The 69,233-nt window shown below is 43.2% G+C and overlaps 7 protein-coding genes across 8 annotated transcripts; 2 read left to right on the top strand and 5 right to left on the bottom strand.

Moving 5' to 3' along the window:
• Window positions 1–3,226: 3,226 nt before the first annotated feature.
• Window positions 3,227–5,540, bottom strand: plpp5 (phospholipid phosphatase 5). The gene is made up of 7 exons (XM_068738512.1): window positions 5,473–5,540; window positions 5,281–5,389; window positions 4,909–4,999; window positions 4,776–4,839; window positions 4,550–4,674; window positions 4,156–4,326; window positions 3,227–3,396 (listed from the first exon to the last, which is right to left on the bottom strand). Exons 1-7 carry the CDS (start codon window positions 5,538–5,540, stop codon window positions 3,227–3,229), a joined length of 798 nt encoding a protein of 265 aa, XP_068594613.1.
• Window positions 5,541–11,171: 5,631 nt separating this feature from the next.
• Window positions 11,172–25,132, bottom strand: nsd3 (nuclear receptor binding SET domain protein 3). Its single transcript, XM_068761012.1, has 24 exons — window positions 24,320–25,132; window positions 22,927–23,175; window positions 22,663–22,825; window positions 22,383–22,537; window positions 21,297–21,926; window positions 21,065–21,227; window positions 20,882–20,982; window positions 19,942–19,987; window positions 19,702–19,832; window positions 19,263–19,382; window positions 19,043–19,169; window positions 18,768–18,968; window positions 17,338–17,517; window positions 16,585–16,731; window positions 14,611–14,767; window positions 13,816–14,018; window positions 13,598–13,710; window positions 13,357–13,503; window positions 13,131–13,253; window positions 12,513–12,629; window positions 12,285–12,426; window positions 12,075–12,181; window positions 11,764–11,968; window positions 11,172–11,449 (listed from the first exon to the last, which is right to left on the bottom strand). The coding sequence occupies exons 1-24, from the start codon at window positions 25,130–25,132 to the stop codon at window positions 11,172–11,174; spliced, it is 4,818 nt and encodes a 1,605-aa protein (XP_068617113.1).
• Window positions 25,133–27,635: 2,503 nt separating this feature from the next.
• On the top strand, window positions 27,636–34,506 carry letm2 (leucine zipper-EF-hand containing transmembrane protein 2). 2 transcript variants are annotated; one of them, XM_068738313.1, is made up of 11 exons: window positions 27,636–27,801; window positions 28,400–28,468; window positions 28,770–29,283; window positions 29,528–29,671; window positions 30,836–30,979; window positions 31,144–31,347; window positions 31,619–31,738; window positions 31,818–31,937; window positions 32,046–32,150; window positions 32,616–32,684; window positions 33,256–34,506. In XM_068738313.1, exons 2-11 carry the CDS (start codon window positions 28,422–28,424, stop codon window positions 33,310–33,312), a joined length of 1,524 nt encoding a protein of 507 aa, XP_068594414.1. In that variant the 5' UTR covers window positions 27,636–27,801; window positions 28,400–28,421; the 3' UTR covers window positions 33,313–34,506. The 2 variants fall into 2 exon arrangements, with proteins under 2 accessions (XP_068594414.1, XP_068594415.1); XM_068738314.1 differs by lacking the exon at window positions 32,616–32,684.
• A 1,281-nt stretch (window positions 34,507–35,787) lies between these two features.
• prnpb (prion protein b) lies at window positions 35,788–36,951 on the top strand. Its single transcript, XM_068760837.1, has one exon. The coding sequence runs from the start codon at window positions 35,788–35,790 to the stop codon at window positions 36,949–36,951; it is 1,164 nt and encodes a 387-aa protein (XP_068616938.1).
• A 2,471-nt stretch (window positions 36,952–39,422) lies between these two features.
• sprn2 (shadow of prion protein 2) lies at window positions 39,423–39,951 on the bottom strand. The gene has a single exon (XM_068760619.1). The coding sequence runs from the start codon at window positions 39,949–39,951 to the stop codon at window positions 39,466–39,468; it is 486 nt and encodes a 161-aa protein (XP_068616720.1). The 3' UTR covers window positions 39,423–39,465.
• Window positions 39,952–41,294: 1,343 nt separating this feature from the next.
• Window positions 41,295–45,567, bottom strand: rassf2b (Ras association domain family member 2b). Its single transcript, XM_068761091.1, has 9 exons — window positions 45,515–45,567; window positions 44,900–44,975; window positions 44,563–44,714; window positions 44,038–44,150; window positions 43,595–43,737; window positions 43,292–43,445; window positions 43,087–43,208; window positions 42,807–42,904; window positions 41,295–42,650 (listed from the first exon to the last, which is right to left on the bottom strand). The coding sequence occupies exons 1-9, from the start codon at window positions 45,565–45,567 to the stop codon at window positions 42,581–42,583; spliced, it is 981 nt and encodes a 326-aa protein (XP_068617192.1). The 3' UTR covers window positions 41,295–42,580.
• Window positions 45,568–54,098: 8,531 nt separating this feature from the next.
• On the bottom strand, window positions 54,099–65,134 carry slc23a2 (solute carrier family 23 member 2). Its single transcript, XM_068761058.1, has 15 exons — window positions 65,086–65,134; window positions 62,991–63,208; window positions 61,791–61,898; window positions 60,638–60,754; window positions 59,497–59,654; window positions 58,155–58,243; window positions 57,870–57,934; window positions 57,608–57,789; window positions 57,258–57,378; window positions 56,342–56,498; window positions 55,865–56,012; window positions 55,373–55,478; window positions 54,949–55,216; window positions 54,727–54,822; window positions 54,099–54,367 (listed from the first exon to the last, which is right to left on the bottom strand). Exons 1-15 carry the CDS (start codon window positions 65,132–65,134, stop codon window positions 54,099–54,101), a joined length of 2,151 nt encoding a protein of 716 aa, XP_068617159.1.
• Window positions 65,135–69,233: the final 4,099 nt, after the last annotated feature.

Below are 69,233 nucleotides of genomic sequence, written 5' to 3'. Positions count from 1 at the left end.
GGGTACACAGTTCCTCAATAGAAATGTGGCGCCAAATTCACACGTCACAACCGACCAATCACTGGGATGGATTTCATTACGTCACACGCTCGACACCGCTTCCGCTTTAATGAGAAGAAGGTTAGAACACAGACACAAAGCTGCAAACAAAAAAAGAGCGACCGGTAGTTTCCAGCATCTTTACGTGAACTTTCGTTCAAAAGTAGCAACAGAATCACAAGCCGCTTTATAACCATCGTTACGGGTTACTAACTCACTAGTGAGGTCGGTTATGGGTTATTAACTTACTAGTGAGGTCGGTTATGGGTTACTAACTTACTAGTGAGGTCGGTTATGGGTTATTAACTTACTAGTGAGGTCGGTTATGGGTTACTAACCTACTAATGCTTATATGGATACACGTTTTGTAGGGGACGTGCATTTATTTAAAGATTATTTAGAATATTGAAATTGGATTTAAATGTTTAGAGCATCGCCTTACAAATTATAGGTTGAAATACAGACTATTAATATATATATTTTCTAATTTGTAAAGTCAACAACCCAGTAGCTGCAACATTAGGGGACTACACAACTAGTAATCACATTCTGCAATCGCAAAATCCATGGCCTGAATAAAAATGTTGTTGTCTGAACAGCGTGTTCAGACAACGCTTGTAACCATCACACACACTCAAAAATATGACTCACAAAATTAATGAACGCATGTCTTGCAAGATTGTTTAGAAACATCATTTAGTGTCATCAGGTTCATTAAAATCATCACAAGAAAGATTGCAAGCCAAGGCAAATTATGGTCAGCATTACATAAATACAACAAGCAAGTTTCTGAATAAACTCACAACATGACATTAGATGTGAAGGAGAGCAGACATGTTCATCAGACGGATACGGCATACACAAGCTAAAAGTCACGTAAACTGAGATGGGAATGGAAGGAAATGTGCAGACATTGAAGGAACCTCAGGAAAATGTGTTTTAGATGCGAAACATGCAAAATATAAAAATGCTGCAGTCCAGTCAAGTGTTTGTCTAACAGATACCACAGAAACCTGTGCCCACAATTCCAATTCCTATTTTCATGATATAACATTACCTTTAAGGTAAACAATACTTAAAGTTCAAGTAAGCTCCAAGATGCCCCCAACATTAAATACACATTGACCTTTGCATGACCTCATAAATCAATACTTCACAAAAACAAACAAGCATCTTTGAAAAATTGTGTAGTGTTGTTGTGTAGCTGTGATTACCGTCTCACAAAAAATGTTGTCGAGCAACGTGAAACCGCTGCATCGGGGAAATAACAGAATATTGGGGGTTTGAGGAGAACGCTTTCCAGCGATTAAACAAACTTTCAGTAGAAACATTCTAAACGCATCACAGGAAAACAAATTCTAAGCACTCAGAGGGGCTAGAGGGTGGAACAGGAAACAAAGATATGAGAAATAGTTTCGATTAACTGGTATCTGTATGAGGCAGAACTGACGAGCTCTGATTCGTGTAATCCTCTGATCTTCCATTAGATCTGTTACATTACGTGATCAATAATGTGCTGTATGCAGATGATATACAATTCTAACAAATGAAAATTAAATAGAGGATTTCATACATATGGATTATCCACACAATTAATTCGAACATAAATAAATACCAATACCTCAATTTATTAACTCAGTCAAATTAAATATAATCTAAGCTCAAAGACCCCAGATATTATTTAGCTCTTAACCTTTTGCCAATCTTTTACTGTGAGCGATGAAATCTTTTTCAGCTCAGGACGGACGTCTCAGAACGTCTCAGGACGTCTCAGGATTTTGTTACTCCTGTATGTCTCAATATTTAATTCATTATCTTGGCCCAATGACAAAACAATGGAAACATCACTATTTAACTCTAAACTGCATGATTTGTCTCAACAGCCAGAGCCTTATGTATTCAATTTAAAATTACAAAATCTTTATATTTGACATTATTTAATAATAAAGGGTGTAAAGAATTAAATCAATTAGCAGATGTGAGATTAAATTATTTTCAATTTATAGCTATGATTCTGTTCACCAGATGTTTTCTCTCAAAGGTGAACAATCATACGCAAATATCAGACTCTGTATATTTTTCCTCAAGTCTCAACCTCAGTTGCTAAAAAAGTTTACAAAACAATCACAAAATAGTGACTGCAAGCGAGAACCTGTCTCACCGCAGCTGAGCCATCGCTTGATGGGTAGTAGAACATTTTATATTTAAAATTGTGTGATCTACGCTTTAGGCCCAGTACACACAGTGTAGGACTGAAAGATATGGACGGATTATAATACGTATTGTAATATATTATTGATAAATAATGAAAGCCTCTCTTATTTATTTAGAAACCCGTGCTGTTATTTGTGCAGTCCACACCACACTGGACTGTGTAAATGGAGCTACTTATGTTTACGACACTATTTAGCCAAAAATGTGTCCTGTAAGATTAGAAAATAAATCCTGTCACCATTCAAAAAGACTATTCCCACGATAGAGCTACAATCATGGATTTCTTTTACACATTTTTTTAAAGCGATAAACATTGACATACGACCCAAAAGCCAGAACAAATGACCAGAGAAAGCCGGAGTCTTTCTGCATCACGGTGTGGTACGGCAACTGCTCTGCTGCAGACAGGAAGGCCCTGCAGCGGGTGGTTACATCGGCCCAAAGGACCTCGGAGAGCAGCCTACCCACCGTCGGTGACATCTACAGCAGGAGGTGCAGGAAAAAAGCAACCTGCATCATGAAGGACCCCACCCACCCTGCACACGGACTGTTTTCCCCGCTCCCATCTGGAAGAAGGTTGCGCAGCATCAGGGCCAGAACCACCAGGTTCAAAAACAGTTTCTTCCCTGTTGCTGTGAGAGTTATGAACAGTGAATAGCTCTGAGGTGGACTATCAGGTCACAAATACTGCTGCCTTGTCGGACTCATTTCACTCCGTTGGACGCTGCTAGTCGGGTACCTGTGCAATAAATGTGTACATATTTTGAGAGCGAGAAAAAAATAAGGTTTGCACTGAATGACTGTTAAATGACTGTTTGTTACTTGCCTCCATCTGGGACCGGAGTACTATTTTTCGTTCCTTTCATGCGAGTGGGGGAGTGACAATAAAACCTTCTTGATTCTTGATTCTAAAGCGATAAACATTGACATACGACCCAAAAGCCAGAATAAATGACCAGAGAAAGCCGGAGTCCTACAAAGGCAGGATGTAGTTGGAGTTGGCCAGTTTGCGTTCCAGGGCAGCAGGAACAGTTTCTCTTTCCCGCAGAGGCCTGTGGCAGTCCGGGTCCTGGAGTGGAGGGTAGTACTGTCTGTAACAGAGCCAGGCGAAGACGAGCCCGAGCAGAGAGCCCACTAATACGTCTGTATGGAGGAGAGACAAGATACAAGGAGCTTGACTCCACAGATCCACTATTCGTTTTAGACCCTACAGCAAACTAACTCAAATGACCTGGGGGGCCGCCGGAGGCCGTGTCTGGGTACGGTCGGGCCACATCAGGTATTTCAACTACTTCTTTCTGCAATATTTGTTTTACTTTGAAGATGTACCCGAGTTTAAAACCTTCATTCAGCACATAATCAACTCATTTATATGTAACACTGAGGAAGGCATGAGGAGTACGTCTCAGAACAGCGAGGATGAAGAGCTCAGTGTTTGCACAGCGTGTCATACTAAAAATAAATAATACATGACCCTGAGTCCATGTGCCACAATTACTTTCTCTCATGACAGCTGATTTGAGAAATACTTTCTCCAATGTGCTGTCCTTACATCACATAATGTGCCCGACTGAAGTTAGTCGACTGTGACAAGAAGGGCGGCTGCAAAGTAGCACGGACGACGCTAACGACGCTAAAGCAAACAGACGCAATGAATACGTTTCAACCACAGGAGCTCGAAGCAAACTGAAGAAACCAGTTATTCAAAACACACACACACACACACACACACACAAAATCATTTGTGAAATATCTTTGCATTCAGTTTTTGATCTTGACATCATTTTCATCCACAAAACACTGCTGCACAAGCCGGGCAAAAAATAAATAAAAAACTCTACTGGCCACCTCATATTATGCAAACGGATCAGTTTTTTGGGGGTCCATTTCTTGTACTCTGACCTTGCCAGTGGTGTTTGTAGTCGCAAGTTCTGGAGAGGGCAATCAATGCCGCGAAGAGTAGAGGTGTGAGGAAGGCACACAGCCGCCACGCCCTGCCTTGGCCCACTGCAGTGAAGCAGCGCAGCTTTCCTGCGATGTACAATGCCGTGAAACCCAGACCTGCAAAAGCAACTGGGACCAAGGAGAGAGATTTAAAGAGACAGGCTTCAAAGACGCGGAGAAACTGTCTGAGAGGGAAGTGGGACACGTAATGCGCCGAGAGGTTAAAATACGCTGACGCATCTACTTTCAGACTTATCGTACGCCCTTCTGCTCCACTTTGTATGTTCGGTATTCTTCATTGATGGAAATGCACCGGCTACTAATGCATAATCAAACACTGAAAAGCCCTTACAGGAGGAGTGCCCACTGGGAAAGCTCTTCCTGCCCTCCATGACAACCTCTGGGTCACCGCTGCACCTCAACTCCGGATTCATCTGCCCATCTGGGAAACAGCGATAGAAAAAGTCTGGCCGCGGCCTGAGGGGGGGGTGCAAAACACAGAGAGAGGCGACTCATGCTTTAATCCACTGTCACGCTGAGAATACAACTCCATCTGCTCAAACCCCAACCGTGTTTACCTGCCAACAACAAGCTTGACGGCGTTGGTGAAGACGCCGTTGAGCAGCAGCGTCAACGTGGCCGCTGAACGACAAAAAGACAAACAAGTTATTGCTCCACTTGTTCAGCTTTGAAATCCTGCAGCTGTCTCACCCAGCGAAGCCTCCTTTAGATCGCGTTGCTCGGTCCACTTCAGGGAGGTGAAAACCAGGATCACAATCAGTGGTGTAAAAACGGCAATGCTCTGACACAGGGGGGGAAAGGGAACAGATTATAATCCAGCTCTAATCCAGCTAAAGGCAACATTGTGTCTGTCAGAATGTTGATCTGGAGACAGTCCTCGCCTTTCAGACTGCTTATGCGTGTAAATGAAGTAACCATCGGCGTTTTAGAGAATGCTGTGGCAGTAATGTGATGAGGATTAAAATATAAAAACAGGAAAGAGGCGAAGTGTTCAGATTTCAGAGCGAGGGGAACAACTAAGGTGATGGATGCAGCTAAGAGGCAGGCAGAAATATTACTCACGAACATCAGGGATGTGGGTACATGATCGCTCTCCACAGTATGAAATTTATACAACCACATTTCCTCTGGCTGGATCTCGCGGTAGAAAGGAGGAAGCTGCTCCGTCACCCTAGGCAAACACAAAAACATCATGACACACAGTCTGCCTTCTAAATGACGGATCCAAACGATTCAGAAAGGGACCATTCTTACAGGAAGACAACAAGCAGCGCCGCCCGTATGGCGAGCTCTGACAGGAAAGCACGGAGCAGCCGCTTCATTTTGTCTCTCGGGGTGGACGTCAGTCAACAGGAAACGTCATCAGTCCACTTTCACTTGACTTAAAGGAGAGGAGACGGAAACGTTAACAGCAGAGTCACGCTTGTGCCCTCAATTTGGATGTTAAAATAACAAGCAGATCTAATCTCAAATGAGATACGAGAGATTGCAAGTATTACCAGTAATTCTATTTAATATATAAATGGGTTACTTGTGGACAAAAAGACAACTGTCAATAAAATGTTTTTTTTTTTTTGTTTTAACCCTGATCGATTATCGGTGATCTAGTTTTACTTTGTGTGAAGTGTTTAGACAGGATATGCAAGTCAGATACCTGTATACAATGACTGGGGCTACCTTTGAGTTTAAAGATCAATTTCACTACACAGGCAAGCAGGATTAAAGTCTGTACTAAAATGGGATTATTGTTATTTTTATTTTACATACACAGCCCTGAATCCCTAAACATCAGCTCGAAGCCTTCCATCACACGTCGTTAATCCCACGTCAGCGGCAACAGACCTTTCGTCTCCGCGTCAAAGAGAGAAATACCCAAAACCTGTGGAAAAGTTCTCCTTTAGAACTACGACGTTACCCGCCGCGTCTACTTTAGGTGGAGAACATTTCGGTATTAATGTAGACGCTGTCCTCTCTAAACCCGATTCAAAGGCCAACAAGCTGCACCTGGACTGTCCACGTACATTGAGATTAGATGCCTTTCATCTCATCGCACACCTTAGATAGTAAGGAGATCAAACACAAGTTACTCACCAGCCTCCGCCAGCGGACAGAGAAACAAGCCGGCACTAATGACCCGGGGCGGTAAGAGACAGTAGCATTAGCATCTCGCTAACTAGCAACATCTGTCAAACGAGACATCTGGAAAATGTCCGCGTCGTCGAACCAGAAACCCCGGATCCCTTTGCCAGCCTTAAAGAGGCTGCTTCTCTCTCGTCGTCCTCCGTTAACACGATCCAGGCCCCGGCATCCTTCGAACGTTCCGGCGGTGAACGTGGAGCGCTTTAGGGGCTTCAGAGGAACAGAGATGCCACGGCGGAGGCGAGCGCTCCGTGAAGCTAGCAGCCACGCGCCACGGCGACTGCGACGCAACGCAGGCCGAGTTCCGGTTTCAAAATAAAAGCATTAGTAAATATTTCCAATGTGCAACTACCAGTTTTACTAAATGTACTCGATTTATTGTGCGGAGTTGAAGATACTTTCATTTATAGATGGAATTGGAAAATATTCTCATATCATATAATTCCCAGTTTGAAGTCTGATAAAATATTATCAAATGAAAACACATTTACATATGAGGCAGGCCAAAATCTATGCTAAATAAAGTTTAAAAAACTTTAGAACCCCTACTGAACCCCTACCTGCATAAGCACGTGGATGCAAGAAACCAAGTCACAATAAATGTTGGCACATAAAACCTATTTTCCCATCAAATGAAAACTAATTCCAGTCTTTTATCTGTAAATTACTTTATTGCAAACATTTCCCAAAATGTATTATTGCCCCCACGATGTGCTGGCAATCCCAACTGCCCGTAGTCAGTTGGGATAAAGCTGCAGCAACACCCGACCCGAAAGGCAGACCAAGCGGCAGTAGACGAGACGATTAAGGCCGTCCCATTTACAAGAAGATGGATGGAATCATGCATTATTAATTCAAAGTGAGAGGTTTAGTTTTGCACATCAGTTGAAAAGTTGGTCTTATTCTCTCAATTATATTGCCATACATAGTGTAATGCTGCCACTGTATGATTATATTGAGACAGACTACAGCTTTATTAAAGTCAAACTTCAGGCATGTCTGGACTCTCCAAACTTAGTTTTAGAATGAGAAAAGGACAAAAGTGAAATCCTCAAATAAAGAGTCATATAAGAAAAGAGTGTTGTCTCAACAGTCACGCACAAATGAATGCAGACCTGTACAGGCAGAAAGAGCACGCCACAGTTACATGAGTCTATGCAAGTTTAATGCAAACTATTTACACGTTCTTCAACAATATGCAGTAACACAGGTTGAACAGGAATCAACATGGTATTTTGTGTTCATCCACTTTTCATTGAAGCAACATCAAGAGAAATAGTTATAACCCCAGCAAGAGTCACAGAGTAATTTCACTACGAGTACAAAGAATGACAAGTGCTTATAGATGTGGATTCTTGTAGTCCAACACTATTTTCCTTTGACAGCATATCAGTTAAAAACTTATGACCGTTGGCAACATTGCACTAAAACAAAAAGACGTCACAGTGAACCGAAACATACACTTTGACAGGCAGGTGTGTACCGTCCTAAATTTAAGCAAATGAAAAATATTTAACAAATTCCCGGATACCGAAAATCCTCCTCAGGCGTCAATAAGGGTCACTTAACTGAGAACAAACATGCTGCTCCCACAGAAAAAGTGGGCACTACAATGAGGAAAAGCAAACAGAACATACGCATTAGGTAGTATTTTAAGTAAAAGAAATGCTGTATGCTGGGAGAGTTAAATTAGGCATTCTTACCATAACAGCAGAGAATGGCAGGAGAAGACAAACTGGCACAAAGTGTTTCATAATCATGCAATCTGAAGGTGCAAAAGAAAAAGAAAAAGAAAAGGCCTGCTAGCTTTTGTAAAATATGATAATAAAATAAAATAAAGGCGCACAATTAAAAACTATACATAGGCATTAACATTGGGCAACCAGATCAAACCAGTGTAATGTTGGAAACATGCATTTCAGTTTATCTGCCACCAGAAACAGAAAAAAAGGCCAACAATTCCAAGTCCTCGGTAATACAAAAACAGTCAGGGTGCCCTTGTGGTCATTACAGACGTATGAATACTGTGTAAAAAAACAACAATACATTAAATAAATGTTTAAAAAAATTCAAGTTTAGTCACAGACTGTTTTGAGTATGTTAAGTAAAAGTGCCTTATTGATGCATATAAGTGATAGAGAAGATGTCTGTCCTAGAATTAGCTAGCGAGTCTCTGAAATTTGAAGTGTTTAGGACATTTGGAGTAATCAGGACGTTCAGTCTCGTCAGTGAAGACGGCTTCTTAAGAGATAACAGAAAGACAAGAGAGACCTGTTGAAGGCAGAAAATGAGCACACAAACACGGAACAGTAAGTCAGAGGAGGTATTCTGGATCCAGTTACAAGTCGGATGTGCTCCTCGTTGAGTTTTGTCCAACACGGACAGAATAGTGTGTGTGCATTTGGACACCAAAGGGGTTATTTAATTTTCTAAAGGGGTTTCCTTGAAAACCAGCTTTGGTTCAGTTTGTCCTCCAGAAGTGTAACTTGGAGACTGAGAATGGACCTTCAATGATGAATCTGCATCGTCTGTTCGCCAGTATATTCATACTTCTTAAATTGTGTTTGATATTTACTCACGTTCTGCATCCAGTGCCCCCCCCCCCCCGGATGCACTGTATCTAGTCTATGCATTCAAACAGAGCCTAAATAAACTGGGATAATTTGGACTCGTTGGCACCGTTTCACCATCGACTTGAAAAAAAACGTATTTTGAAGGTCGAAAACACACGATGTCACGCGAGAGGCTGAAGCATGATTTACATTTAAACTTCCAGCTTCAATGGTCGCTTCAGTCCAGGCTCGGGGAAAACAAACCAAAAATAAAGGAGCTTTATATTCTAATATTAATCCGCATGAAACACCAATTACAGCCAGTCACGATACAGACTGATGAGCAGCAACCGTTACCAAATGTGGAATCATTACACCAAATGTAAACCCCCTCCCCAAATAAAGCAACCTATGCAATGACTAGATACAGATATATCATGTAAAACAATGATTTTTTTTTCTTTTTCCATTTTTAAATAGTCTGCTTCACTTACACTATGAAGGAGAGTAAGACAAATTACTGCACCGGTGTTTGAAAATGAAATTGGTATAAAATGTGGTGCAATAAATACAAAAATGTGACAGATGAGTGATTAAAAACACTGTACAGAAGTTTGTATTTGTACATTATACTGACCTGGACTGCTGTTATACCATTAATGTATTTATAAAGTCAAGCCTTGAGAATGCTCTCCAGGTGGATAATGAAGATGATGAAGACACAGAGGACTTCTTTGTACAAAGACGAGCTGGGAGTCATTCCTACTTGTACCAAAAAAAAAAAGAAACCCCAACAAGATAAAGAAAAAAGATTTTAGGCCACTTTCCTCCAATAAAAAGCAAAAGCCATGCCCAGCACCCTCCATTCTGACAGAGAGGGAAATAAAGGTTACAACACAGTTTCAATTCCGATGTTACTACGATAGAGGTATCCATTTAGAAATACTTGTCCTATGTTTTTTTCTATACATTTCTGTATGTTTGACATTGCTAAACTGTTAGTGACAAGCTGTGTAAAAGTGCTTTTTTAGAAAGGTTTGTGGATTTTTTTTTAAAGAAACTAAATGAGAACAAAGATAAATGGAGCATTGAAGTGGTCACAGTACACAACATCACTGAAATGAACTGCATCTGGGCAGCAGTTACTACAGCCAGAATCAAACTTAAGGCTGGTTTACAATACTTTTTAAGACAGCACCAGTGATCACAAGATGAGCCCCTCCATCTATAATACAAAGAACAGTATTAGCTCAGAGGAGATGTTGAAATAGAGCTTCATGGAAAAATCTAAATGTTACGGTTTTGTTGTTTAAATAAGCATTTCCCTCTTCCAAGAACAACTACGGAAGTGAGGCTCCATGCCGCCTGATTTTTTAAATACTTTATAATAGTACGAGCCAATTATATACACAATGGCAAGTGAGACTGGCAATATGAAAGTCACAAGTACTTCTGTAATGCCATACCATTACACTATATACCATTATATGTCACCTTAATAGGACTATGTTCACAAAGAGGTCTGCGTAATGCTCAACACCTAAACAAACAAACATAATACGCCACTCATCAAGATGAAGTGAGAGAATCTGTCAGTAAACATTAACAAACATAGATACTGTATATAACTATGTACATCTATACCAATAAGTATATTAAAACCATGTCGAAGGAAGGTTGGAATGTAAGTGTGGTCCTGAAAGAAATTGCACAAAATTGGTTATTCTGCTCCATTTCCTCCAAGAGGAACGAGAAGAGACAAAAAAATACGATGACATATCATGTCAGGAGTGACGAACAGCGAGGAGGGCTGGCTCGTCTCTGTACTGCCACCCTGTGGGCCAGACGTCTACTACAGCTCGGGGGTCTTCAAAGTGCCAGAAACTGACGAGGTGACAACACTGGAAATTTCCACAGCTGTACAAATACCAACAAAAAGAAAATGAGGCGACGATCAGGACCCTTCCGTGGTGAGCTGTAGAGGGCATTAGTGGGGGTGCTTCAATGGGGAGAGGCGGGGAGAACGGGGCAAATGATGCACGGACAGTTCTCCTACAGACGCTCGTGTTGATCTGCTTTAGCCTCAAGCAGCACCGAGGTGTCTGCCAGCGTGTCTCATGGGGCGGGGGGGCAGTGGACTGGTCAAAAAGCACGGCAGTCCCTTTTCATAGTCCGCTGCTACAGATCAGAGGTGGAGGGGAGACCAGGAGGCCAACAGGAGAGCACCTAAAGGGGAATGAGGTATTGAGGTGAAGTGCAATGTCACTCTGTCTCCTGGTGTCCCGGCTCTGTCTCCGCGTCCTCGTTGACCCTGATGGTGCTCTCAGGGGAGCGGCATGACTGGGTTGAGCTGGAGTTGGAGCTGGAGCCCAGGGGATTGACGGGGTCGTGGCTGGAGCAACAGGGGCGGCCTTCGAGGGAGGAGAGGGCGAGCGCTCCTACATCGTGATCCCGGCAAAACGAGCGAGGGCAGAAGTCACAGAGGGAAAAGGCCGGAGAGCCGCAAATGCTGCAGTTGTGCCAAGGACATTCCCAACGCCCTGCATACAGACAGAGGCCATTATGGAGACGGAACAATTGTTGGAAGCCTATTGAGGGTTTAAAGGTCAATCTCAAGGGTGGCGAGATGATGATTTATAATATGTACATGTTCTGATTAACAACCAGTGGATAAATGTAACCAGAGCGGTTTCAATCACTACTAGACAAAAGTATTTTACAATACAGTGTAAACATAAGATTTAAATTTGGGGTAGGTCCCATAAACGAGGCGTTTTGTATTATTTCAGAAACACACAGCAGGCCTGGCGTGCAGCTGAAAGGATGCTGAACAAACGGGTCCCGTTTTCATTACCATACGGTGGCTTGGTGAGATTCAGGCAGAGCAGGTGGTACGCTTTGGGACAGTCCTTTCTGTCACACATCACCAGCTCGCCTCCTTCGCCGCAGCAGAAGCAGACGTATTCATGCACGTGCTTGCCCTCGAGCTTCAACTTGCGCTTCTTCGGCTTCAGCCTGGCGTTCCTGGCCTTCTCCTCTTTCTCCAACACCACAGCACTCTGGAGGACACGTCGTAAAAATATGAAATCGGACTCCACACTGACAGCGAAATGAGAGCATTGCTCTGGAACTGAACGGTATATTGCTGATGCCGTATTTCCTCACCGTCGGCTGCACCCCGAGGAACCCGGAGCAGTTGTCTGACCCACAGTGACAAGTCGTCCTCCTGTTGCCCACGCAGTAGAGGTTGTAGTTGAACGTCAGCTCTGTGTCTGCAGGAACCGTTTCCATGGAATGGATCATTCAGCCTTTCCCCCCCCCCCCCAAGTACATGCTACAAACGTTGAAGATTTGACAGCACATTTAAGAACTCACCAGCCTCAATATCACAGAAGGCGAAGAGTCCAATGCGGACGTCTCCATTGACCGTCCATTTCTGCGTTTCACAGTTTGGGCTGCAGCTATGGTTAATGAACCGAGACGAGTTTCCCTTGGGTCCAGCGTCTATCACACGGTCCTGCGAGGACAGACGGACGGCAGGAATGAAGCAATGCTTTCTGAAGATCTCTCCCCCAAATGATGCTTCTGCGCCACTGATGTTACCTTCGTGAGGGTCAGCATGTAAAAGTTGGTTACATGACTTTCCTGGGCCCGCTTGATTCGCTGCTGGTACTCCTCCGTGTCGATCACCTCTCCGACGTACTCCATCACAAAGTCACCCTGGAGGAAACAAACACGAACAGACACTGTCAGATTCAATCAGACAGCGTAGAAATTTAAATTGATTAGACTGCAAGGCAGGAATCACAAGCAAGGCCACACGGATTTCAGAACCACTGAGTCCCTGACCTTTGAACCGTCTTTAAATATTATATATTTTTTTTGCACATCCTCATGTCTGAAAGTTCAAACCTGAAACTGTGACTGCAGTGACGATAAGTGTCTTAAATAAGTACTTCAATATCCAATATTTTCTCCTCTCGGCTTCCTGTCACGCCACAAGTGTTTCGTCTTTGAAAGCCACTTAGTGAAAGGCTGTTTGTTCGCAGTACACTACTCAATGTGTTTTTGTGACTGCTCACTTTTGTCAGTACCACAATGTTCCTCAGGTGTTTTTTACTTCTTCTGATCAAATGCAAACCTGCGACCTCCCCCTTTGTGTTTCCAGTTGACAAATCCGCTGGACTGGGCGAAGGATCGAGGGTCACACTCAACACCTACCTTCTTGAGGAACTGGTTGGTCTTAAGGCCCCAACCACGGCCGTCTGTCTTCACCACTTCAGTCTCTGCGTTCAGACGCTTGGAGAAACACTGGTTCTCACAGCCGTCTCCTGCAGGACACACCTGATGACAACAGCATAAAAAGACAAGAGGCTTTAGAAAGGCTATTTCTCACGACTGCACCATCGCTTTTGCTGTTAAGAAACCTTTGGTGAGCTATAGAGACCTGTGGGTGGCACTCGTACTGCAGCATGCGGTTGAGACACTGCGAGTGGAGGCCGCAGGGATGCTCGTCTGTTGGTCTGCAGTTACATCGTTGGATTTCCGACAAGTCGGCTACGTGCACCTGCACCTTCCCGACTGGCTTGTTCGACTAACACAGGAGAACAAAACGTATGGCAAATGTAAAAACAGACTTATTGATTAGAGTATTTATCGTGAGGGGGGGTGTATTAGGATCTCATTACCTTGATACATTTGTAGGGTGGTGGTTTGCGAGAGTTGCGTTCCTGCTCGAGAGCCTCCCTGCTTTCCCTTTGTGCCTTAAGTTCCTGAAACCGCCTCGCTGCCTCATCCAAAGCTAAATCATCCAAACAAAGTCTCAGAAGTTCGCCGTTTCACAGCTTGAGAAGATGGAATCTAAACATTTGTAAATTAAAAAGGAGACTTGCTGAGGAGAAACTACCTTTCTTGAAGGTTTTGTTGATGTTGACCTGACCCGTGACAAAGTTCTTGTCGTTCTCCACGTAGGGGAAGACGCGGCCCTGGTTGATCCAGTAGTAGTCATGGGACCCAAAGAAGAAGACGGGAAAGTCGCCGATATCGTGGCGAAGGCTCTGGATGTTCGATGGCACTAAGCGAGGGTTGCAGATCTCCGCTGGCCACCACCTGCAAGAGGAAGGAGGAGGAGGAGACGGTGGTAAAAACATCCTTAGTTACTGTAGCCTGAAGATAAGCCACCATTTTTTGTGATCCGTGAATCAAAGTTGGAATTGTCAACTATATACTGTAAATGATGTTTATTTTTCTGTCTGTCTGATCAGAAGTCAGAAGGCTTGAGAAGAATGTTTATAAATGGAGAATAAACATCTGCTGGCTAAAAATAGTACCGGTAGTTTGACACTGATGTGTTAAGTGAAATTCAAATGTCTCTATGATTTAAGACTTTTGACTCATGTGGACTCTAAAGTATGTTTAAACAAAGAAGCCGTTTAAATACTTTTCATTTGATCATTTGGCAACACTAATCCCTTCACGCCTGATTTAAAGCTGATCTGAATCGACAGCGAGAGAATGCGGGACTGACTCAACGTAAACAGTGACACAACATTTTATACTTTCTAACAGCTTTCAGTTTCACGTTTTAATTTATTTTCATGGGATTTCTTTTTGACAGCAAGTTTAATAAATAAGAATTAAACTTTTGACAAATCTAAACCATAAACAGTACAGTGGTCTATAATCCATGCTCTCAACATACCTGTAATTACCAAGTTTGACCCAGACAATTTGTTTGTAGTGCGGTTTCTTCCCCGCCCTACAATCGCTGCAGGACCAGGGCCCCTCCGGCATCTCCATGTCCAGACACTCCGGGTGGAAGGAAGCCGGGCATGAGTCGCAGCACAGCAACTTGCCTCCTACATTTGTATAGATGTACATGTGTGTGTGTGTGTGTGTGCATGCATTGTGGGAATTTGGTATGCAAAGAGAGGAGGAATGGATGATTAGGTGTTGCACCTTAAAACCTGGACAAACTCTGAATCTCATTCGCAGACAAGCCTGAGAGAAGTAAAAATACTTCAAAGTATAAAAATAAAACACCAAGGTGAGGTTTTCCAACATGTAGCGTGATATGGAAACGGTGTCCTTGTAGGGAAAACAACTCCCACAATAACATCTGGTTGTTAGTTTGAAATGAAAACCTGAGGCCCGGAGCTTTTCGGTTGAGAAAAGGCTCCTGAGAGCCGTCTGGTGTGAAAAAGACTGAAGCCGTTTGGAAACCTCTGCATGGTGTTCTCGAGTCAGTTGCAGCTTCTATTGCAGCAGTTACAGCATGTCTGATCAGATTCAGAGCCCTGTACCAAGACCAGTCTAAGGGAAACTCATGCTGCCGCACAAAAGCCAGCAGGTTAATGGCTAATCTGGGTTTTAGTCAATTAAAAAAAAAAGCAGGCATGCAATCCTGCCAGGAGAGCAAACCTTTCTCATCACACATATTGCACCCTGCGTAGACCAGCTTGCATGGAATTACACATTTGTATTATATTTCGGCAATTTCCAAAATGTTTCTCTACTAATAATGAAGCATCACAGTGTCTGAAGTTAACTTTAATTCTCCATCCTCCTACTGGGGAGCTTAGCAGTACTTAAATTTAGTCCTGATTGAGACTACATTCCATCCAAGGCCGGTCAGAGCTCAAGACAATGAGGTGAGCAAAGATGCCATTTCCTTTTAGACTTTCAGTCAAAAATAAAACTTAGTTGCATTCGGCGTAAAAAAAAAAGGGGGGGGGAGCCTGGACGAGGCCTTTCATGTCAGAAACAAGCCCAGAGTGCAGAAGCAGAGAAGCAGCGCACCTCCAACAGTGCCGAGCTTCACAAGACAGAATCCACACTAACTCCAAAGCACCCTGCCACCGGGCATCATACAGTAGTTTGAGCGCTGCTATGACGACCAAATAGAATTTTACTGCACAGAAATGTAAAGAACAGCTGATGCCCAGTTTGACTATTCGTGTACAGAGCGAACGAACCTCCCTCTGAGCCTCATGCAGGAACTTCTGAAACTTTCTTTCTTGAATTCTTTCTTGCAGCTAGAAATAACCCCCCCCCCACCCCCAGCAGATTCAAGCTTCCTAGACAGTGCGGGATTGGGTGTTTGAACCCCACAGTCTCTGTCTATTACACGTAAACTTCCTGATTTGATGAAACCTGCTAGAAGGGTTGGGCATGCAGCGAAGAAGGAAAAGGCTAAATGAAAAAAGGAGCTGTTGGCCTTGGCGGAGCTCTGCTCCCCGCTCAGCACCGCTAGAGCAAATCACATTAATAACTGCAGCAGTCTGCTCCATTAAAGTGACCTAGAAAGGCCCAATGCCAAGTTGTTAAAGTGAAGCAACGGCATTGAATTAACTGTTTATTTACATCTGTGATTAAGCCATGATGGAATGATTTGAAACAAGTGTAGTTTGGTAAATCAGATCCCGCATAAAACCCAAAGAAAGGAATACTTCAGTTCTTCCATGAGGCTCAACGTTATCCATGTCAAGAAAATTGGCAGAGATGACTTTGCAGCACTCCACATTAAAATTAACTGCACATCCGAACAGTCAATTCATGTTTCACTGCAAGGCTTTGAAATGAAAGATGTGCACAAGAAGACAAAATACATCTGAAGCGGAGCAGGCACAACACAGACACAGACCAGTGGGACAAAAGAGAAAAACTGTGCAGTTACCTTTCCCAACATTCTTTTTGGTAGCTGACGAAGGAGAGGGAATCATAGGTAATTTCAACTCAGCACGATTTGACTCAGTCAGAAGGTAGTGGGACTTATAGGCATATGAACTTAATATGGTGTCAGTAAGGTCTTGCACTAAGAGCCCTACACAAGACACACAGGAAGAGACGTGGGTGAGCTGCAGTCAAACGCAAAAAGTACCCAAAAATGCACACACAAAAAAGAGAGAAGGAACAAATACACACGTACAGTCTCTCTCTCTCTCTCTCTCTCTCTCTCTCACACACACACACACACACACACACACACACACACACAGAAGAAACAGGTAAAAGAAGGTCCGTCCCAACACAAAGAGACTAAACAAAACACTTGAACTAAACTAAACTAAACAAGAAAGGAGCTAAATGCTGCAGCTTTTCACTCGCCACCATCCATGACAGGTTTTTTTTACTTTTTAGTGGAGTGCAGTGTAAACAGCCTGGACCAATCATTTCTCTCTCATCACTGCTTCAGTGAAAACAACCTGAAGCTAGTAATACAAAAAAAAAAACCCCAAAATAAATCAAGTATCAGGGTTTCAGGTTAAACTCGAGAGATGTTACTGCAGAAAAAAAATATTTTGGGACAAAAATAATGCAAAAACTACAATCATAGAAGCCGATCAGGTCCTGCTGATGGCTCCAGTGTGAAGTGCAGGACTAAAGAACTGATTTCTGTTTGTTCGAGGCCTCTGATAATCCTGCTCACCTCTGGCACACAGAAAGCACCAGCTCACATTGACCGGGGAGGAGAGGAGGCCATTCCTCTTTGCACTGCCGTGGCTGCTGCAGACCATAATGTGATGGGTGAGGCTGACACTGCCTGCTGCCACACAGCCGTCTCCTGTGTGATAGGCCACCGGGCAGCGGATACAGCGCATCAGGCGGCCTGGGTGGGAACCAGAGGAGAAGTGACTCGGGGGGGCCTTATGTGAAATACACAAACACTGATACAGAACCAAAAACCAGAGATGTGAAAATGTTCAGAGCTTGTATACTAAAGAAAGACAAGCAACCTTCATAATTTCAAGAAATCAGAAAAAAAATACACTTCATACTTAAAAAAAAAATCAATGATCAAGATTTCGGTTTTCTGATGTCAAATCTGAAATATTTTTCTGCTGTCTGCAGACGTCGGTTATTCCAAGTCAGCCGTGTCTTAGATTTGCCGCAGGTGTAAGCAAAATGGGAGAAATACCACAGAAGATATGAAAGCACCAGCATAGAATGCTCACAGTAACGTAGCTTAAACATAGATAAATGCTCAACAGAACGAACGGGGGACAAAATGGGCAGAAACACGACTCAAGTTTTGTGACTGAAGAGTCGGACTCTCTGAATGAGACGCGTTTTGGCTCTCATTACCTCAACGAATGCACGGAATGATTAAGTCCTTACTAACAGAGCAAAAAATGTTCCTTGGGGAAAAGCTTATCAACTCAATGGCATGACCTGCAAATGACTTGAATCTCATCCGATTCAAAATTAAAGATGGACATTCAGAAAAGAATGCTCCACGGTGACGCTCCGTCCTGCACATCGGATTGTTTTTTTTACTTTCACAGAAGTTTTCCAGGAAACATTTTAACATGCTGAAACTCGGTTGCAGGCCTGCTGCATCACTTCCCTTTCACAAATGGGAACATTGTGATAATGCACCATAATGCATTTCCAGGAACAGACTAGACCATTTGTGCAGACTGCAGATGACTTTCTCCTCAAACCAAATACAGCACTTTTAGTTTGAGGTGGAACCGGATGTTCTCAGAAAAACTGGGTCATTAAATATTTGGCAAGAAATGCAGCACAAGACTTTCGTTGCGGTAAAGTAGCACCTTTTCCTAGTCCTCTGTATTACAAAGTCATTTCTTCCTCTTGCAATTCTTTATTAATTATCCATACTCAGAAGTACTGCCATGGCGATTTCATTATCTGGCTCCTTACTACTTCAGATCATCGTTTTGATTGGTCAAAATCAGTTAAAATGATCAGTTATATAGATCATTTTGATCTTTAAATGTTCTTCACCCTGAGGAGTTGCTGACGGGCCTACAGTATCCGCTGCAGGGTTAGGCCCAGGACAGGCAGACCGGGCAGGAGGCCAGAGAAAGTAAAAGAACAAACCGGAAGTTTGCTTACCTTTACTGGCTCGCTGCAAGTCTTTCTGCAGGCAGCAGGTACAGCAGCTGTGCTGAGGGCAGCAGAAGCCTCCTCCTGGACTGCTGGTGGCGCCAGGGAGTTCACGGACACAGTCCTCGTGGTAGTAGCAGCCACATCCGGACACAGAGCAGCGCGTCACCTCCCGGCCCGCTGCTTTACAGCTGAAACAAGGATGATTGCCTAGAAAACGAGCAGAGCGTCTGAGTTTAAAAGAGCCCAAGGAAACAGACGGCTGATTGGAAAGATCCACTCACCATTTCTACATTCCAAGCAAGTGAATCTCCCTTCAGGAAGACAAGTCAGACCAAGACACTCCATGTGAAACTGTCTACTGCAGTCACCTTCACACACCAGCAAGCCCTCTCCATACGCCTCGCAGATCTGCATGCAAACATACAGGCGACCAGAACTCAATACCTGGAATGGCTTGGCAGAACGGCCGAGCAGCAGAAACGAGTCCTGCCCAGCACTGACCTGGCAGACCGTGTCTCTCTTGCCGGTGCCGCCGTCCTGGCGAGACAATCCCGAGTCAACGGACTGAGTATCCGAAGCGTCTGCTGCTGCTGGACTATCAAGGCTCTTACCAAATAAACCCTGTGAGGTTAAAGCATGGTGGAGACCAATAAATGAGTGTGTATTTACAGAAAATATTCCTACTCTAAACACCTACACAAAGTGCCTTACGGTACAAGCAAGCCTGCATCCATTCACACACAAAAACAGCTTTCGAAAGCTTTAACCATTCACATGACAGTTCACACACCCCCAGAACACACGCAGGGAGCAATAGGGGGCTGTCTGACACTGAATCAGGTAGAGACGGTTGGGATCAAACCACAGACAGCCCAATATATAGTCCATACGTTGGAGATATTCAGTATCGCCCTGTTTAAGTTGTGCTTTCTACACCTGCCTGTGGGTCGTTGAGGCCTCTCGAGTCAGAGTCAGAGGTGTCTCTGTACTGAGAAGAAGTCATCTCCACGTCCGTTGATGCTCTGCTTCTTTTCTTCAGGGGCTTGCAGGCATCTGAGATCTCACTAGCCCCTGTCGGGTTATGGAGAGGCAACAGAAAGCAGACTGATTTCGTGACTTAGAGTTTTAAGGTTCTTCCATCGCAGACGGTGACAGAATGTGCCAAGCGGCGATCTCCTACCTTTCTGCGAGCCTGTTCTTAGTGTGGTCTCAGGAGCCGTCACCGCCTGCAAAGTGTGGGCAATGACAGAAGGTGGCCGTTGATTAGATTAAAAAGGCCCCTCCATTCATTTATAATGCTTTACTGATGCAGAGAATACAGGCATGAACTACTCCATTACTCTGCTTGTGGCAGGAGATTTAACACAAAATAAAAAAACAACACTTTGACTTAAAGGTTGATTCTGGCTCAACTTTGTCACAACACAATATGTCATACATCCCAGCAGACATTCTTGGTTCATTGCTTAAAATAATTTTACAGTCAAAATGACAACCGATGGGAAACAGGAAGCAGTCTGTGAGAAATATCATATGAAATGCTTCTTTGTTCTTGATTCTCATGTTCAAAAATAAATCTAATTTCAATTCAACATGTCCCACTAATGTCTAATGTTTTTTACTTACTGCACGTTTGCCTTTGACTATGGAGGACCAAAACTTTCACAATTACCGGTAAAAATAAATGTAAATGGTACCCCCCCCCAAAAAAATAATAATATATACATAAATAAATAAAAAACAGTTAATATAAATAAAAAAATATAAAACAAGATTCAATAATTTAAAATATATGTGGAAATAAATACAAAAATAAAATAATTAAATATCAGTAAATAAACAAAAGCTCTCTGCTCTTTTATTTTTTTCACGCTGCAGACAAAAAAAGCAGCAGAATTCTTTATTCAAATGAGGGGGCCGTCTTAAGTGTGTCTTGGGTTGAAATGTTCGCCTGTTTTTCTTTTTTTTTTTTTCTCATTTATATTTATTTTTAATGGTGGCAGTTTCGGTCTACCCACATAAAAACACAAACACAAACAGATGAGACGTAAAACCACACACAGTAAACACATCCAGGTGATCAAACCGGACGTTGCAGCTGTGATTGTTCTGAATGATACCTGTTCCTTTTTGGTTTTCTTCTTAGGGACGGTATCGCTGCCTCGCTCTGACTCAGACCTGCTCCTGATTGACCGCCGCTGCAGTTTCCTCTCCTGAGAACCTGAAAACATGAACAAGTATTGAGCTGCATCTCGTACCGTCGTACCAACGGAAACACCCTGCAGGCCTGCTTCTTCACCAACCTTGTGGACTGCTGTGCTGTGATCCAGGCGAGGATGTCTGCTGCATTCCTCCCTCTTCACTCTGGCTGGCAGGGGAGCCTCTCCTTTCCTCTCCCTCTTCCTCCCCTTCATCCGCATCCTCCTCCTCCTCAGGACTGGGCTCAGGTTTAGCTCTGCTGTCCTGCTGAAAGCATCAATATTTGAAACACTCTTAACGATAACTGTCAGGTCTTAATGTTTGTCTGTCACCAACCTCAGGGGAGCAGTATCCCAGGTCGGGCTGCCTGGCCTCTCTCCCCACTCGCTCCTCCTGGTCGTCTTCTCTGTCTTTTTTCGGAGAGGGAGCAGCATTTTTCTGCAGAAGGGGCCAATCGCACTTTGTTATCTCAACATTCAGCCTCTTCATGGTGATGGAGAGAGGCAGGAGCTTTCTGGCGGCTGCTGTTTTCCACGCCCTGACAGGTGGCGGCGAGTCCTGTTGCTGTTGTGCATCACAGCCAGCGCTCTGTTTTGGCGAGCAGGCCGTATGCTGGTCCCCGCCTTGGTTCTTCTCTTCATTTGAGGCCTGGGAGTTGGAGCTGTCCTCTGCATTTGAAACGCTACACTGTCTGCGTGGCAGCTGTCTCCGTGGTAGTTGCTCCCTGTCGGGCGTCTTCGCTCCCCCGTTCTCCTTCTTACGGACCGAGCCACTGGAGCGACGGGTTCGTTTCTCAGCTCTGGAATTGGGTTTCTTGCTTGGTGGGGCTTCATTAGGGTCTGGGTCAACATAGATGAAGGTGTAGTTGTCGATCCGTTCCTGCCGTGTCATCACTAAGGCATCCTCAGCGTGGCCCACGCCCACTTCCCATTGAGAACGTTCCCGCTGAGGGATAGGCTTCAGAAGCTGGAGAAGAAATCAATCAAAAAGATGCAAAAACAACTGATGAACGATTTCTGAACAGAACAAATCTGACTTTGGCTCAAAAATATCAATACTGTATACTACTACCAATACTACTCAATATGTATTGGAGCTAGCATCCATGATGGTTTAAATAAAACAAGACGCACTACAGACTTACGAGACGTAACCCATATACTACATACATTATATTGTACTATGCTATTCTAGGGTTACTACATCCCCTGAATGTGAGTAAAGTGTCATGAACAATCTCCTTCTTGAGGATATGGGGGGGGGACCACATTCAGCTGCACATGGACAACATGGAGCACAGACTCTTGCTTAAAGTTAACTTTAATTATTGTTCGCCCAAAAAGGCCGATATAGCATCTGAAGAACATAAATAACTCAGGCTGATCTAGTTGTGATTCTGGATTGTCTTTCTTTCGTGCTTACCTTTTGTTTCTCTACAGGGTTTGTGGCTTTACGCAGCGTCTCAGCCTGAAGCTCTTCAAACTGCTGCTTCCCCTGGTACATGACTATCCTCTTCTCGTGGATCCAAGCTCGCTCAGCAACACTCCCAAAGAACTGAACGTGATATTCCCTGTGACCTGCACGGAGCCGGAGAAAGGAAGATAGACTTTGTCTTTTCAAGTCGGTAACACGTCATATATTTGAGGAAGAAAACGGGTCGTTTTAGAGTGCAAGGTGATTTAAGGTGAACTTGTGTTCATACCTCTGGTGTTTATGCGTGTGTGGACCTTCATCTGTGGGTCTGAGGAGACCATGCAGGGCCACCAGGGGTAGGTGCCTACTTTGGACCACACCAGATCTCCTATCACAAACTCCTTACAGAAGCCCGTCTCTTGGATCACAGATGGGTGATGGACCTTTGGGACCTAAACATGAAGGTGAACAGGTGAATTCTGAGTTTGGTGACATTTGAAGTGATCAGTGTGGCAAAAATTGAAACTGCAGCAAGGAAGAGCAGCAGTCTTGCCTTCGGCGTCTTTGGCTCAGTTTTGATAACGGTCTCCTGCGGCTTCTCTGTCTGCACCGTGCGTGCTTCTGTTGGCTGAGGCTGGAGGTGGGTGTCGTCTGTCAGGCCTGTGGTACCTGTCTGTGTTTGGCTCTGGTTCAGGCTCTGCTCTGGAACCTGCAGCTGCAGCCTTGTGCTCGTTTTCCTCTTCTCTTTCTTTCTCTCATGTCTGCGCTGCATCTGAGTGGCCACATTCTTTTGAGACTCGTTCTGAAGAAAAATATAAACACAATTCAGTTAACTTTATTTTATTTTTTTAAAAGGTAAAGTCAGAACTAAATCTCTGCTGAACTTAAAACTCGGATGTTGTTGAAAAGACAATTGACCCAAGACGCACTCAGAGTAACAAATCCATTTCACGAAATTTCACAGTTTCTACTGTGCATTTAATGTTAGAGATTTCTAACAAGCGTCGTCTTATAGCTGAGTCAATTCCACCCCGGAGCATGTCAACGGATTTGTTACCTCCGCCAAAGAACTTATGTTTTTGACGGTGTTTGTCTGTTTGCAGGATTACGGAAAAACTGCTGGATGGATCTTGATGAAAAAAATCTGAAGATGGGTCTTGGTCGAATTTACATCTCATTACATTTTGAGAGCGATCCGGATAGTCATCTGGATTAAAAAAAATCTGGATTTTCCTATTTACTCATAATGGGAGGCTTTTTCAAAAAATAATATATTGTAAAAAAAAAAAATATTCATTCCAAAAATCAGTCATAAAGGGGTCCAATATTCATGTGAAATGTATTCCTGATCTGATCCAGAATGAGGACAGATTCAGAATAAATGGGGTTTTCAATATTCAAATTTAATATTGAAAACCCCATTTATGGATTTAAAAATCAGTTACAAATACACATCAACTCCAATTCTCTTTTACTTTTCATGGTTGGTGTATAAAGATACCAAGAACAATTTTGAAACTATTGATGATGATCCAGATCACCATGTTAGGAGGGGAATGAGCTGCTTGGCGGAGGTCCGTGCTCTCCGAGTGCTTTTCTAGTTTACCAATACAAACAGCACAAAAAATACCCACCATCTTGATTTTTTTTCAAGTATCAGGTCTGACATCATCATCTTGCCTATTTTGAATAAAACCCAAAGATATCTGAATTACAATAAAATAAATAAAGCTCCCTGATCCTCTCATGTGAGAAGCTGTATTTGTATTTGGAAAAATATATTATATTTTTCACATTTTTACTCAGAGATTTAGTAACAAACGTTTCAATTTCAGCATTCATCATGCTTAACCCTAACCCATGGGTTAAACATTACAAAAACAAACGGCCATAACGTTTTCATTGGGCTCAGCATGCGTGTGTGATGCTAACTCAACATGCATTACCTGGAGTTCCTGCAGCAGATCTCCACACAGCGCAGATTCAAACAGTTCCTTTCCATTCTGATACGTCTTTATGATCTTCAGCTTGATTTCTGGGGAACTGGTTTTCTTCAGAACCCCACCGGGGGTGATGGATATGGTGTGGGAGTGTTGCGACGAGGGGGTGCTGTCCACAAGGGAAGGAGGAGGACTGGAAGAAGGCAGGTGCAACGGGGGAGGATGGGGCAGAGTGTGTGTCATGATGTGGGGAGTCTGGGGCACGTGGTGCTGGGAGGGCAGTGGGGTCGGTGGAGGGCTCTGCGGATGCGTGTGTGTCTGTATGTGAGGTGGGTTTGAGTGGAAGAGGTGTGCGTGGTGGTGATGGTGATGATGAGGATGATGGTGGTGGAGGTGTGGGTGATGCGTGGGCAGAGGGGGAGAAACCGGAGACAAAGATCTCTCTTGGAGGCCCGGGCCCCTCAGGACCGTCCCCTCACCTGGCATGAGGCCGTGCTCTCCGTAGCTCCGAATGGCCCCGTAGCCGTTAGCAGAGCCGTTTGGGAACTGGGAGTACATGGAGAATTTTGCCTGCGGCTCATAAATGCCAAGACCTGGCGGGTAACCGTTGGATACCTGCGCCAGGTCCTCTGAGGCCGACTGCGGGTAGGAAAACTCTGCATCCAGGGCAGCATCGTAGGAGGGTCCACCATCCTCACCCGGGTCACTACCGGTGTCACAGGTGTCTTCCTGTCTGATGTTGGCTGAGTCAATGAGCTGAGGGGGTTGCTGAATTGTATTTCCCATGATCCCTTGCATGAAAGAGAAGGAGAAATCCATTGTTGGGCTCCTGCATCCTTAACTGTCTTTTTCTTTGACTGGAACTGTTCACAGAGAAACAAACAAGACAAGAATAAGCCAAATGTAATCACACACTGTACTCAAATCCCCCTTTCAAGACTGTTACTTTTACTATTAAGCTCGATGGGACAATAGAACGCGCAGATTGAACAGATTTTACAGCGTGACCTTTCAGGTTCATGTCACTCCTTCTGCGTTACCCATGTTTGTATCTTTTGTGTTTACGCCATGAGCTTCTGAGCGGACATCAGTCGATGGCCTCTTCATGGCCTACAGCGCTCCGCACTTTACTGTCCCCCGGTTTACCTTGTGGTCATTTCATTACACAGAAACCTGCGTGTGCTGTACAGACATTGATATCGTCTTATGATTTGTTAACTATACTTTGACACAAGAAACCTATTTCACTATGGCAGGATCTCAAAGTATCCTGGCAACCTCATGGTTAATAAGATCATCATCAGCAAAACATACAGTTTTATTCCAGACTAGGATCTTTGTCTTTTTCTCTCCTATATTTATAGGACAGTTTCGCAGCATTAGTCTGATAAAACAACACTTTAAAGCCAATTCAGACACTGGGAGAGGTTATATAAGGCATTCCTCTTTTATTATTACTTTTTTCAAAGAGCAAATTATTCATAGACATTTTAAAATAATGAAGTATATTGACCCCTCGGTTCTACAAGCTCATCTCTCTGTGTGTGTGTTTTTTCCCACGAACTCAATTTGAGCGTATATTTATCATCACAACACAAGATGGCCTGTGATCACAAACAAAACAAAGAGCAGCAGTGTCTCATTTGTACCTTATACCTGGAACTTCGTGTACTAATACCCACAGAGTTTAAAAGTCGAGGCTCGCCTGACAACCAGTGAAGTAATTCTGGTTTAATTTCAGGACACGTTTCCCCGGCGTTGACGGAGCATCCTTAAAGTGTTGCGGTGTTTTTCTGGGCTTCATATCTGTTGCATTTACTACAACTGCTTTGTTAACAGCAGAGTGGCTACGTTCAAAAGCGACTGCGCAGTTCAAAAATGTCTCACTGTATTATCTTATAGCTTCCTGCGATGTTAGCTTAAAGCTACCTGGAGGGGGGGGGGGGGGGGGGGGTTGCCTTTGAATAGTCGTTTTAATGGTTAGAACTCGACACTGAGTGAGAAGTGTTTGTGTTTTCGGCTGACACGACTCAAAGACGCCAGCTTTGTTTGTCCGTTTGAGCAGCACAGCTGTAGAGAGATGACAGAAGCGAGGGAGCTAATGTTAGCTAGGCTAGCATTCCTTTGCCAATATGGCTGCCTTTACCCCTTTAAATCAAATTGTCTGGCAAGATTATACCTCCATCACCGGCGGTTTGAAGAGAAATGTGCCTGAAAATAAGACAGCTGTAATCAATAAATGTTATCTGCGGGGGGAGGGGGGGGGGGGGAACAACATGCATTAGCAGCTACGGAAAACATGCTTATCGGCGAGAGGAGCGAGGAAGCAGGACAGATTGAGAGTCGGAAGATGCAGGGGAATTAAAAAAAACAAAAACATGTCAATACCTTCAGCGTGTCCCATTCTAAACACATACACCAGCCAGCACCGCCTCCTCGTTTAATCTAAAAATAAAAATAAAAATAAATCCGAGGATACGGCGAAACGCGCAGGCCTTTCCTTTCCTTGTGGTTTTAACGCGATTCTCGAGCGGAGAGGAGGAGGAGGGTGTTACGCGAGCGGGTCGCTGCCCAATCCCAGGCCGCGGCTCTTCCTCGATGCGAGGGGACTGGAGCGTCTATTGAAAACCCTGGCGACGATCGATGCGTAAAAATAATGACAAATTAAAAAAAGATTATTATTTATCTGCCCTTTCTCCCGCTCTAGCGCAGCAGCAAATCACACAAACCCGAGCTTGAGCAGGGATCTGGTTCGGTTTAGATCGCTGTAGGAAGGGAGTGGTGGAAATGTACGGGGAGAGGAAAGCCATGATTCAATGAGGAGAAAGAGGATTTCATGATAGTCTGAAAGATACAATTAATGGAGTCATATTTTAATATGAAGGGTATAAACAGCGTTCAATAATTGTTTTTAATGATTTTTGTATTTTACAACAACACGATGCAGACTCTGTCGCTACATTTAGTCTGATTGGCTTTATGCACCTCCTCGCCTGATCTGTACAGAGATCGTAAGAACGTAACTAAGACGTGTCACTCTATCGTTATTTCATTGTGGCACAACACTCGTGGCTTGTAAGTAGTGTGAGGCTTTATTTATTTATTTTTTACAATTGAACATTGAACGCTTTCTCATGATGTATGCATCTTGACGTTGGGAGAAAGTGAAAAGCTTCGGGAAAAAATATCCGAAGTGTTCATCAAACTTCAATTAACGATCTTCGGTCGATTCGCGTACGTTCACGCGCGTACAGTAGAGCTCTCAATGCAAGCTGCGCGCCTGCGATGGCTGCGCAAGTACCGTAGTAGGCTGAGCGTTCTGAGCTGTGAGGACGACGCATCCAGGAGCAGGTTGATGGTTTAAATCCGCCGTAAATGGGTTCATCACTTCATCAGGAGTCATTCTCGCCGCACCCGTTTATCTGGATGGATTATAGCATCGACGTCTCGCCGAGAAGCCTTACACCGCCTCGTCAGTGACGCCGGAGGTTCGTGGGCTCGTTCGGGACTGCCATTTCATTAGCGAGCTTAGCTTACCCAACCGGCTAGGCTAGGCTAGGCTAGCGCAGGGACTTTGCTGGCTGAATAGCTCGTACGGTGCTAACGTGAAACTGAAGTGCCGCTAACTTTCGGTAAACGAATGTTTCTAAATTAGTAATATTTCGATAAAGAAAGATAAACTTATTATGGGATGTTTGTGGGTTACGCGTATTTCAGTCGAGAAACAGCGCTGTCTCTTCGTTCACTGTTTTGTATGAAGACAATAGCAACATTGCTAAGCAGGACTCTTTATGCTAGCTTGTTTACAATTTTCTAACTGGCTCATGCTCTGGGTCGGTTTATCTGGAATATAACTATTGTTTCGTGTGTCATGTAAATGAATCTTGCATGATATCTGTCAGGTAATCACATTTGAGCGATTTCGCGTTGACATAATATTAAACGCCGGTGTTTTTGTCCTCCTGATGGCGCTTGTGTCCATGCTGTTTAGTATTTTTCCAGTCAGCCTGTTTCTGAGGGAGGGAATTGTAATCAGACACCTTCCATGCTCTCTCTCTCTCTCTCCCTCTCTCTCTCTCCCTCCAGAGAAGTGTAACCTGCCTCTGCAATGGCCGGCTTTAGCCACCAGGTGCTCCTTGTAGTCACAAGATCAAGGTAAGAGAGGACACCGTGGACATTAAACCAGGTGCCATCGCGTGTAAATAAACACGCAGCCTCTTCACAATGCATAGCGACTATTTGGTGCAGGCTTTGTCGTGTTCATTTAGTTCATTTAGTCACACACAAATGTGACAAAACCAGGATCCCTTGGAATGGCACCAGAGTGGCTGGTGTCGGGGAGGACGATGCAAAGGGCAGGGTGAAGCGGAGCAGGTTGATTTGCTGTGACCCCTCACGGGACGAGCCGAACGCGCTGAGCGGGAACTAACCAGCGTTTCTTCCCTTTTGTCAGCAGGGCTTCGTATTTGTTGTCTAAGAGGCACAGCTGCTCCTCTCTGTCTCCCAAAGCCCGTCTCTCCCTCGACCCTCCCCGCCACGCTTTGCCATTGCTCTCGCTCGGGCACTCTCGCTACGGCTACTCGCACTGTAACCACGCCATCGTTCCCGGACATATCTGCGCCCCGCTCAACTCTCTACACGGCTCAAGCGTTTGGCTCCAAGACGTTAAGCAAGAGGACAGCGACACGTCGCCGGCAGCTGCTCAGGATGCCTCTCTGTCGTCCAAAAAGAGCTCTGTGGGGCCCGCGTCCCAACCCGCACCGGCCAAGTCCAGCTCCACGCTCGCGGCTGCTGGCCCTCCGGCACAGGAGAGAACCGTCTCGAAGAAGTCCCTGTACCAGAGGGTTGTGGACGAGTTGAAGCATTACTACAATGGCTTCCGGTTACTCGGCATCGACGTTAGCATCGCAGGCAGGACGGTTTGGAGGCTGCTGCATGGACAACTGCTCACGCGCAGGGAGCGGCGACGGGTAAGGGGAGCTGGGTGCGTTCGGCGGGCTTCCGTCTCGGGTCTCAAGTGTTTAAACTCGTGTTTGTTCAGATCAAACGCAAGACGGTTGAATCTACCAGTCACCGCTGAGAGATTCAGTCTTTGTAACTCGAGCTCTTATCTGTGAACCCGTTGAGCAGTACGCGTCCTCCGTTGCACACGCTCTGCTGGCCTGTGTCACCGTCCGCCCTTCTGCTAAAGGAACGTTGCTTCTCTTTCCACAGCTGATGAGGACCTGCGCCGACCTGTTCCGTCTGGTCCCCTTCGTGGTGTTTGTCATTGTTCCCTTCATGGAGTTCCTTCTTCCCGTGTTCCTCAAACTCTTCCCTGAGATGTTGCCTTCCACCTTCGAGACAGAGTCCAAAAAGGCATGTGTGTGCGCACACACACACACACACGCAGACACGCCGCCTCAATGACCCATGAATTGGTTCATTATGTAACTTTCCATTTCTGACTGGTTTCTGTCCACAACACGCTGACTTTATCAAATCGAGACGATTTACTTTTGGCACTAAATACAATTACTTCCCAACCTGCATAAATCTTCAGAAAAAACATTCAGTAATATTTTACAAAGTAGATATTCTTTTTTGCTGATATCTAATCACCTTTCTGCTTTTGGTACAGTCGACCTGTCAGTTGTGAAGTTCTGTGTCCTGAACCCTTCTTGGAGGTGCTCTTATGTTCCTAGACAGCAGAACTGCCCGGACTCTGATCCAGGGATTGACCATAGAAAATAAAAACCAATGGGCTAGTGTGATAGCGGGACCGTTTCTTCCCTTCGCTATCTCTGGTATCTCTGGAATTTTTCAGTCCTATGAAAATCCAAAATGGCCTTCTGATAGATAATCCCTTTATGAATGGTTGAAGTGTTGGGGGGGGGGCACACTATCCTCGTGTTTTATGTTTTTAAAATAAAAAAACAGCTCTGTTACTGCAAGGGAAGTTAAAAGTAATATAATAATAATAATAATAAGCTTTATTTATATAGCACTTTTTTAGAAATAAAATTCCCAAAGTGCTTTAACAGATAATAACATATCAATATGAATCATATAAACAAAAAATACATATTAAACAAACATTAATCAATGTAAAATGGTTGTATAAAAGCAACAGTGGCGTCGAGACTAGGTACCCAGCAATAATCATAAAATAATAAAACAATGTTCAAAATATAAAAATAAATACATTTAAAAAAAAATAATTAAAAGTAGGCAGAAAAAACATGGTTCTTCTGAAAGAGTCAATATTGGGTGCCTCCAAAACAAAATGACCAATAAGACACAAGTTGTCTTTTAAAGCTATGATCTCAAAACGTAAAGTCAAGGTTTTTTTTACTTAAATGTATAGCTAATGTCCTCCATTTAAAAGAAAAATATCTAAATTCACAATTTTGAACTATAGAGAGCTTTGGCGTAGTTATAGAGTGAGAGAACGTATCCGCCTGTATTCATGCACAGCAGCCTCGCTGTATTTGAATGATCTTCTCTAATCTAACGCGTGCATCCTGCTTCCAATTTATTCAGGAGGAGAAACAGAAGAAGGGTCTCGCTGCTAAGCTGGAACTGGCCAAGTTCCTCCAAGAGACCATCGCTGAGATGGCGCGAAGGAACAAGGCAAAGGCTCAGACGGAAGACGAGACGCAGCGCTTCTCCACCTATGTCCAGCAGGTCGACTACCGCTCACCAGCTTGCTAGCGCTAGTTCTGAGGCTAGTATCGATGTAAAACCGAGATCCAGTGAATACTTTGGGACTTGAGGTTTGATTGTTTCACGAGTTCACTCCTACAGCCATAATATTTGCTGAGCCTCGTTTCTCTGCGTGCCCGTCTCAGGTTCGGGGTACAGGTGAACAACCCACAACAAAGGACATTGTCAGGTTTTCGAAGCTGTTTGAGGATGAACTGACGCTGGAGCACCTAGAGCGCCCCCAGCTGGTGGCTCTCTGTAAACTGCTGGAGCTGCAGCCCATCGGAACAAACAACTTGCTACGCTTTCAGCTGATGATGCAGCTCAGAACCATCAAGTCAGACGACGAGGTGAGCCCGAGGACTAGGACCTTTATGGTTGAGGTGCTATGGACTTTATTTCTACATTTATTTGTCATTAGAGGAAATAATGGACGACAATTAATTACAAAAGCAGGCAATACCACACCTATGGTTTTGTGGATTGTCATTCCTTTACCGAGTGTCTCCCCCTTGGCTTTGAAGCTATTTTAATTTCCGCTCTCCCCATGATTAACTTAATGAAACTCGATTTATTCCAGTCCCTCCATTGTCATCGTCCCCCCTCTCCATTCCTTCACAGATGATTGCAGCAGAAGGCGTGGCAGCGATGAGTGTGTCTGAACTCCAGGCGGCGTGTCGTAGTCGAGGGATGAGGTCTCTGGGTCTCACCACTGAGCAGCTCCATCAGCAGCTGCAGCAGGTGAGCAGGTCAAAGGTTACGGTTTGAAGGCATCTCCCGTTCCCCAGATTAATGCAACAAGGCCGTTTCCTCCACGTAGTGGCTGGACCTCCACCTGAAGGAGAATGTTCCTCCTTCTCTGCTGCTGCTGTCCAGAGCCATGTACCTGACGGACCTCAAACCAAAACCCCCCGTCATCCCGCCTGTTCCCAAGCTAGAGGTTTGTCCTTTAGTCTCCTCCAAACCTTAGGGCAGCACCATTTCATATTTACTCTGTAGTCTTCTGTGGGATGTTTTCTTATCAAATGATTTCTAACGGTTTTTGCAGAAGGCCGCTCCTCCTCCTCCTCCAGTAGAGAACAAAGGAGCAAACACAACCTCGGTCAGCAGAGACGTGTTGGCCGACCCTGCTCGCATCATCAAAGAAATACCGGTCAGTGCACGGCTCACAAACAAAGGGCAGCACGAGATCAGATTAAATGAATAAAATTGAATCATTTCTTTCTCCATGTCTGTAAAGAAGCAACGTGAGCTAAATTCTGGTTAGATGCTGAACTGGATTTTGTTACCTTTACTTGTGTATTGACATTAAATTTGAACCTTTCCTAACCTAAATCCAAAGATGATTAGCTTAGCTTAGCACAAAGTCTAAATAGGGGAGCGTCGCTTGGGTGGCATAATATACATAATATATCCAGTTCATTAAATCTACCGGTAGTTGTGTTCTCTACATTTTGGTAACGTTGCGGACCTTAGGGAGACTCATTGGCTTTCCCAGGACAGCGACAGGAAGCTCAATAAATGCATGAATGATAGTAAAGCACATGCAAACATGTCTAGTGGGCAAAAGGTATAAAACGACCCTCCATCCTGCATGTGTTCCTTTTATGCGTTGTAGGCAGAGGAGATCAGAGACAAGGCCCCCCTGGTTTCTGACAAACCCCTGACCCCTGCTGAAGTCCTTCAGGTGAGGACCAGCTTTTCTTTGGATCTACAGAAACCAGTACGAGATCTGACGCTTGACTGGATTAACGGGAGAAAAGTCAGTGAGCCACGCCTCACCAACTTGATGCATCCGTTTTGAACAAACTCCAGAATCACTGATTGTGTTCACAGGAAGAACATCACATTTTTGCTTGCCTAACTTCTGCAAATTTAACTGAGACGTCGCTGTGGTTTATTTGCTGTAACCCAGTGAACCGCGCAAATTTCCTTCACGGGATGAGTCAGCTGCTTTTTCTTCTGGTGTCCTCTGTGGATATTTTATAAAGTACGTCCCCCCGCCCCCCCCCAGGGATCAATCAACAAGAGCAAAGACAGACTCATTACAGAACACACACATTTAGTGACATGATGTGTGACTGGTGAACCTTGTTCTCCAGCTGGGCTGATGTCCCCCATCTGTGCCGTGATTCTGCCGCGTAGCGTAACCTGATCTTCACGCCTAACACTAAACTTGCCCAGCTGATGTTGTGTGAAGTGAAATACCTTATTGAAGGGCGACGCTGGATGCTGAAGTCCTCTGATTTGTTCCACAGGTTAAGGCAGCGACCGAGGCGTCCCAGAAGAACAAGATGAGTGCCAACGGTGTGTGAAGAGGAGCAGGAGCCTCAGGATGCAAGGGGGGGGAGACGAGCTCCTGGGGAGTAAAGGACTGCAGCCTCATCCGTTTCACCTCAGTTGCCTCTCGGTGCCCATGAACTTCTACTTTCCTCTGTTTGCACTCCTCAACTCTCTGATGGACAGACCAGCCTGACATGTCACTGGACCGGCAGACAGTCGGTGGCGCCGCCTCTCCGACCCGCTGTCCTGAGAATCAAGCCCAAGTCATCCACGCCACACTCATGTGCACTCTATTGTTTTAGAAAGTCTCCCGTCAGTCTGCATGGTCTGTACATTTGTAAATATCTTGTATATTTTTGTCTGTTAGCAGCTTTATTTTGATTTCTTGATGTAATCGGTTTGCTGAACTTTTTGGTTCAGTGTTTGTCCCAAACGCTCAGTACGCAGGAGCATAAAGATGTGTGGAAGCACTGGCATAGATACCTGCTGCTATAATTAGCATAGAAACCTGGTAAATATTAGAGTGTTTTCTCACTGAAAATATTTGACAGGCTTGCAGACAGATATTTTATCAACATAAACTGAAATCGTAAAGACACAAATGAGAGTAATACTACTTTTGTTATTGTGGCACTAAGGAGTAAATATGTAGCATTAATGATAAATATTTTAAGTCATTTTCTTATGTATATAAATGATCTGAAAGTTTACCACATATTTGTGGTGCATAAAATACATGCAGCCTTGTCTGATTTCATTGCAGCTTGATTAAAGCTGATCTTAACGTTTTCCACCGCTGACCAGGATCCATGGGCACAACCCGTAACTGGATTCCAGAAAAAAAAAAAGATATTTAATAAGCAAAAGATTTATAATAATTTTACATACGTGCCTACAAGAGCGACTGTCCATTTTTCATCAGGGCACATCTTTTATATATTTGACATTGTATTTTGGTTTGATTATTCACCTCAAGAGTATTTAAAGCTTCCAGTTGCTCCTTTTCTCTTTTTTGTGTGTGTTGCCTGTCTTTCCCTTTTCCATTGATCCAAGTATCAATTCCACCCTAAAGAAGAACGCAGCAGTTGATTCGTTATCGGCCACCATTGACTCGTCAATACAGACCAGTCAGTGCTGTGAGCTTTTCTGACGTGACGCATTTGCTGGTTGGTGGCCCCTGTTATGGTTTTAAAGGACTGTACCAGAATTAAAGAATATGAACCGTGCCGTGTTTCTGGTGTGCCTCTGATATTTTCTTTTGTCCTAATGCTACTCTTCTTTTAATGACAGGATGCTTCCTCGGTAGTTCTTGATACCCTACCTTTATACCACTATCTGCCTGGACAGTTATTTCCTTATTTATAGATAGTCTAGTCTAGTGCATCAATGCCATCATGTGTTTCACCTAAGTGCCCTGCAAAAAAATAATTTTATGTCTTAAAATTGAATACATAATGAGGGGAGTTTTTTTTGACTGAATTCCTTTCTTGGATCAATGCAGGATTAACCTCTGTCCACAAAATGATTATTTATTATTAAAGAATGGTAAATAATTCGAAAATAAGAGTTGTAATATTGCAGTAGCATGACTTGGGTTTTGTCATATTTAGTCGTTGAATAGTGTATTTCACGAACACAAAATGTGATTCTTATAATGGGGGCCAGAGGTGGAGCCTTGTGTCTAGGAACGCCCCTGCTGTGATCACATGGTTGCTGAGAAACCTTTTTATAGAGACTGTCTCTCCATCTTCTGTTCCTTCGCGATCCACACCCCTTATTCTACCTCACATCATTTGTGATCCAAACTAACAGTAAGAACGTTTCAACGTAATCTGGACTCTTGTGGAGAAGACGACAGGAAAACTAAAACACGCAAAAACTTCGTCATTCTAGGTAAGACCAGTCCTTTATTCTAATTAACCACACCCAAATCGGTCTGTAACCCAACAAAAAAAACTGCTAAATTGTAATAACAATAATATTGCAATATTATCAAAAAATCTGTTACAAATACACATCAACTCTGATTCACTTTTACTTTTCATGGTTGTGTATAAAGATACCAAGAACAATTTAGAACCTTTTGGTGATGATCCGGAGCCCCATGTGGACGGTGTAAATCTAATTATCAGGGGAATGAGCTGCTCGGCAGAGGTCTGAGTGCTTTTCTAGTTTAAGTGTGGAATTATCACGCATTATCACACAATGGTAATTTTAACACGCAATAGAATCACGATCAGATAATATAGGTGTGATTGTTCAATAGCAAGGGTGGGCCCGTAGAACATTAACTAACTAGCCCCGACTAGAGTTCAGCTGTAAAGGAACGCATCTAGTTTTTTATTTAAAAAAATGTACACAGCGTTCCCACTTTTTGGATTTGTGGTTGTAAATTAGTTTTCTGGCAAGAAAAATGACCATAAGATGAAAAATGCTGGAAAAATGTAAATCTCTGTTTCCGGTTCATAACCTCACATTAACTCTCCAACCCTCCACACAGTGTGAAGATGAAGATGAATCTATTATCTATACTGTGTCTGATGCTTCTGATACATCCTGAGTCCTCACTCGCCGCGAGAGGAAGCAGCGGTGGAAGGAAGTCCACGTCCTCGTCCTCATCCTCGTCCTCGTCCTCATCCTCATCCTCATCCTCATCCTCATCCAACCAAGGCAGGACACACACTCACACCAATACAGGCCACCAACACAATCAGGGCTCCAGCTCTCATGGTGGAAGCCCCAAACATTCTGGAGAACCCAGTCAGGGAGACCACCAGGGGGCTGGAGGCCCCCCACACAAAGGAACCCACGGAACCCACGGAACCCATGGAACTTATGGTGGTTATGGAGGTCATGGACATTTTGGACATCACGGAGGTGGTGGTGTTCATGGGCGGGGATACATCAACAAAAACCCAAACAACAGAATCTTGAGCCCCCGCTATAGAGGCAGCTCTCGTCACGGGGGCCACAGTTCTGGGCGTGGCTCTTCCTTTTCTAGTTCGGTGAATGCAATGGGCGTGGTTCCCTCGGATAAATCCAGAGGGTTTGGGAGGAGTGCAGTAATGGCAGTAGCTGGAGGGGCTATGGTCGGAATGGCCTTGGGCTACGGGTTAGGGAGGTTCCCACGTCCTCATTTCCAGTTCCGCAGCTCCCAGGAGGAGTATTTCTACAACCACTACATGCACAGGAAGTATTACAGTCAGTCAAACGCCACGGATGACCCCGGCAGAGACTCCAGCTCCGCCCAGCCGCCTGTAGCCTATGTCAGCTACATGGACTCATGCATGAAGAGAAAAGACCTTCTGACTGCGTCTGCTGTTCCCAACAACAAAACAGTGTCGAGCAGCAGTGTCGCAGGAGAGAACTCCTTCACCTCCAGCTTTGCCCCTCCGACTCCCCTTTCTCTAAATCAGTCTGTAACCGATCCCGTTCCTCCACCTGCTGGTGATGATGATGATGATGATACAGTGAGTCTTATGGAGATCGGCTACCCAGAACTGATCAAACAGCTGAAGGTCAGGAAATGCGTGGAGCTTTACGTAGATTACTCTGAGGAGTACTTGAGAGGTGGGCTCCGGGGATTGGTGTACTCGCAATGGCTCCTTGCTGTCATCACCACTACTTATCTAATGCTATCCAATAGCAACATGCTAATGCTGCTCCAATGATGCCACCGTTATTAGTTGCAGGGAATTGTTTGCTTGATTGTCCTCAAGATATCTTGAAAAGTTAAAGTAAATGGATGTATATTATTTAACATTATGCATTATATCCTCATCCATGTGCTTGACTGGCGCCACACATACTGCGTTGCATGTTTGATGTTTGTATTCAAGATAAGGAAATTGAAAGTTGAGAGACTAGAACAGATTGTTTTTCCTTCTTTCTTTCTCTTGTGGAAGACAAAGACTCCATTAACCGTACACTAATGTCCCTATCGTTTGAATCTGGCCCATTAGCGTCCATTAAGACTCCATTTAAACTGTCCTCCCACAGAACCAGTGGCTCAACCAACGGCTCTTCCGACAGAAGTACTTTTTTGTTTTCTTATTTCATCTTATTTACTATCCAGAACAGTGAACTTTAAGTGCACTTATATTAACTCTGGGATGTTGATATAGGACGACTGCCTGAATTGGAAACAGTTCAATAAGTTGGAGATCAATTAATATCACACCGTGTCTAATATTCTGTCCACTATTGCAATTAACAGGAATGTACACTCTAGCGAGTAATGTCTTTGTAGTAAATCATTATATAATTACTGGAATACAAAAACAGTGACAATCATACCTGCTGTCACTTCTTATACACGACTTTCCAAATACATTATATGCATGGTGCTATCCTAACACTGAAATTACAGGAATCACTGCAAAGTAATGTGTTTTTGGCATTCATGTATATCGTATTAACATTTTTCTATATGCACTGCCAATGCCTTGTGCAGCACATTTTTGTAGTACCGTATGTCTTTTATAAGTTTTGTTTTCATTAGAAACACCTACATTGAACACACTTCCTAACATTTGTATTGTTTCGGAGGGAGAGAGCATTTTGTGTGATCATGTAGGATCTCTATACTGCCATGTTGGATTGAAATCTTCTCTAGCACTCCAGGTTTGTTAATAATTGATAAGGCTCACCAATCCCGCATTTCCCCTCTGGATTAATCCACACTGAGTGCCGCCATCATCCAAGCATCAAAATCAGTCCATTCACTTTCTATTAACAGCCACAATTCCAACCAGTGGTTACTGGGTGCAGATCTACAGAATGAATCAGATGGAAACCCAACAGTCTGCTTATAACATGTAGCCTATGCTGTCTTCTGTATGGCTTTTAAATGTACGTAAAAATGCACTTGTATCACTTTTGAAGACATGTATGCCTTTTACTGTGAGGTAACGTATTTAACGTGCCACTGAAGGCCCTGCACCTTTTGCTTGTCTCTTCAAATAAAGATTATTTCACTGATACATGCGTGTAGTTATTTGTTAAGATTTGTATCAGGGGTGAAAGGAGTGAAAGTGTCACGTTGAGATTTTGCGATTAATGGTATGCTTTATAAGCAGAAGTTAAATTCATCAGGCTAAACCTGTCTGTTGGACTGACCTTGAATCTGGAACTCGTTTATCTTCTGGACCGTTTAGTCCGTTACCGGGTTGTGGGTCACTTTGGAGCCTATCCCATCAGTCAACGGGCGAGAGGCGGGGTACTCCCGGAACGAGCCGCCAGTTCATCACAGGGCCACACAGACATACACGCATTCACACACACACACACACCCACACACACCCACACATCTATGGGCAATTTAGTGTAATCAGTTTACCGAAGCTGCATGTTTTTGGTAGTGGGAGGAAGCTGGAGAACCCAGAGAGAACCCACACAGACACGGGGAGAACATGCAAACTCCTCACAGAAAGGCCGCAAACCGGATTCGAACCTGTGACCTTCTTGCTGTGAATCTGGAACTCAGAAACCTTTTTTTGTTTTTTTTTTACAAAACACAATTTCCACTTGGTTTTTCTTCTTCCAATGTACCAATAAAGTCAAATTATACTGACAATGAAAATTGACTCTAAAGTTTTTATTTTTTTTAATATAACAATATTAAATATTGCCAAACATTTCGTTTCTTGAGCATGAAAGACCAAAAACAGCATAAATGGGCATTTTAATTAGACTGAGTTTATAAGCAAAGCACTGACCATTCAGAACAGACAGAATAAAGGACCGATTCAAGATATAACAGAACGAGGAATGCTATTATCACGCGAGATGTAAAGCTGATTTAAACTCGGGCCCTGAAATGACGTCTTGAGGTAACCTTATTAAACATCTAATCTATTCATCAGCTTGATACATTTCCTGACAGCAAAAATAAAATCATTGATACCGTATTTATCAAAAAAAATGCAAATGGTCTGGTCACATTAAAAACATATATATACACGCACATATTAAGTTACTGATCCAGTCAAATTATCTCACAACAAAAGTGGAAGCTTGGTGTCACTGACATGTCAGGTTAAATGGGTCTAATGCCTTCTCTGGAGCATCAAGAAAACTAATTTGTGACAGCTTTGCTTTATCCGAGGATTGTTTAAACCAAAAATAGTGTTTTTCTTTCAGGTTGGTGTTGATTTAACTCAGGACCTGAGTCTATTTGAGGGACTCTACATGACTGCCAGCCAATGGAACATCAGGGAGCCAAGGACAGCGATGAACCCGGTGGAGATGGAGCCACATGATGCTCCAGTGAAATACTCCATATCTCCAGAGCCCTCTGGCTCATTGGCAGGCCTACCGCCGAAGCCTTCGCCACCCACATAGCGTGGGTAGTAACCCCCTCCATATCCACCATACCCTCCGTATCCACCTCCGTATCCCCCACCGTACCCGTACCCGGGGCGGCTCATGGCAGAACCTATCATCGCTCCTCCTATAGCGCCAGCAGCAGCTGCCCCAGCTACCTTTCCAGCACTGGGGCCACTGCTCTGGACGGGCCTGTAGGCTGGGCCCCCACCACCCCCCCAGCCACGACTCCGGCCCCAGCCTCCTCCCCCTCGGCCAAAGCCGCCTCCACGACGGGCCTCAAAACTGGGTATCAGCAGCAGCAGGCAAAGGGTAACCGTGAGGGGGAGTTTCTGCCAGCCCAACATTCTGCTTTATCCTGTAAAGATACAGTAAGACAGGAAACACCATTAGGGGGCGGATATGTTTCAGTCTCACCAAGAAACACAGTAAGGACGTCTCTGTTTCACCTTCTCAATTGTTACTTATTTTAAATTAAAAGGACCACTTTATTTCAGATCGCTACAGTAACGGAGGAAGTATAATCGAAATTATAATCAAACAAAACACGACACCACAAATAAGTTCATGTTAGTAGAATAAAGCCCCGTTTAGTCAGGTGCATGTGAGGAACTGATCACTGATTGATTGATCAAGAACATTTATTCTGTAAAAACTTTAAAATTAATACTGGCAAGATCATAATCATGGCTCTTGATCCATCTTTTAAAAAACACTACTATCGCAATGTGACACTGACCAAACACAACAGGGTACTTAGGGTATATATATTTACTCAGATTCAATGGTTAATACAGGTGGACTTTAATGGGCTATGCTGGTGGAGTGGTGAATTGAAGTCATCCTTTCCCATTGACGACATCGTCACCAAACAGTACACGCTCTAATCTGTGTCCTCTTGGAGTGAGGCGAGCTATAATTACACAGGGTCAATTAGTCTGAGAATAATCCAGGGATTCTCAGATTACAGTTACAGCAGGACAACCTCACGAAGAACAAATAATACATCAGTTTGATGCATTTTGGAGCCCTCGTCTTCGGCGGTTTGTTTTCTAGAGATCAGCCCTATTTGTTCAGCACAGGTGATACCAAATAAAGCAGAAGAACAAAATCCTCAATCATAGGAACAACAGAGGAAATTACATTATAATATAATAAATGTGTATTTCTCTGTTGACGGGAAAAAAGAGGAAAAAAAACTCACCTGCCGAGTGGCTCTTTGAAGTAGAATAGTTCAGGTAATGTTCCTCTTCTCAGTGCGAGTGTGTGATCGCAGCTCAGACAGGTCCTCCAGACGTCAGTGTCGGTTCTCACAGCTGCTCATTGGCTGAGAGGCTCTAAGCTGCTCGGTGACCAACAACAGACTTAAGTACCTGCACATGCATTTGCAGGAGTAGTTGTGTGTGCATTTCTAATTTTGCTGGAATTACCCAACAGCCTAATTTAAAGAAACTCTTCAGAACTTTTGGCCAGTTACCGAGGGTTTGATTCCTGCTCGTGGCTCTTTGCTGCATGTCTACCTGTCATATATCTTATCCTCAAAGAAATTGAACAAATAAAAATGTTCCTGACACCTGGTAAAGATGAGTGGCATCTATTGGATTACATAATCATCATTAGATAACATGCTATAGCTTCATCCACCACCCCAAACAGTACAAGAGATTGTAGATGTGATCATGTTTCGTCAATGCAACTATTTGTTTTTATTAAATTACAACTAATCAAAAACTAAAAGTTCAGATGAGTCCAGTGAAAGGTCAGCACACTCGCTCCCATATTCACACACATGCAGCCTTTTCAACAATTTTACAAACACTGAATGGGGGAAAAACACACACACCCCATTACATGTTGTATATGTGATGACAAACTGTGCTACTTCTACTTGGTCATGACAACAGTTCCAACATTTCAGTCTTGTATTGTGCTTCTCGTGTCGTCGACCATCACAGCTCAAATCACTAGTATTGTCTTTTTGTGTAACCTGTCCACCGTCCCATGTCTCACGCTGTCTTCCTGAAGGCACATCTCTGTGTTGGATAAAGTCAGCTGGACTTGGCTGAGAGTCCAGCTGACTTTATTAAACGCAGATCCACCCTGTCCTGGATGCTGGTTCGTACATGGGAGCAAACGTTTGCCGTTAACACGCCTCAGCTGCAGGGCGACCTGCGCGGAGCTTTAGCTCCAGGTAGACGCGTAGACCAGGTCTGTCCCTCCGTTTCAAGTCTTTGTGCTATGCTAAGATAACCAGTGGCTCAGTTGCTAGCTGCACTTATGCAAACATACTAAAAACAAAAATCTAATTCTAAAGTACATTTCCCCAAAATGACAAACATCTTGAACATCTCAAAGTCCATGAGACGCTCAACGAAAGGCATGCAGTGCATTGTGGGACTTTTACATTTTGAGGCCACAAGTGTCTCTTGTAGTCCGTTTCACATTGATAGACGCTGACTGGCCTGAAGCGGTTCAGCTGCACTGCTGAACTGTACGTTCTATTGAACACCATCAGATTTGTGTATTTGTGCTTGGAGAAATACTTTAACAGGCACTTCATGAGGGCCATATTGTGTTTTGGGTAACATCTTGCCGTGTGAAGGCAAGACAGGACATAGAACGTCGTATTTTAGGCTCATAATACTGCACCGCAAAAATATTAAAAGTACTTTAAAAGAGGTTAGAGAAAAAAAAAAATGTGATTACAAAAAGAATCAGAGCAAAAAGTATGAGAGAAATGAGTGAGTCTGAATTCAGACTATTCAGAGATGGTGGCACTTAACATGCACACAATCTAGCATGCTAAAAAACGGACTGTTGGCAGATTGGATCATTTGATGAAGAGTCCATGCAGAGACAGAAATTCAGAGTAGCAGGGTAACCACGGAAACAGGCCGTGCCTTCCTCATCTAACTCTCGGACACTCTTTTGGTCATAGGAGGAAACGGTTGACGTCTCAGCAGGACGACGAGCAGATCACGCACATGTTGCACCCGCTGGAAGACAACTGAGCTGCTTCTCAATTTTACAGCGCAGGTAAGTGTACCTACAAGTAGAAGCAGATAAACAGGAGTCAAAAACAAGTCCCAAATACGACATTACAAAGCCAATTTCAGTACGCTCACAAATACCGATGAACGCGTTCACTGCGGCTTCATAAACAAACACATATTTTATAGTGAATAACAACATTTCCGTGTACCTTCTCCTGAGTTTCTGCACCTCTCTGTCCTCCTCCTCCTTCAGTTTAATGATGAAACTCTGCAGGACAGGCATTTCAAACTTGATATATTGCGCCACCTGGTGGAGCAAAAGAAAAAAAGACGTACACTGAAAACAATATATCAAGGTGAATAATAACAAGTATCACAGGATTGTGTGGCGGCGCACGACCACATAAAGGGAAGGAAAACATTTTAATGAATAGATGGGAGTCAAACGTTGACCTTTTCAAGAAACAACAACACATTTAGCTGATTTACATCGTATGTGACTTCTTCTCCCAGGTCTTCTTCCATGAGGAAGACTTTGCAGACCTGCTCGCACGGACCCTGCATTACCCTCAGTGCCAGAGGATGGTCACTCCATTTCAGTTTCACTCGCTCTGAAAGACATATGTGAAAAAGGCAGTGAGATGTCGGTACTGCCTTTTGATGATATAAATACAGGTCTCTACGCGGCACTCGCCTCCGCTTGCATGGACGAGGTAGATCGCAAAATCCTCTGCGCCGTTTTCAATTTTAAACTTGTTGAGCAGAACTCGTAGCACCTGCGGCGTCCTCATGCAGCTGTTGATCCGAACATTCGTCACCGACCCAAAAGCAGGCGTAAACACCGCCGTCTGAGGAAGACAGGAGCAGCGAGTAAAATGTGTGTACCTGTGTGCATCTAAAGTAGAGATCTATGTATATTTGTAGGAATATATGCACATGGATGGGCTACTGTGAATCCAAACGGCACCATTAAATTGACCGAGGGAGATTTGATCACCTTGTGGTTATAGAAGTGTCCGTTGATGGAGAAGCGATGTCGTCGGATCTTCCTTTGGTCACTTGGTGACCGTCGGTGACGCCGTCTCAAGAATCCAGCATCACTCTTTGTCCTGAGGAGCTGAGCAGAGCTCTCACTGTCCTCTGTCAAATCAGTAATCATTAGCTCAGATCATCAGCAATTAGTCGTTAACATCAAGTCAAAAGAAGAAAAAAGAATATTCAAAAAACAAATGACACTGTTGAAGAGAAATTCCATCGCCGACAACATGAACGGAGGGGGAAATTAAAACGATCTCATGTTCGTGTAGAATTACCATCGTGGACATTTATCATTTCATCTCAACTGAAACAGGAATTATCCAGTATCCTCAGTACAGGCTGAAACCCCCAGAGTTCATGTTCATTTTGTCTTGATCATGATTTATGAATAATGTCCGTCACCTCCCGCCTGTTCCTCCATCACCCCGTTGTCCTCTGGGTGTTCGTCAGGCGGCGTCACTTCCACTGAGGGTGAGCTCTGCTCTGTTGACTGCCCATCGCCGCCGTTTGGGCAACTGTGAAAAGAAAGCGAGAGAGTCAGCGGTGAAGAAACAGTCGATATTACACCTTAACAACGAAACACTGATACAGAGGTGAGTCTTAGATTTACTACAAAATACTAGTATTATTTTAACTACTTACGCAGCACATTCAGTATCTACATGATATTCTCCGTTGAAGTATTTTAAATCAGGAGAGAGATGTCAAACCGATGAATCGGCATCATCAGTAGGGGTCGTTCGGCCATTTTGAAGCTTCCAGTGGAAATCAATCATACTTTGGAAGTATTGAAGTAAATTTGCAGTTTTACGTATCCACAGTCGACTTTAATCTATATTTGCCCCCCTGACCCAGTGAGTGTGGAGCCAGGGGGGGGGGGGGGAGGTAAATATAGACATATGGTATATCTCTGCCTGGATCTCTTACCCTTGGCTATCTAGATTGCAGCCTGAGTGCCAGGATGTAGAGGAGGGGGGTGGTCGGATTCGTTCGTGGTCATCCTGCATCTGAAGCCTGATTGGCCGCCGCAGGCCCCAGAAGATGTTCAGCAAGCCCTCAAAGATCAGTTCCCCCTCTTCCTAGAAGAGAGAAGCCATTATTGGTTTACATGGACCTAATAAAGGATGGAGTATATTAGACTGAGAGGAAGATAACAGGAAGACTGTTGGAGAGGACGCTTTCAGAGGTTTCTATGGAAACGGAGAGTGAGACATCAACAGAAGGGTAATCATAAACACACACGGTGTCAAACGGAAACACTCACTTCTCTGTGTCTGAGCTGTAGATTCTGTCCTTCATAGTAAAGGTTGTACGTCTTTAGATGTGACAGGACAGTTGCCCTGGAGACAAAGATGGAGCGTTACCGACGAGGACATTTTGTTTAAAGAAGAAATAAGTCTTTTAGCACATTAGTAATCTCAACGAACATCATCCTGTTTGTGACTTTCGTTGCACGTCTCATGTCTTTTATTTTTACTCAGACTTCTGCTAAATACATCTCAATACCGAGTAGAATTAAATAAAGGCGAAGGCGTCGCCACAGCAAATCAACCTTCTAGTCGATTGCATGCTTAATTCTGGCTAGTTTTACAACCGCAACTGTCTTAACTCCGGCTGTGGAGCTTCAGTGGCGTCGGAGACGCCACATGAAGCAAAGAGCTGCTTTAAGGACAAGATCCTGCAAGACTTCTGAAAAGACAGCTCGATCATTCTGATCGTCTCTCTGCTTGTTTTCCCTTCTCATGCTCCCCGCGCCCTGCTGCAACAAACACTCTATTTATACATTTTATTTTTATCGGACACGAGTGCAGAATCAAATCACTCAGGTTTTAACATGCATTTCCATAACACATGCGCGTTTGAGGCTATGTGTGCTTACTTGCTGACGAACTTGTTCTCTCCAATCTGAACCCCACACTGCAGGTTATCCATTCTCAGAAAGCATGAGATGGACTGAGAAAGAAAGGAAAAGCAACAGAGTTACGAGCGACGCCTGATTTAGCCTCGTGATTCCTTGTGACCGTCGGTGAGCAGCAGCCGTGCCGACGGAGCCCGGAGGGGACGATGGTCAGAGGCAGAGGAGTGTGATGGAGTGAGACAGCTGCACACTCTCCATGAAGTATATTTATGTTCCCGGCCGGCAGTCCATGTGTGTTTGTGTCTCTCTCTCTCACACACACACACTCACACACACTCACACACTCACACACACACACACCTGTTTTTACAGCCCTAACCCTACAGAGCTTTGCTCCACCCTTTGCTGATGACTCGGTGTTGTCTTTGTGTATCTGCAGAGGAGGCAGCAGCCATCAGAAGAAGATTAAGGCTTCAACACTATACAGCCATCCAAATCACTGAATTCATTCCAGTGCTCAAATCAGGGTCCACAAAGACATGGACCACAGAGTATGTTCCTGAAGAACCCGATTGGCCTGCGCAGAGTCCTGACCTCAGCCTGATAGGACACCTTTGGGATGGAGTCAGTGTCCGACCTCACAAATATCCTTCTGGAAGAACGTCAAAGAGTCCCATAAACACAGCCCTAAACCCTGTGGAACGCCTTCCTGGAAGAGTTGAAGCTGTTTCAGCTGCAGAGGGAGGAGCAACGTCTAATCATATTAAATCTCATGCTTTAGCAATGTCAGCTGCGTGTGAAGGCAGGTAAACGCTTTTGGCAATATAGTGCATCTCAGGCTACTTAGCATTATTTTATCTGCATCCGTACGTACCCTGATGCAGAATTTCTGTGCCCGACTCCCTAACACAAAATCCACCAATGAATCTGAAGGGAAACGCTCGTCTCCATTTCTTGAAGCAGACAGTGTTTTAAAATCCATATCCAGCGTGTAACCCGATCCATGCTGGTCATATCTGAAGTCAGGGTTAGCGTTGCTGCTACTGCTCTACACTGCCTCAAAAATCCAGTTTGTATGGCTCTGGAATCGAAATATATTTTTCTAACAACCTTCCATTTATCTCCGTACAGTATTTAAATAAATTAGCAGACCAGACACAAACCTGCCCAACAAGTGTGGTTTCATCTCAAGTCTCGAGTCGGTCTGAAGTGAGCTTACCCTGGAGAAGACTGTGCTGTTACTGGGGAACACCAATAAGAAGCTGCGGACGCACACAGAGACAGCAGAGGTTAGGCCGTCACTCACTTACCCGTTTCTTTGTCAGCCTTTCTCGTCACTGAGCTGCCAAGCAGACAGGAAGCGCTCCTGTTCCGTTAATCCACTTCCTGCATTGCTCAGTGAAGACACACAAGACATTGACGCTAGCCTTTACACAGCCCAAAACTTCCTCAATTCAAGAGGCGGAAATGAGCCACTGTGCAATGCACACCCAAACAGAGAGCGTGAGCAGCAGCACCGGTCATTCCCGTGCAGAAACCACCTTCAACCGGATCTGGTACATATTTAACACGTCGTAAACACAGACAGTTTGGCTTTAAATATAAAACACTGCTAGATAACGCGAGGCCGTTAACCTCAGAGATAAATTAAATATTAAAACACCAATTAGCCCAGCCCCTGCAAAGAACTATCAATATTTCATCACCGATATTAACCATGCCAAAGACCCAAGGATAATCCTTCAGCTGCGTAATGGAAATAGTCTTTAATAGCGAGGGATGTGCTCGGGGGCTCCGGACCACAGAAGCGATGCCAGTGAGAGCGAGACTTTGTTTTACCGTCTGGAGAGACCAACCGGAGCATCCGAACCAAAACCGATCACTGCCTGATGCGACTCCATTGTTACTCGTTCGTAGCGTCTGCCTATGTGCGGCCCCACCACGAGCTGGCGACACGTGCGAGGTGTACCCCGCCTCCCGTCCACAATGATCTCATCTACAAGAAAGCGGATGGAACAGTTAACTCTTCTCTTTGGTCATGGATAACCTCGTCTCTGGAAGTCATTTGGATGATACTGATGATGTAATCTTTATTGTCCTAAAGGTACCCGAGGATTAATTCACGTTTGACTCCTTAAGGCTGCCGATGCTTTTCGTTTTGACGCCAACAGCAGCACATAAATGCAAACCGGCTGAACCACAGCCGACTCCATGTGGATTCCAAGCAGGGAGCCCCTCATTTCAGCCCATGCAGACTGAATCGACTCTTTGAGTTCCCTTCGGCCCAATTACAATGCATGCCTAGTCTCCACCGCCCCGTCTTTTCTCTACGTCGTCCTCATTTTCTGTCTTCTACATTATTCGTCTCACGCAAAAGTAACTTAGTTTATTAAGAGATGCTCGTTCTCTGATTCAGAAACCTTTTCTGAAGGTTCTTTGTGCTCCGCTGTGAGAAACACGAGGCCTTCCACCGTGCTATTAAAACTTCTCGGGTTTTCCAGTCCCTCCATCACCGACATGCATTCTTGTTTACTGCACTCGTGCCCCGTTACCCCCGGATCTGCTCCTTGTAAGTGAGCTTCTGAAATGGGCCATGAATGGGTCAAAACCTCCTCTGCTCAAATGTTAAACTCACCATGTCAACCCGACTTCAAGCCTCTTTGCCTCACCATTGTCACCATCGTCATAGCAACACCAAAAACATCAGAGCTGCAGCAACAAGCCTGAAACACGGAGCCAGAAATAGTGTGCAAATGTGTGTTTGTCTCTCCTGCTCCTTATGATGCATGCTGTGGCTGCAAAGCTTCATTTAAATCAAAGCCTTGGATAATTTCTGATTGTTCTTAAGAACGTTTTACTCGAATCCACCCCGTAAGAGCACCTAAATCCCTGACCATCAAAATCTACTTCTTGAATTTGGAATCATGTGATGGTAACCTAAAAACTGATTTTCCATAATGATGAAACGACATTTTTGTTATTCTACATGCAACTTCTTTTTAAATACACCAATCAGCCATAGATTTAGAATCAATGCGTGAAATATTAGACAGCAAGTGAACATTTAGTCCTTGAAGGGTCTGAATTACAAGGAAAAAAAAAACAATGTTCGCTTTTTAACAGAGGTTTTACAGCCTTTAGTGGACTCTTAACTATTACTAGCTCGTTATGTAACCAGTTTAAATAATACAGAGCTATGCAGAGACCCCGGCCGGGACCTGATGTGATTAGACATGGAACCTCTGCCCAACATTTAGGCTGATTTATCCCACGGCCATGGTTGCACGTCTAATGGCTGACATTTAAAACGCACTAAGATCATGTTGTGAAATAAATAAATACTGATGCGTCAAAAACGATTCAAATGTGACAGCACAGACATTCACGCTACCAAACCACCTCCTTTCCATATCACCATAGCAACCGGCACCCAGATAATGAGCAGCCCACTGAGCCTCATCGACGTTCCTGTTCGACTGCTCCCGACTTTTTTAATTCATTGATACTTACCAGGACGCGGGTTCTCCAGCGCTCCCTCAGCCACCCGCCACCGTTACCGTTACCGTTACCGGAGCTCAACTCTAACCGGAAACTCTCCGTCGAAAGGAAACAATCACTGGCGCGCGGGCATCAGGACGCTGTCAATGGGAGGAGGAAGAGAGCGCGCGCGAGAGCCATCTGGTTGCGGCGGAGCTCGCGACACAGCTGTGCGTCCGGCAGCCAATCAGAGCGCGATGCTCACACCCCTTTGTTTGAGCCGAGGACTGAGATGAATGAAACCACATAGCAATGGCGGGGGGGGGGGTGTGTGTGTCAGTCGCTGTCATATTATATAAATGGAGATTTTGTTTACTTGAGGTTTACATATCGAACAAAATGTTATTTATTTATAACAAGAGTTTTATGAAAAATCTTTAACGATTGTTTTCATTTGTCGCAAATGAAAACAATCGTTAAAGGTTTTCCATAAAACTCAGAGGTAGCACGGCTCGTTGTGTCTCCCTTGAGCCGGCCCCAAGACAGCATAAGTCCAGAGAGTCGCGGCAGGAATGGCATCCGCCGTAAAACTTTGCCAGAATCAAGCATGCAATCGACTAGTTGGTTAATTTGCTGTGGCGACCCCTGGCGGGACAAGCCGAGGGTGCATGAAGAAGATGCAACAAAAACGTAGAAATAAGAAATTAAGCCTATGCACGCCGGCTCTTCGATACACTGGCGACATATCCGGGGTGTACCCTGCCTGTCGCCACACGGCAAGCTGGGACAGGCTCCAGCAAAGCTGAAGAAAATTGATGGATGACAAAGTGGACAGGTATAGTCCAGCCCACAAAGATCAAAGAACAAGTCATCTATTGTTCCCTCATTCATTTTATTGTGCTGATAATCTCAGAATCTGAGAGTGATCCAGATATCTTGTAAAATATGCATTCAATTCACTCACCAAAGGTCCCAGTCATAAAGGGGTCCGATACGCACCATCATGCAAAACGTCTTCTGGATCTAATCCAGAATGAGGTCAGGGAAAAAATGAAACTTTTACATTTAAAACCCCTTTTACACATTCAAGATCAGTTAAAAATACACATAATCTCCGATTCACTTTTACTTTTCATAGTTGGTGCATAAAGATACCACGAACAATGTATAATCCTTCGATGATGGTCCAGATTGTGGATGGCGTGAATGTAAAAAAACGAGGGGAATGAGCTGCTCGGCGGAGGTTCGTGGTCGCCGAGTTCTTTTCTAGTTACATATAAACTACCAATCAGACTATTCATTTATTCTCTTAACCGCTTCACCCAAGATCCAGGTCACGTGATCTATCCCAGCAGTCTATGGACGAGAGGCAGGGTACACCCTGGACAAGCCGCCAGTTCATCGCAGGGCCATGCAAACATTCGTCCACGCACTCACACATACGGAAACTTCAGCGTGACCAATTTACCAAAGTTGCATGTTTTTGACTACATGTGGCATATTCATATATGCCGCCATCAATTTTGACACAAGGATGATTTTTTTTTTCACGAGACCCTAAGATTTGGTGAAAAACAGAACCCATTTCAGGGCCCTACTCTTTTGGTACATACAAGAGGCGTTTGTATCTTTGGTTAGTTTAGAATAAAGACATAAGAAGAGCAAGCAGTACTACCTTTAATGAAAGACCACAGCCAGTTCAAAGGGCCAATTCTCAAACAGAGCAATTAGAACTGACAAACAAACCAACTGTTTAACAAAAAGCCTCTAAAAACATCTTTGTCATCAAAAATATTTAGAAGCATCTTCCCTCCTGCGTTCTAAACAGATATGAAGAGCGTTGATTTTCCTGTTACATCTGTGACAAATATGTTTTACCATGTTATCACAGGCCTAGCTGTAATCATTAAGGTGCTATTAAAAATATGAAAGCTGGGACAGAAGAAATTGACTATAAATAGGATTTTATTATGGTTGATATCTGGTCAGATGGTCAAATCTGATCAGCCTGATATTTCTGTTTAATTATCACAATAGTAATCAATAACCACATAAGACTATTCATTCTGTAACATCTCATTAAATAGTTGCAGTTAGTCGACAATTTATCTTCCAGAAGCTTTATAAAATCCATAAAATATACATTTCTACTTAAGGTTTCTCAGATTGCTCTTTACCACAGATTTAAAATGTATTTTTTACACTTAAAATTAAAAAGTACAAGAGTTGCACTTTCCAGCATGATCCAAGATTAAAAGTTAGGATTATTTTTTTTATAATCTGCTTGCAAAAAGATGAAATGTAAAATAAAAAAAAGAACAAAAACATTGAGAAACATAAAACAGAATACACAGAAGTATATTGGTGCAACACCCCCTTCAAAACAAGTCTAGGAACACACCTTATGACAACCTTCTTTGGAGCCTATTGTTGCGTAAAATTATTAAGCCATTATTACATTAAAGTAACCCCAGGTTATTCATTGATGTTAGTGTAACAGGTAAACACACAAACATGTGTACACAATTCTAAAATACGAGACAAATTATAGTCACAGAAATGTAATGTTCACCTCGCCACTAGGTGACCAGGCAGGCTCAATCAGGAGCAAATTAAGAAAAAAAAAAGCTCTGAATAAGGTGGCCCGCTGGTGCCCTCTTCTGCATCAGTAATATCAACTGTACACTAAAACAAATACACGCGTTGTACATGCTATGTACTAAAATGTGCTAAGTGCTAAACCACCACCGACTTATTTCAGCTCTCAGACAGAGGCATCGGATACTCTGACCTCTGCACGATCGTCTCTCCTCCTGGAGCAAAGTCACGCAAAACGGGCAGAAACCATATCACTGCCATCCCACAACGCCGGCGCTCATCTCCAACTTTGCAACTCCCAGCCTGAGCTGTAGATTAGGATGTTGAGGCATTGGATTTAAGGTTTCTGCAAACCTCATGTCAAGAATGATTAGATATTTAGAGACCATTTTTAAAGACCGTTCCAGTTTCATCAAAGTGAGAACCCTCAGCCTCTGTGACCTACTTATGCTTTTTTTTGCATTGTTTTTGACTGTCACAAAGATGGCTGCCACTCCGATATGCAAAAAAAAACAAAAACTGCCACACGGAATCAACGATCCACAAGAACGTTGTGTAGTGACGGAAATACTTTATATGGATCTTACCCTATTCTGTAAGATCATTTTTGGTTGTCAATGATCAAAAATCATGAGCAACCGTTTGCTGAAATTTCTATTCACTCAGATTTTGTTGCAACACTGGCATCCAGTCAGTATAGCAATACAAGTTAATTAAAATACATGCAGAATTATAGGAAACAATGTGACAAACATCTGTGAGACATTGCATTTTAACCTTGGTTTTGTCTTGGGATAAATCATTTTATCATACTGGAATGACATACACATAACAGATGCATGTACATGTCAGGTCACAGAGACAAGCCACTGCTGATCACCAGTAAGAAAAAACGACATCTGCGTTGAACACCCTTTTGCTAGTAAACAGAGTATTTAAATTAAAAATTATGGTCTCAGGTTAGTGAGAATTCTTGACTTTGATCCTGGTTTTCTTGGTACAGTCAAAGTCTGCAAACAGTACTTGCAGTAAAAACATACCCTAAAATCCAGTTCAAATAACCACTTCAACATGTTTTACTCAGATGTTATAAACATGCAATAAATGGAATGAAATAGAGGCTGTTATAACAACCCTTTAGTAAAGGCTGCCTTTTCTGGGACATTTCTAAACATCACAAACTATAACTGAGGCTGAGAGTGGAGGAGTAGCAACCGACTATGAACCGAAGACTCGTCTGAGCATATTACTAACTTTACTTGCGCAGTGTGCAAGCGGCACCAATCATCAAAGATAAACTTTCTTGTAATAAATAAATAAATACCTTTAATGAAAGAAATGAAAGGTCCGAGACTGAACTAATTTGGGAAGTTTAAAAAAAACAAAAAACTTCCTAAACTTGAAAGAAATATTTTGGTATATGTAAAAAAAAAGAAAAAAAAAAGAATATAATAAAGATATTATGGTACTCAATCAAATGTGTCGCTTCTGCCAGAGCTGTGTTGTTGTATGCCATTAATGCACATTTTACAAGAGCACTGCGGTTATCATGCAGTAGAAGCATTTTTGAAAGCTTAATTGACCTTGTGAGAGAAGCAGGTTAGAGGTTTTTTTTTTTTTTTTTCAAAACCAAACATTTAATTTTGTGCAAAGACACATTTTGTTTCAGCATAAATCAAAACACCTGAACTTTCACTTGACAGCCAAAGATGCCCAAGTTTTTGGTAACAGAATAATGTACAATACTGATAAAGTAAGGAAATGAGTGTTGGTATGTTGGAAATATTAACACTTAACTACCTTGCAGAAGAGGGCTGTGATATCGACTGAGGTTCACATGATGTGACTTGTTGCTAAAAAATAGGTCTCTGAAGAGTTAAACTGAAGAAATTAAGGAATGAAAACGGTGACATTCTGGTTTGAACTCAGGAGGCAGATAGTGCAAAACTAAACTTCACAATCACTTTGCATGGCTAAGGGCACCCGACACACCACTACTAACAACACGCATGACCCCGATGTGCGCTTTAGTAATCAGTTTCGTTTTGGCAAGGTCATCGGCATGTGAGCATGTGTGTGTATCTAATATGGTTGCATAATGACTGAATCCGTAGCAGAAATGTTGCATAATCCTCAGTTTACAACATGATATAGGCAATAGAACGACAGGCCAGTGAATCATCAAACATTCAGCTTTGATTGATGACTATCTGTCTCCTGAATTAAAGTGCAAATTAATCTATGCAGAGGCATCATCTACTGCTGCTTTCCTTACCCACAGCATACACATAAAGCAGCCCCTGCATGCTGACATCTTCTATAACACACCGTCACTTGGTATAGAACGCTTCAAAGAGCATAATGGGAAGTGGAAAAAGACAAAAACTGAAGTAAAACAATCCTCCAAATAGTCCCCAATCCTGCCACTTGTCAGTCATCCACCCACCCATCACTTTAATTTAGTTCACTATGCCTTGCTCCCTAAATTCAACCACATTTAAGATTTGTTTTTAAAGCACCAAATCATCGGCTATACACGACTCTCTTCTGGCGCCACGTCTCCGTCCCCTCCCATTGCGACTCTATCCCCTTGTTCCATTCTGCTCCTGTATGTGTCTCGTAGCCTTCCACAGTGGTAGCCAGTGAAGGTGGGGCTGATGGGGATGTACTTAAAGATGGCGTGTCTGCGGATGAAGTCCATTCCAAAGGGCAGATCGTAAGATGTCATCCCTTCCAGCTCCGAGGGACTGAGACCAGTGCCACGTTTCAGCTTCTTAATGCCTCGTTCTTCATGAGTTCCTGAAAGCAAATACAGATCATCAAATCATGAGTTCCAAACGATAAGCAAATAAAAGCACAAACTAACAAGTAGAACCGTGAGTGACGAACAATATGTACTGATGAGGTTAATTTGTTGTTCAACTTACGAGCCCTTTGAAGGCAAAGGGCTACTAAAGCTTCAAAGAGAAATCCATTTTATTTATCATTAAACTCAGATGTTCTTCTCCGAGTTGGTTTAAAAAAATATATTTGTACCTGCTTAAAAGTATTTTGGGTACCTACACTACAATTATATCATCGTCAATATCCTAAGGTAATAAACTCAAATTCCTATTTATAGGTGCAAATGTGAATAAGATTGGATGTAAACAGCTTACCAGGGATAGTATTGTCCAAAATGAAGGCGACAGAGCCTCCAACAAACATGGCAGTGGTGAGGAGCACGTTCAACACTTGATCGATCTCAACTATGCCTGAAAGACATAAAAACAAAGGAGTTCAGTTTGTATCGGGGCTCAGAAGGATGAAAGTCATTTGTTTTTCCCTTATGAATGGTCCTACATAGCACCAGTATGTAGGGCTCTCTACCCTCCACTCACCAGTAACTAACGGGTTCTGTTTGAGGTAGCTCGGCAGCATCAGGCCAAAGAATATGGAGAAACCCAGAACAAAGAGGTTCCTGGAGGAATTTAGGTCAACGAACTGCAGGTTGGACAGTCCCACTGCTGTGATCATACCAAACAGCGTGCAGAACAGAGCTCCAAGGATAGGGTCAGGCAGAGAGGCAAATAGGGCACTGAATTTACCCACGAGCCCCAGTAGCAGCATCATGGCAGCTCCATACTGTATCACACGTCTGCTGCCAACCTGGTAGACAAATCAGAGATCAGAAATAGACATGGAGAACCAGGCAGAAGAAAATCTAGTCTACTTTGGTGCAGACTAAGACCTGACTGGGCTGCAGGATTATGGTAGTAACAGCATGTAAACTGAAGTTCTGGCACTGAGCAAAGCGTGTGCTACCTTTGTGATTCCCAAAACGCCTATATTTGGACTGGAGGAGGTGGAGCCATTTCCTGTCCCAAACAGCCCATCCAACACACAGGAAATGCCTTCTACAAATATCCCCCTGCAGAGACAAGGAACAGCTTCCTCAGTCATCCCCCAGACAAGAAAATAATGAGTACTCCTTGAGGAATCAACTGGAGGTTAAACTGAATTTGAGTTGCTAACAATTTGCAGTCTCTTGAAATGATTGACATTTAACTCTCGTCGGTGAACCCTGCTTCAGCCCAACACCAAATCTGGTCAATCTCTTCATCTCCAATCTCTTTTTCAGCAGTATAAATGTTGGTCCCTCTCGTTAAGACTTGAGCACCGCCTTTTATGCAGCTGGAGTGACAAACGGTGCCCGTGCACCTTGATGTCAAAGTGTGTCCCTGCTGCACAAATCGTGTTCAGGCTGCTGGGTCTGGTACTTAACTTGAAACCGCTGCAGACGAGCTGAAGAGTTACCTGTTGATGGCATGGACAGGAGGAGGAGGGGCAAAAGAGAGACGAGCGCAGGCGTAGTAATCTCCTATTGATTCGATGATACTGGCTACCACCGCACTCATCATGCCGATCACACCTGCAGCCGTTACCGTAGGAACGCCCCACTGGACTGCCGTCGTGGAAAAAGAAAATACTATGAACAATAAAGTTTGGCCCGCATCCACATTTATGTAGATCTTAGTTTTTTTTTTTATGACAAAATAATTTATGATTATATTCAGAGTGAGGTTTCCTATTGTGATTTACACTGAAACAATCTACCTCTCCCATGACTATTAACTCATTTCTGTCTGAGCTGTACGTATAACAGTTACAACCATGACAACTGAAAGTTTTCCACTCAATGAAAGGTTCCTTATTGCATCTTCCAATGATAACACTGTACAAAGATCAGCCCCCCCCCCCACGGTTCCTTTTTCTTCATCATAACACACTTACATGGGTAGGGAATCTTAAACCATGGTGCGATCGCAAGGATTCCTTGACGTGCGTCTGTGCGGGCGTAGAAACCGTACTTGTCTTTCTCAGGCGGGAAAACATCGGTCACCGTGAAAATGAAACAAAGCATCCATGACACCAATATCGCCATGATTATCTGAAAAGCAACACACACACACACACACGGCCGTGCGTTAATGATGTTCGTTTATATTTTAGATGACAATTGCATTGTTCACATTGTCAAACTAAAAAAACACAGAGCGCAGACCTCCGCCAAGCAGCTCATTCCCCTGATAATTAGATTTACATCATTACACCGTCCACATGGTGATCTGGATCGTCATCAAGAGGTTCTAAATCGTTCTTGGTATCTTTATACACCAACGACGAAGTGAATCGGTCACATCGGAGTTGATGTGATCAGATTTTGAAGCTTTATTGACTGCAATGTTAACGAAAATTTCAAAGTGATCCAGAATCCAGTATCTCTTCTGGATCATCACCGAAATGTAATCAACTGTTCCTGGTAACATTCACAACATTTCCAGAAAACATTCATCAAGATTTGTCTGTAAGGTTTTGAGTTATGTTGCCAACAGGCAGAGAGACAAACAGACAAACCAATACTGGAGATTACATAATCTCTGTGCCTTTGGAGGCAAAAATAAACACAGGTCAACTTCTGAAAACATTTCATATTTCACCTTGAAGTAAAAACAACATGACCCTCTACAGTCTCCAGCTTCAAAGCTGTCAAAACATCTATACTTAGATCCTATACTTAAGCTAATCTTAAAAGAAATTGAACTAATTACGATTCATTCCTTGAGAAAATGATTGGATATTACCAGTTTTTTAATTTCTTGGCACCTACAAATCTAAATTCAAGATATGCACTTCATTGTGTTCTTACAGGAAACATTTTGAAGACTTGCAGCCTGTAGGAGGTCCAGCCTTTCTTGGCTTTGTAGATTGGCAGAGGGAAGTGAACATTTCTGGCATACTGAGAGAAGAGCAATACCAGGAAGATAGTCCTGCAGAAATAAACAAGTTAGGGCTTTGTATTTCCTGTATTGCATAATATAAACTCAAATTCCCAAATGTGAATAAGATTGCATCTCTGAGAACTAAATCTGTATGAGCATGTTTCTTGATCTCCTCTCCATATCTGACGAGGAGCTCTGAGGCTTCAGAGCTTATCAGTTGGAATTTGGAGGAGTTAGACGCCTTAAAGATGATTTGTTGAAATAATAATGCACTAACAGCATAGCAATGCCCCAGTGTTTTCCAGCTCTCTCCCCTGCAGCCTGGAAGCCAGACAGGCCAATAAGGGCTACAGTAGGGGTGATGGTCAGAGGTCCAATGTACTTCAGCAGGATCCCGGGCAGACCCAGAGCTCCGATACACACCTCCACCAGGGATGACACAATGATAGCCCCTTGGATCTGAGAGAAAACATTTATTTGAAGACATTTTTAGGCATGTGGAAGCGATAATATCTCCTTTCACGGATGCCTTGTCTCACCTCTCGTATCCTGGGGTGCCAGATGTGCTCTGTGTTGGAGAGTTCTGTGCTGTTAAATGCTAGAACTTAATGGTCATGTAAAAAAAAATAAAAACAAGGCAGGGAGACGAGAGGAAAATTAGATCCCGACATCAATCCAAAATCCAATTATTCATTTGGGGCACACAGACATAAACCGTCTGATCCCATCCGGGGCCAAGTTTTACTTTCTGCTCTAATTATCCCGAGATCAGATCTGATAAGAGTGTTTGTAATTAATGTGAAAGGCAGAAGACACGGGGTTACCTGTAGCATTACACTTCCATTTGTCCAGTGACAGAATGGCTTTGGCTGGCGCGAGGAATGCAAAAGCACTGGCCTGGAAAAGAGGTAACCTAAACACAAGAAAAGCATCCTTTAGAAGTCGTCAGTCACTACGGGGTATAGCTTTCATGCTATTTTAGCTAGCCGTTTCAGACAACTGGCCTTTAACCAAAGCAGATTTTCTTTTATCGTTTGCCTTGCAAAGGAAAAAAGAACGAAATAGAAACAAGAAAGCATGCGAGGAAATGTAACCACAGCTTGTTCAACACTGAACCAAAAAGCCCTTTAAAAAGGACAATATAAACAGATATGACAAAAACAGCCAGCAGGTGGCAGATAGCTCAGGGTTTCTACTGAACGCTGTGAGGTCAAGCATTTTTCACGAATCCATGTGCAGTAATGTCGAAATTCTAGCACCAAAACAAACAAGCATATTCAAGAGAAAGTTGAAGCTTTTGTAATTTGAATGAAATGCACTCCTTTGTGACGAGAGGGAAGATAGTGACCTATTTAAATCAGCGAGTCAGAAGGACTGGGATCATTTGGAAGACATAAAGGCACCGTGCAAGGAGTCATACCACCAGGAACTATGGCCTCATTGTTTTGTAGGTCAGTAACAGCCATTATAACCCCCCCCCCCCCCCCCCCCATCTGGATTAGGGAAGATCAATGCACCAGGCCCTCATTCTGATCCTGCTTCGAGCCTTAACTTAATCATGCAAGTGTCAAACTTATTCCCAAATTCATACATTATTTTAGCAAAGAAAAGAGAACCTTCAATAATATGAGTGCATTAAGTGCTACCTAGGTGCCTGTTGGAGATCTTACAATATCTGAAGGAACGATATTACATTTTCTCCGATGCTTATTGAATTCTTGGTGAGAATTGTGTTAAAGCGAGCAGAAAATGTAACTCTACATAAACAAAGCTTTAGCAGTTCTCCCTAGAATATTAGGAGAAAAAAAGAGATAATTTTCAACCACAAAGCCTTCACGGTTTAATATGGAACTTCAACAATCTTGAGTAATTGGGGGGGGGTATGTGGCAGGGTGGACCTCACTGGACTACTCCAGTTCCATCATGGAAAAATATACGTCAAGCATTCGCAATTATGTTCTTATAAACATTTTCCTTTGCTTGTACCTGGTGATAATGACCTACTACTGACAGAGGATGGCACCAATTATCGCAGAGTAAAGACTGACTGTTTCACTTGAATTGCCATTGTCTAGAATGTAAATGCATGAATAGGTTGAGGGTTAGAAAGCTTTTCAATTTGTGTGTGTGTACGTGCGTGTGTAAGTATTATTTGTGCATATCTACCTGCAGCCCAGTGTGGTCTGCAGAAGGGTGGTGATTCCCACACAGAAGAAGATGGTTCCTATGAGCTGACTGGTGGCCCACTGATCCAAGCCAACGCACATCGCCTCAGCGAGGAGGAACGGCACGGCAATAGTTCCACTGAAACATGTCAAGTAGTGCTGCAAAGACAAGAAGCATCAGTCAGTGTGCACATGCTGTACGTGCATCTGGATCTTGGCATGACATTTTCATTCCCAGACTTCACGCTGTACGGCAGCATGTCCCCCAAATATATCTAACACTTTAGGATAACACGTCTTTCCTGGTCTCATTAATTACCTGTTTGCTTATTGTATTTTTTTCAAAAACAAAACAAACTCAAACAAATTTTGCCTGATTTGTTTTTTTTAGATCTATGCAACTGTGTAAATAGACAGTGCATTTTAGTACTTACATATTTTAGTACATAAATAAGATTTCCATATTTCCTGAGTAGACTGCAATAGATCTATAGTAACTAAATATACAACTTATAAGTTTACCGACTCGGAGTGATCATGATAAATCTGATGTTTCACCTTTTCATGTCATCATCCATAAAAACGCAGCTTAAAACCTCTGCCAAGGTTAAAACCAGTTTAGTTTGGTCCCATGATAGTCCTTACGACACACTCCCTGGATTTAACTAAGCAAATACTAAGCAAATAGGTACAAGCCTCCTATTTGATAATTTGCCCGCATTTCAGCAACATTATGTGCCCAAAGAACGAGGTCAGCCAACTTCCTGAATAACTAGAATAACCATGTTATTTTCTTCTCTGATGCACAAGCATGTTCCAAGATGACAATGCTAGATTAATCGGGCTCAACTTGTGAAAGTCTGCTTCAGGGAGCGTGAGCATCATTTTTTACACATGGATTGGCCCCCACAGAGTCCAGACCTTAACCCAATTGAGAATCTGTGGGATATGCTAAATAAATCTTGTGAAATTGCGGAAGTTTATCGAAACAGTGCCACAGCCCTAATCAAAGATAAAGGAGGTCCAACAGAATATTAGTGTGTGACCCTTTTTTTGTTTTTTTTAGCTGAGCAGTGTATGAGGAAAGAAACAATAATAGACTTTGCATGACTGAAAAAAAAAAAAAAAAAAGTGAAGTTTACCTGTAAACCCAAGAACACACACAGGTACCAGGGAGGAGTATCTTCTATAGTATATATCATCTCCATCCTCCTTGCATCCATACGGTCAGTGCTGCCCAATGTCTCGGACGGCGAGGTCTACACACAGATGAATAATACAAGCATACAGTAAATCACATCTTCCTTCACAGCTTTACTCGGCACTTCATTTTTGTGTCTAAATGGTAAAAAAACACACGTATGTATCTAGAATTTCCACTAAGACTGAGCAGAGCTGCGTGGAGTTTCTGCCGTCGCACATATTTTCTACTGCAGCTACTTCACCTTAATGGGATTCAACTTGTAGAGTGCTGACAGAAAATGCACTGTGATTAGAAGAGGCTGGCATTAGAACCGTCTGCAATCATTCATCTCAAATCTCAAATCAACAAAACAAGATAGCGGATCCCTTTTTATGTTCAAAGGCCTCCGATTTCTTAAGATGACAAACTAGACGCCGCCTTCAAAACCGATCCACGACAAGAATTTAGTGAAGTAATTTAAAAATCGTGTCTCTTGAAGAACATGCTGACATAGTATACATACATACTACTGACCTGTACAGTACTACTACTGACCTGTACACTTACACGTGCGCGTCATCAATCATTACCATTCGACTTCGCAGCACACACACACACAGAACAGAATCTATCGATATTACTTTCATCTTTTTAAATGATAACTTAAAACCCTCTGCGACAGGATTTAACACCCGAATGTAGGTTTTGGTCTCTCGTGTGATACAACCAGCTAAAAACAGAACGCCCTTCACTTTAACGCTGTGAAAACACTACTCATGTCATGCAGCATAACAGCAGATAGTGGAATCCATAACATTTGCAACAAGCTTGTTCAGTCGCTGTTCAAAGTGCTTTTGTGGTCGTTATTAAACAACGCTTGTTAATACTACTGTAATCACGTCTGCTGCCAAATTTATTACGACTAATCTTGAGGATTACCGTTTTAATAACGATGTAGGGGAAAGGTATCGGGAAAAGGAAAGTCATGAAACTGGGTTTACAAGTGGTTATGAGTAAACTTTTAAACTATGTGACTCATTAAATAGACTAGAGGCTTAGTAAGGAGAGAACTAGGTCCTGGTTGGACTGCTCATCACTTCCTCTTCAGTTACCTTTGCTGTCCTTTGAATTTCTTTTGTGTAGCTGGCCATCAGTTCTGTGTTCTCATCTTGGTCCCTGCCTTGGTCTCCATTGGCACCACCCACTCCATTTACCGCCATCTAAACACAAATACTTTACACCAGGGGTCCCCAAACTACGGCCCACCTCCACATTTGGCCCGGCCCCCTGAACAATACCAGCACTCCTTTCCATGCAACACGAGTAGCCGGTGGGGGATCAATAATGGTATGGGGCGCATTTAGGAGGGGTCATTAATTCGATCTTTTGTTTCCTAAAAATAATATCGATAGTGAAGAATATATTAATATTATGAAGAAAAGCATTCTTCCCTTCATTTGGGACAATTTTAATGATGATCACATATGACCAGAAAGTTAATGTTCCATGGACTTTTTTTCTGTGACGAACCCAGAAAAGGTTATTTGGTTATTATTTATTTTATTAATAGCGTTATTATTTATTTCCTGACTTGGTTATGTGTGGCTGTCTGGAAAATAATAAATGTTTAGGCATCCCTGCGATCGTCACTCTTCTCCTGTACAAAGTGACCCCGGCCCTCAATCAAAGAAGGGAAAAGGTACCGGTATGTGGCCCTCACAGGAAAAAAGTTGGAGAAAGGCAGAGCAGGAGGAGGAAAGGAGGAGACAATAGACAAAGAAATTGTTTGCGAAATGGGGAGGTACATCTGTAATATGGAAGTGGTTTGGTTTCGTTAGAGCAGACGTGGTGCAACAGACCATAATATGTCAGCACGAGACGGAGTCAGCGAGCACGTCGGCTACACTTACCCAGTCAAAGATACTAAATAAAGTCTGAAACTCGAGTTGGAGTTTACTCTGCGAGTTCAGACAATCTTTAGCTGCACTACCGTTTTGCAATCGGCAGTTGCTAACTGTACTTGAATTCTGAATACTTTACACTGTTTGTTACCAATAAATCAATAAATGTGCTTTACAATTTGAGACAAGTGTATTTAATTATATGGGTTAAGGTTTGTAGCTTCTTATAAAAGACTCTGCTCAATTTAATTACTTATTTAATTAAATCAAAACGAAATACAGGAGAACTTTCTTTAAAATGTCAAAACAATTGTGTGCGTGTGCGCGCGCTACCTACAATGATCTGCTAGGTTTAGCCTCCGTCTGAAAATGTTTAAACTTTAAAAAAGACCATTATATAAAGCCAGGTACCGGTATCGGGTAGAAATCCGCTGCACGCTTGGTCTCAGCTTCATATTTTCCTCCCTCGCTGCTGCTGTCCAACGACTTGGCAGTATTCTTCCCCACACCCATTATCGGGTCTTCAATTTCCTCTTCTTCCACCCTCTTTGTCCAACCTTTATCTTTCTCGGCCGTAAACACTGTTGCTGAATCCTTCGGTCTGATTACGTCATCCAGGAATGCCTCACCTGCTTGGACAAAATAGAAAGTGGAGATTATTTTCTTATTTTCTAACTAATGGGCTTAATTTAGTGACTTCAAAATGAATCCGTCTTCACGACTGCCAGGCCATGAGTAGGGTCGCTACCCATTCCTTGAAAGACAGAATTGTCCCGCATTTGGACGCAGGCATACACATCCTGCGTTGAACCGAAAAGGGACGCACTTTGTCCTGTATTTCCCTGAGGATCAAAAATAAACTATAGGCCTATGGTGCCACTGAACAGCAGGGAGACTTTTGAGAATTCACAGTAGTGTCATTCCCCTCTCCAGCTCTGTGACCAATAAACTGACTGAACAGCCACACTTTGCCGTCACCTCATTGGACGCTGTCACTCAGTGGTGTTTGGGAAGAAGACACAAAATTACAGCATGGAAGACACCGGCACGGATTCGGAGGCATGACTCTTGTAAATACTTCCACGAGCAGAAATGTTAACCACCCCCCCACCCTGCAGCGTAAAAAGCAGAAAAGGCTACAAAAATATGGAGCTACATGGGAAAAGGAAAACATATGGCTGGAAAAGCTGCAGGACCATGCGTTGTCACGATGGATGATGATGTCATGACGGAGTGCTGAGCTTTGAGTTGATGAGTTTGATACGTTTTAGGGTTTTGTTGTTTGTAGTTTGGCCTTCGAGGAACAAAGTGTTTATTTTTCTGCAAAGACATTCTGCTTGCACTTTTGTCATTGCACCAAATTTGCAGAAGTCGTATACAGTAATTTTATACGCTTACAATTTTTTTATTATTTTTTAAACACTTGGTTAAGCAGGAATGCATTCGGTTAAAAACAAAGTTTTTTTTGCACACAAAAAATTAATTGTTGAATGGCAGTTTGTTATCTACCCATTTGTATTGATCAATACCATTCATCCAATCAAAATCAGGCTTAAGTGTCTGCGTATTTTGGTGTATTATAGAGACAGGTCTGGTAAATGCCTGCTGCATTTGGGCATTTTGTCTTTTTTGCATGACAAGAAAAGCAGAAACTCAGGACACCTTACCGGTGGTTAAGATTGTTTGTCAGTTTGTCCTGTAGATATTTTATTAATGACCTCAAACCTTGTCATTCCCTTTCATCTGTAAAAGCCAAATACTGCTGTGCACGATATTTTTGTTTGTCAGTTTGTCCAGTAGATATTTTATTAATGACCTCAAACCTTGTCATTCCCTTTCATCTGTAAAAGCCAAATACTGCTGTGCACGATATTTTGGGTGAGACTCAAAACAGGTCTGCAGTGTAACCTGTTGCACAAGTTTTGTTTGTTTTCAATAAAATACGATTGGAACAGTTTATGTATTGATGTCAGTTATTAAAAAAAAAAAATGGTGTCAGCCAAAATCAGATTCATAAGTTTTAGTGCTTTAGATTTTTGGACACAGAAAAATGTTTGATAGACGTGTGTACTGGCATGATAAGTTAATCAATGTTATGGATTTGGGATGTAATATATTAAATACTCTTGATGCAAACGATTATGTTTCAGACCAAGCATTAACTACATACAATAAAATCATCAGAATATACGTAATCCTGAGTATCAGCCCTGATCCTGAAATACTAAGTTCTCTTAGGGAGAACACAACCGGTACTTCATTTAATAATCTATATTACAACAAATTGCTGCTCGACACAAAGGAAGGAAAAGAAAAACAGGATGAAACATGATGGTGTTTCATCCACTCATTGGTAATTTGATGCATACCTGCTAGTATCACCACTTTCCTTCCATTACCTTTCTTGTCTCTTTCTCTTTTCAAAAAATGCTTTTTATTCCAAGACCTTTCCCACCCAGCTAGTCTCTCTGCTTGCAGTGTAAAGATTCGGGGATAGGTGTAATACCTAGTTGACACATCCCATCACTTCTGTCAAGCGGGGCGGCAGGGAGCATCTGTGTGAAAGAGGCAACAGAGAGGGGAAAGGAGGAGGTAGAAGGAGAGACGAGAAGAAGAGGGAAGGAGGAGAACCAGGTCAAATAAGGGAAGCAGTAGGGTCAGGGATATAAGGAGGAAGGAGCAGGTGAGACATGTTAATTTGACAAACAAGTCCTACATTTTGCCTTGTGTCCTTCAAGGATAAATAACTGGGGTCATGAAAAGAGATTCCGGACTTGAGCCAATGAAGAATAAAATATAAATAAATGAACATTAAAAAGGGACATTATATAGAGCGCTGTCCTCACAGTAGCAACAACAAGCAAGACATACTCCGGATGATGGTTCGCCAAAAGCGCACCAGACTGAAGAAAAAAGAAGAGGCGATTCAAGTTTCCCTGAGTTCATTGCAATTCTTCTTGATCTCATACCTGCGAAAGTGTTACATTTTCAAGACAAATAAGCAATGCTTGACATGAACCAAATATCAAAAGGCACCTCTCCAGCACACCGACGTTTACATTCCAACATGAAGCGCTGACGGGAGACGAGATTGTTAAATGCCTGCAGGGTCTACGTTTACATCGGTTGGCTTCTTGTCATTTGAGCAGCGGAATGGAGACACACAAAAAAAGTTTATTTTAGCAGCACAGTCGCAGAGACAACAGAGAGGGGGGGGGCTCTTTACCCAGCAGTAGTTATAATCGACTGCGCAGTATCGTAAATACTGCCCAGAAGATAAAAGTACTTAATAAATACTAAATAAAAGAATCTTCATGGCCTTCATCGATATCATTATAGAGAGTCGTTTGTGGTTTCACACCATGTTCACTATCCTGTGTAGATTTTTCTTATTTTTGTGTTCTAATTATGAGCCCACATTACAACATTAAACATCACACTGCCCTCCCTCCACCAGGTTCCTACACTCTGCTGTACTCAGAAGGGACAATCGCGTTAAATGCAGTCATTATACGCAAACTTGTTCAGTCCTGAGACGGTCCTTATTTACCAAGAAAAAACTGTACACGAGGCTTACAGTAAAAGTTACCTCCGTGAAGCTGCTGCCCCCCCCGTCATTCAAGATTAAAAAAACACTGCTGTTCATTTGTGCTGTAAAGATTTTACGGCACAAACCAGCACAAATGTTTCCCACTAGTTTGGATTGATTTGGACGCGGAGGGGGGGGGGGGGGGGGGCTGGTGACCTCAGATTGACCTATAAAAAAATGGGGAATATCTCAAAAACTATGACAGCACAAGTTTTTTCCAGCAACAACGAACATCAGTGTTTTGAATGACAAGGGGGGGGGGGGGGCAGCTTCACAGAGGTAACTTTGTACTGTATAGATCATAGAACATAAATAAAACAGCACCACCCTCTATGCTGCCCAAGTAATTAACTAAATAAGGAATTTACTTTTATTGGTCATCCATGTCACTGATCAGACAAAGGGAGATGAATGAACAACACGGTTTTGCATAGAATACCAGCACATTCCCATGATGCAATGGGTGCATCTCTTCTCCTCTTCCTCACTGCCTACACTCTCATATTTCATTATCGCCGTTACCAACTTGACTTCTTTTCCAGATGATTTGTCAAACCAACTGAGCAGTTTGTAGAGGTTTTTTAGAACTAAAAGAACGACACGTTATTCTAAACAAACATTATCTTTAGGACATGAATTCACTCAAATGGGTCATTCGTCCAATTTGACACAAATGGAAAATTCCAGCTCCTCTTCATGTGCCAAACCAACAATAAAAAAAGCTCTAGAATTAAAATGCCGTTTCCATGGTTGTCAAATTACATTATATATCCAAATCAGGATAGAAAGATAGATAGAAAGCAGATCAACTGCACTGGCGGAAAAAAGGCCGTTTCTAGAGAGGCCAAACTAGAGTACGAAGGGGAGGCACTTACATCACGTGTGATGAAAACCTTTGAGAAAATTCTTAAAAACGTGATCTTGTCTTTTACTAATGGGAAACATTATATATACTGTGCACAAGCACCTGGAAAGACCTGGATCTCATGCGAGACTTTTATTTGCTGACTTTTCTTCAGCTTTTAAATAAGATGCAGCCTCACATTTCGATCAAGATTAACTGGACATTTTTATTGCTTTATTTATTAAATCTTTTCTTCCTTCTGCCATCAAGCTGCTCAACGCAAACAGCAGTTGTTTTATACAACTGAGCGTTATATAGGATATTTTGTTTTGTATTTATGACCTCACGGAACGTTTTTTTTTACATATAACGCGCTGAAATCGCCCTTTTTAAGGATCAATAAAGTCGCTGAATCTCAACCCGAGCAGCTGCTGATGTATATTTTCCAGTTTGCCCACCCGTGTTTGACCGCGGTGACCATGACTACACAAGTGCCTCGCCACGTTTTCAAGACTCCCCTCTCATCAACAGCGCATCACCAACGGAAGCCATTGACGGCCAGTAATCGTCGCCGGTCTTGTTTTCACGCTTCTACCGGCGTGGGCCTTGCGTTCCACGGTCACACTGCGAACATCACGTGACCACAGCGGCAAAATGGCACGTTTTTGTGCTCACCTGCGTGATGAAAGAGAAGACGAAGCCCACTTCCCTTCTCGTCCTTTGACTTCGTCCCCGTCCCCCCGTGTTGCGTGCTGTAGAAGCGGCGGCCGAAGATAGCCGAAGATAGCCGAAGATAGCCGTCGCCGGAGGATGTCCAAACAGAACGGGCCCCGGTCAGCAGATGAGAGCTTCTTCTTCACGCCTGCTTCTCCACAGATGAGCTCATTCTCTCCGGGAGACGTTTTAACACAGCTACGACGCACACGCGCGCGCGCACACACGCTTCAAACAAACGGTTTTCGCCTTTCATAAAGCCACTGGGGTGACGTCGGCCATCACGCACGCCCACTTCCGTCTTTTGCCGAAGCGCTACTGGTGCTTGCTTTCGCCCCGCCTTGGAAATGAGTCTCAGCCGATCAGTGGGCACCATTAGGTTGGCGCACGAATCCCCCCCCCCCCTCGCTTCTTTCTCCTCCCTCTGACAAACTGACGGAGCATGCATCATTGTTTTATAATTTGTGTTATCTAAAATATGGTTTCGCAACCTTTTGTAATGGCGAAGATTCCCAGTTTGACGTCACAGTGATTGATTACCCGACGAGCAAACACCTGCGTTTGTTCTGTCATTATCAACCTGCACCAGATGCAGGGGATGCACTGAAATGAGAACAATCGATGACCTTCCGACCTTCCTACCTTTTGTTTAGTAATTATATTTTAACAATCCATCAATAGATGTTACATCAGCATGGACGCAGCTAATGTTAACATGCAATATGCTGAATTGCTACTTATGTTATGTTGTTAACTGTAATCTTAATTACTACGTTGCATAGAAAAGTTGTCAATACATTTATGCATTAGAACAACAACAAAAAAAAAAAGGTTGTTATTTTCGTGTTACATAAACTATCCAAGCACCTTAGTAAATGAGACGGTGCAATTTTAAATATCGTAGGTGTATGAAGTATGAATAAAATCCCTCCTCTGTCTTCAATGACCGTTTAGCCTTCATGTGTGTATTATTACTATTATTATTTTGGAGCAGTATGATAGTGTGCATGTTAAGTTTATATCATTTTGATGGAATAAAGAATATATTGACAAATATATTAAAACACTGCTTGTATTAGAACATTTTTGGCCATTGATTTTTCTCCCAGAAAGTCTGCGTCATTGCATATTTAGCATATTCTTGTGAAAAAAGTTGTTATTTTATGTTGATTTAACTAAAGAAAATGTATTTAGTATTATAATATTATACTATGTATAATATATTATAATATGTATAATATAACAATGAAGGTTATAAAATATAGTATTATAACAATGAATGTTATAAAAGCACATCTAACCTGGGCCCTCCATGAGAAAGGTCAACTTTAGGCGATGAATAGATAACATTGACTTATTACACCGCTGCCAAGGAGGTTATGTTTTTGCCAGTATCTGTCTGTCTGTCAGCAACATAACGCAAAAAGGTGCAGACAGGTCTTGATAAAAGATCTTTTTTAATCAAAGATATCGGTACTCCCTAATGGGTACTTCCCTGCACTATAAA

Source organism: Brachionichthys hirsutus, chromosome 4 (assembly GCF_040956055.1).
Source record: "Brachionichthys hirsutus isolate HB-005 chromosome 4, CSIRO-AGI_Bhir_v1, whole genome shotgun sequence".
NCBI lineage: Eukaryota > Metazoa > Chordata > Actinopteri > Lophiiformes > Brachionichthyidae > Brachionichthys > Brachionichthys hirsutus.
This window is presented reverse-complemented; position numbering and strand designations above follow the sequence as displayed.

What these genes read in the sequence shown, in the direction of transcription:
- letm2 (XM_068738313.1), top strand. Translation starts at nt 28,422, where the DNA reads ATGGCCGGCTTTAGCCACCAGGTGCTCCTTGTAGTCACAAGATCAAG. An exon ending in TCTCCACCTATGTCCAGCAG is followed by an intron (nt 30,980 to 31,143) that starts GTCGACTACCGC and finishes TGCCCGTCTCAG; the next exon opens with GTTCGGGGTACAGGTGAACA. An exon ending in TCCATCAGCAGCTGCAGCAG is followed by an intron (nt 31,739 to 31,817) that starts GTGAGCAGGTCA and finishes TCCTCCACGTAG; the next exon opens with TGGCTGGACCTCCACCTGAA.
- slc23a2 (XM_068761058.1), bottom strand. Translation starts at nt 65,134, where the DNA reads ATGCTCCCTGCCGCCCCGCTTGACAGAAGTGATGGGATGTGTCAACTA. An exon ending in AAGTCTTCAAAATGTTTCCT is followed by an intron (nt 56,499 to 57,257) that starts GTAAGAACACAA and finishes GTTGCTTTTCAG; the next exon opens with ATAATCATGGCGATATTGGT. An exon ending in TTTGGACAATACTATCCCTG is followed by an intron (nt 54,368 to 54,726) that starts GTAAGCTGTTTA and finishes ATTTGCTTTCAG; the next exon opens with GAACTCATGAAGAACGAGGC.
- nsd3 (XM_068761012.1), bottom strand. Translation starts at nt 25,132, where the DNA reads ATGGATTTCTCCTTCTCTTTCATGCAAGGGATCATGGGAAATACAATT. An exon ending in GTCAAACTTGGTAATTACAG is followed by an intron (nt 14,019 to 14,610) that starts GTATGTTGAGAG and finishes TTCCTCTTGCAG; the next exon opens with GTGGTGGCCAGCGGAGATCT. An exon ending in CTTCTGTGATATTGAGGCTG is followed by an intron (nt 12,182 to 12,284) that starts GTGAGTTCTTAA and finishes CGGTTCCTGCAG; the next exon opens with ACACAGAGCTGACGTTCAAC.
- sprn2 (XM_068760619.1), bottom strand. Translation starts at nt 39,951, where the DNA reads ATGTTGGGCTGGCAGAAACTCCCCCTCACGGTTACCCTTTGCCTGCTG.
- rassf2b (XM_068761091.1), bottom strand. Translation starts at nt 45,567, where the DNA reads ATGGATAACCTGCAGTGTGGGGTTCAGATTGGAGAGAACAAGTTCGTC. An exon ending in TGCAATCTAGATAGCCAAGG is followed by an intron (nt 44,151 to 44,562) that starts GTAAGAGATCCA and finishes TTCTTTTCACAG; the next exon opens with TTGCCCAAACGGCGGCGATG. An exon ending in GATGGAGGAACAGGCGGGAG is followed by an intron (nt 43,738 to 44,037) that starts GTGACGGACATT and finishes CTGATTTGACAG; the next exon opens with AGGACAGTGAGAGCTCTGCT.
- prnpb (XM_068760837.1), top strand. Translation starts at nt 35,788, where the DNA reads ATGAAGATGAATCTATTATCTATACTGTGTCTGATGCTTCTGATACAT.
- plpp5 (XM_068738512.1), bottom strand. Translation starts at nt 5,540, where the DNA reads ATGAAGCGGCTGCTCCGTGCTTTCCTGTCAGAGCTCGCCATACGGGCG. An exon ending in GCGCTGCTTGTTGTCTTCCT is followed by an intron (nt 5,390 to 5,472) that starts GTAAGAATGGTC and finishes GTGTTTGCCTAG; the next exon opens with GGTGACGGAGCAGCTTCCTC. An exon ending in TCCCAGTGGGCACTCCTCCT is followed by an intron (nt 4,327 to 4,549) that starts GTAAGGGCTTTT and finishes CCTTGGTCCCAG; the next exon opens with TTGCTTTTGCAGGTCTGGGT.